Here is a 69,880-nt window from a genome sequence, read left to right as displayed (position 1 = left end):
ACAGTTTTGCTCACTTCTTTGCTTAGCTGGTTGCTTCCAGTTACAGATCCTATTGTAGGATCTGGTGCATACTTGAGCCTCTTCTTGGCTGGTGACATCCCTCTGTTAGCTGCCTTTTTGTTGTTCTTTCTTGGGCTACAATTGAAATGAGAACATTAAATGAAGCAAAAAGGAAATTAGAACATTAAATGAAGCACAAAAGGAAATTAGAACATTAAATGAAGCAAAAAAGGAAATTAGAACATTAAATGATGCAAAAATTGAAATGAGAACATCTGTAGCATTTTCACCTTACAGCTGATGACACTGTTGGTGCATCTGTAGCAATGCCAGCATCAGGTTCAACCTCTTTAGCATTTTCAGGATCAGTTTCCACCTCTGTAGCATTTTTAGCATCAGTTTCCACCTCTGTAGCATTTTCAGCATCAGTTTTAGCATCTAGAGGTTCATCTGTTGCATTTTCAGCCCCCCGGTGCTCTTCTTCCCCAAAAGCTGGGTCAATGGATTCCTTGCAGTGAGTGGCACGATGCCCTCTAAATCTGCCATTCAATGCAGTGGTATCTACTGCAAGATAAGGCCTACACCCATTCAAAAACCCTTGCCAGCATGCTTTGAAAGAAACAAATACTCTTCTAAAGCACTCCTTCTGTCTACTCTTCCCATTCAGTTTGTACTGTACAGTGTGTTTATCAATGCTAACTACACTGCCAGGAGATGCTTTCTCCACTTCTGCCTTGAAGGTATACAATAACTGAAAAGAGTCAACCCACTTACCATAGATATTGTCAAGTGCCATTTGCTTCCCATAGAATACTCTCATATATGGAACTGCCAGGCCATACTTCTTCTTCAAATTTTTCTGCAATTCTGTTGGTCCCACTTCTGAATCCTCTAAAATCCAGGTCTTCACAGCATCAGCAACCCATCTACTCTTAGCTGACCTCAATCTCTTCCTCCTGTTCACACTGGGACATGTATGAGCTGTCTTGTTCACTTTAACCTGCATTCATGATAGTTCAGAAACATGTCAGAACCTATGTGTTGCAACAAACAAACAAAATACAGTATCAATGCTGCTAACTACAAATGCATTGTTAGTTGCTATATTTAATACCTGAAACAGTGTGCTGTGTCTCATTAAGGAGGCATGCATCCTCCATTGACACCTCTTATAAGCACAATGCATTGTCAACCTATTACTGTCACTCTTGTCTATCACAAATTCACTTTGAGTCTTTATTGAGAAGGTTGCAAGGGCATTTCTACAGTCTATGGCACTGGAAATATTGTTCCCACTTTCAAAGAAGGATCATCTCTATTGTATTGCACATTTGGTCTTTCCTCATCAGATGTTTCAGAGTACCCCATGTCATTGTCCTCCTCTTTCTCATCTTCACATGCCTCACCAAACATGCCTTCAGGGGGTGGAACATAATCTTCCCCCTCATCATCTTTCTCCTTGCCCTTCTTCCTTGTTACAAACTGTGGAAACAACCTTTCATCCTCATCATCATTTGGCCAATCATCTAGTAGTCCCTCTTCAGTGTATGGGTCACCTGAATCTTTATTATGAGAGGGAGCTGCATGCCTAGGAACTTCTACAGTAGGTGTTCCTGGTGCCTGCATGGAACTGTTGCCTCCACTATGAGTTGTTGCTTTTTTGCCCCTTGATTGGCTAGTTCTACCTTTACCTGTAGACCTAGATTGAGATCTTGTTCCTCTGCTCTCTGGCTCTCCTCTCTCCCTTTGTATGACACTGATTTCTAGTTTAGCAGGGAAAGAATCATGTATTGCAAACATGATACCAAGCACATCATCACACTGGACAGGGACCCATGTTGATTTGTCAATGTCCCAGTACCTGAATTCCACTGCATCGTATAGACCCCATGGATATTTAGCAGCTATGGCAGATCTAAACTGATTGAAAGTCCATTGATTGTCAGCAACAAAAGGAAAAGAGAATCCTGTGTTGGATGCTTTTGTGCCACCACTAGCTAGAAGTGTGGTTTCCATTCTACAATCCATCCCAACTGCTCTATCGGGGTCCATCCTACGATGACCATGGAAAACAGACAGATCCCAACGCCATGAGCACTATGAACTAGGTCAACAAATTAAACTACAAGAACAAATCGAACTACAAACGGAATGAGACTACATCAGATTACAAGAGATACTTACCCCGCCGAAGCATTCGTCTGTAGCTGCAATGTGCTCCCTCGTTCGTCGCCGCCGCAACTGTTGTCCCCATCCATCCCGTTGCCTGTGTCTCCTTCACGCCGTAGCAGAGCGACACAGAGTCAAATCCGAAGCTCCACCGTGGCCGCCATTAGTAGATCGAGCCTTAGGAGTTGGGATCGACCGGATCGAGCGAGCTAGGGTTAGGGTTACGGCGGGAGGCGATTTGAGGGAGAAAGAGAGAGGGTGCGGCTCGGGCGAGAGAATGAGATGGGGAGAGAGTGAACCAGTGACCTGGGCCCAGTTGTAAGGACGAAGGGGCAAAAATGTCAAAGAAACGGCCGCTTACCAGTCGAACAGCCTTGACTGGACGGAAACGGCACGGAAGGGCAATTCTATAAGGGAACATGACGGCGGAGGGGCATTTTTGAGCAGGCTTTTGAATTAGGGGCAAATGTGAGTAGTGGGTTCGAGTTAGGGACATGTCTACTTTTCTTTGGTACACAATATACATTTTTTCTGTCCATGTGAATATTTTTTCATACATGTTGAACATATTCAACCACACGATGTATATTTTTCTTTTAATACATGTTTTGGAACATTTTTTTTAATACATGGTCAACATTTTTTTCAAATACACAATTCTAAATTTTTCGTATACATCAGTTACAATTTAAATATATGTTTAACATTTTTCAAATACACGACCAACATTTTTTCAAATATATCTTTTGATGCCGATTTTCCTTTTCATACATATTATACATTTTTGGTATACACAGTTTAAATATATTTTATCATTTTTGAAATACATGACTAACATTTTCTTCAAACATACATTTTATACAAGTTGTACATTTTTCTTATACTTCAGGAACAATTTTTATTTATATGTTTAACATTTTTTAACTGCATGACTAATATTTCTAAAAAAAATTATGTCTACTTGTTTCCACACGCGTTGTTCATTTGTTTATCCTTTTTATATTATTTTTTTATCAATTTCCAATAAATGATTACATTTTTTTCAAACATATATTTCGCTGTCAACTATTTTTCCTACACGTTGTTTACATTTTTATATATTAAAGGTATTTTAGGCACATTTAATTTGTTTCAAATGCATGCTTAAATTGTTGAAGTTTTTTGAAGTAAACTGATTCTTTGTATTCTATATATTTACAATATTTCCAAATATAAATAGAAGAAAAATAATATGATATCAGAAAATAAAAACCAAAAATAATATAAAAAGCCAGGAAAAAAAATGGCGCTTAATGCCCCGCATAGGCCAGGACACTAGCGTACGTGTTTGAGGCGAAAGCTTCGGCCGTCTCACTCTCACGTGAGGCAAGGTATAGTCGCACTCCTCGTTTGTGGTATACTATTCCCCGCCTAGGTGGGGGAATAACGATAAAATGTATAACCTGCCACGTTCCTCGTCTTCGGGCCCAGCTCATTCCAGTTCTTCCCAACCGGTTTTGAGAAAAAATCTAGAACCTTCCTTGAACTGTTGTTTCCTTTTAGAATTTCTTTAGTTTTCTGTTTCCATTAAATTTACTTTTTTCTACAAATCTGTGAGTTTTTTCAAACTCTTGTAGTATTTCCATCAATTTCGTAATTGTTTTACAAAATCATGCCATTTTCTAAAATTCAAGAAAATTTGTTCAATTCTGGAGGTTTTTCAAATACGTGATCATTGTATTTTTTGAAGTACATGAACATTTTTCTAAATTTGATTGGTTATCAAATTCTAGAACATTTTTAAAATCCATAATTTTTCTGAAATTGCTATTGTTTTGTGTTTCTCAGGAATTATTAAAATTTGGAGCATTCTTCGAATTCCCCAAAAAAATTAAAAAATGGCAGCATTTTTTTGTTCATGTTTTTTTAGTTCACAGACATTAATTTGAAACCATAGAAAATATTCAAATTCATGAACATATTTTGATTTCAGTGACATTTTTTACTCCACGAAATATTTTTGAAATTATGAAAAAAATTGGCAAAAATATTAATTGTGCTGTTGAACATTTTGTAAAATTCTGAACATGTGTTTATTTGTGATCCATAAACTATTTTCGAAGTTAAATAAAAAAACAGAAACAACGACAATTTGGCCGCCTCACCCCGCACTTGGGATGGGCCATAGCGCATGCAGGGACGGAGGGAGGGGGGGGGGGGTGCATGTTTCCCTACTTTCTAACTCGCAGCGCGTGGAATAGACGGCCCAGTCTAGTTTATTGTGAGACTCACCCTTTTGAATGGTTTATTTTTTTTGTATTTTATACTGTTTTGAAAAAGTCATGAATAGGTTTTTTGAATTGCATCAACATTTTCCAAATGTCATGGACATTTCACTTGAACGGTTCAATTTTTTTTGAAATTGCACAAACAAAATATTTAAACTGCATTAGTGTTTTTTAATGTGTGGCGAACATTTAATTTTTAATTAAAATAATTTTTGCAAGATGTATTATTATTTTGTGAAATAGAAAAAACAGAAAAGAAACAAAACGATCGAACTGAACTAAGGTTTGTATTCGGCACACTACAGCGTCGGTACAGGCGAGTGCTCCCTGTGCCTCGCAATAGGCGAGACACATACGTTCCATGTGTAAAAGGCACTCCAAAGTTTTGTTTTGCAAAACAGCCAACCCCGATCATACATATGTGGACAAAGTCCATCTGATGTGAACCGTACCAAAAAAAGAATCAGTTGTGAATCACAACCATATTATATCTCACTTCTGAATCCCTGCAAAAAATAAAATATATCCCACTTCTGAAAAAATCATGAGACCACCTATGTAATGCTTATTGCGACATAATGTCGAGCGATCGCACATAACCCACAACTGAGCTGGCCCATTTTGCGCTCAGGCTAGCATATCAGTGACTATGCCCACTCTTTTTTAAACACACTAACTTTATTCAATCGAAATAACTGATACATCATTTAAGAGGAAGGGTACAATTTCATGGCTCCTCAAACCAATCAACAGTATCAGAAAGTCTAGCCAACCTAGCAAGTACATGAGCTACTTTATTTGCCTCTCTGTTATAATGTTCAAACTTGAACATAGAAAAATCACATGCAATAAAATAATAATCATCAAAAATTGCCACCGCCACTCCCGCCGCCCGTCCACCATTATTCATAGTCTCGATGACCTCCAAGTTATCAGAATTGATGACAAGTCGATTACATCCTGCCCGTTGCGCCAGGGATAGCCCAAACCTAAGCGCTGGAGCTTCCGCCGTGAGAACGTCTGCACACCAATCAATTCTCCAGCAAACCCCTGCAATAAAATTTCCTTTGTCGTCCCTGAGAACCGCTTCGGTCGGGTCATGATCGAAAGAAGCATCAACATTAAGTTTCACAAAGCCCGCGGGGGCCGGCTCCAACCCCCCCCCCCCCCCCCCCCCCCTCATGGAAGCATTAGGGGAGGAAGCAATAACATAATTCGCCGTAAGAGCTTGAATACCTAGATATCTGTTTAGCATCTTGAATTTTCTTCCTATGCACAAGTTTACGTATTTCCCACCACAAATACCATGTCGTGATGGCAATCATTTCACGCACATTTTGGGTCCCCAAAATAGCTAAATCTTGGTTTGGCAATTGTAACAAGAATTCGAGGACAGCCTCACCAGTATAATCAACTTCACAAGCTCTAGAAATAAATACTTAATTTGACCATCAACGAATTCAGGATCGGTTTCATTGGCACAGTGCATGGGCATCGCCACACCCAGGTAAAGGAGAAACTCCTTCACAAACGTCCATTTTTCTTCATTCTGTATGAGAGCATCTACAACCGGGCACCCTAAATCCATCTCAAACGTCTGAGTGGGCTGACCGGTCACAAAAATTCGACCCATCCGGGCGCCTCAAACACCCGGACTGATCGGCACTCCTCATATCCAGCCTAAATACGGGGCGGATATTGGCGGTCTGGGCGCTTCCGCCACGTCGGCTTGGCCCAGCCTAGCCCACGCCTGCTCCACAAATATCCACATCCAGAAAACCCTAGACCGCAATCAATCTGAACTCCACTTCACTACCCTCTCCGTCCAATCCACTTCTGATCCCCTCCGAATGCATCCGATGGCCAGCGACGGAAGCACCGCTGCCTCCGGTGGGGACTCCGGCTCCGACGACGACTGGGCTCGCCTGCTACATGAAGCGGAGCCCGGCGATGTGGAGGAGGTCGCCCTTCGCATCACATTGAGGTGTTCGATGGTCGACCAAGGCGGATCCGGCAGCAGCGGATCAACTTCGTCAGCACCAAGCGCCCGTCGATGCAGCGCCAGTGACGTCGCCGACCCTTCCCCCCTGGCGCGCAGCTCCAGCAACTCCGCTCCGCTCCTCCAGGTACGCCGCCCACCACCACTACCATCTACTCCAGAGGTGGTACCCGGCCACTGCTGGGTCCTCATGCCCGAGCCTAGGCCTACGTGCACTCGGACGCCCGAGTCTGAGGTATGAGCAGCCTGGCACGAGCGGCAGCGGGTGAGGGAAAGGGCAATGGCATCTGAGTCAATGTTCACGCGTCGGTCGATCCTGAGGCAGCGCTCCTCACGTCGGTCCTCTGCCGCTCTCTCACGACGGCAGGGACGGACGCGCGGCGCCCCCGCCGCAAGAATGCCAAGGCGCTCCGACTCGCTATCGAGTTGTTGGAGCGCGAGGCAAACAAGGAGGCGGTGGCGAAGGCGAAGGCGGCCCGCCATGCGAAAGAGCAGGACCGCCTGCTCCGCAGGCTGTCAAGAAAAAGGTGCAGCTCCGACTCCGCCCTGACAGACGGCTCCACCTCCAGCTCCGACGACGATGATGGTGCACCTCAGCACGCCGACGCCTACACGGAGGAAGGGCACAGCCGCGCCGACGACCGAAAGGGGAAGGGGCCGGCGAGGAAATGGTGATTTCCTCCGCCCTTTCCGTTTATATTTTATCTATATTTTATAAGTAGTTTGTAGTATGGAGTTGCACTCTCCGTCAATGAATTCCGATGAATTATGTTCCTTTTGTCTGGCTGATCCGATGAACTGCGCTTTGATCATGTGTTTACGTAGCGTTGCATGAATTGCATGGTTTTGAGGTTTCAGATACGAGGACGTGAGTGTGGAAGGCAACATATAAAACGTGTTCGGTCAGTGTCCGCGGACGCGACACGTCCACGTGGGTTTGAGGTGTTGGATTTGGTCATCGCAGATGTTCTGAACGCTCATCATACGGGCCGTCACCCTCATCAATAGTTTTCTTTTTCGATATATAACCCGTCTATAGCTGCCGTACATTTCTCGTTTAATTATGAACGAGCATGGAGCTAGGTAAAGTGAGTTTTTTCTTTTCTTCTTCTCCTTTTCTACATACATGCATGGTACGCCACTCTTCGTTGAACGTGATATTACACCGAGCATGATGGGGAAATCGATATCATGGTCTTTACTACCATGAAAATCGTGGGCTCCGACTTGACGTCGTACGTGGTTTTGATGTTTGACGAGATGCAGAAACTCGTGGACCCGTCGCCGTCGTCGGGGGGCTCCATAGCAGTACGCCACCACAGGCCCATGGATGTAATCAATTAAGTATGCTGATGGTGCTGAGTGCTGACTAATCAATCAGACCAATGTCAAAAAAAATCTTACATTATGAGATGGAGGGAGTAGTTCGGAGTAGGAGTTTAGGCCGGCCATATGTGAGATGGATGGTGGAAGTTGAACTGAGCCACCGATCGATCATTGCTGCTACACTAATGTCAAAAACGTTCTTATATTTATGGGACGGTGCATCGGCAATTTTACTCTGGTGCAGTGTGGCCAATGTACTAACAATTGGTATGGCAATGATGCACTGCCAAAACAGCTATATTCTTCGGCCACACCAATCCATAAAAAATTAATCCTATTTGAAACTGTGATACCTTTTTTGCGATACTTATTTTGAATCGGAGGGAGTACAGCATCTCGTTAGCAGGTAGCTCAAGTGCTGAACCACCGAAGATGTGCCGCCAATCGAAGAAGGAACCGTACCACAGATCAGGCACCAAAATCGGTGGTAGTTGATGAGCTATACCCATTTTTATTGTGCGAGCTAGCTAGCTAAGCTAGCATGCACGTAGTACCGTGGCAAGCTAGCTAGCTACAAATCGGTGGGTTGTGCATGGAATTTCAGGAGACCAGCAGAAACAGAGGAACGGATCGATCAATCATGAATGTGCTACGTACCACAAGGAGCCAAAGCACTGTGACGCATTCAGTTAGCTCCATGTTAAAATGCGAAGCTTCCGCACGCAAATTAAGCCAGCAAGACGGACGTGTCCTCGTCGGCACAGCACCCGTCACATCGGCACAACGGATGGGCATCGTTTGTCAGGTTTGTTTGATTGGCCGCCGGTGGGGATATGTCCCGGAAAATGCCAACACACGCACCGAACCGGACCGTGGATTAGTCGTCGCTGCTACGCAGGTGCAGTAGCACCATGGTCCCGTGATCCTCACAATATAGTACTCCTACATCATAATATCTACAACGATCATTGTTAAACTTGAACTGTGGGTACTTGAAAAATGACATAAACTGATCATACAACTTGAGTTTCAGAAATACATTTTGTGTCACTTGTCGTCAATGTTCCGTTAATTTTGTCTACTTGGCACATCAGCGTGGCAGTGGGCCCACAGTCACTTTCCGAATCACCGTGTGGGTCCCATCTGTCAGGTAACAGGAGAAATACTCTGTTAAGTTTGTCTACATGGCACATCTGCGTGGTCCGCAGTCTTTCCAAATCACAGTGTCGGTCTCATCTGTCAGGTAACCGGAGAAATGCTCTGTTAACTTTGTCTACATGGCACATCTGCGTGGCCCGCAATCTCTTTCACAATCATCGTGTGGGTCCCATCTATCATGTAACAGGAGAAATGCTCTCTTAACTTTGTCTAAATGGCACATCTGCCGTTTTATAGGCCGTTTTGCTGCCGATTCATTTGAAAAAAATCATCCCTGGCCAAAATGTGAACCAATTCCAAAATTGAATAACTCAATTGAATGGAAGAGCTCAAAAATTAGGGAGAACGGGGAATTAAAAGAATTGAATGAGAGAACTCTGTGAGAAATTCCTTGATAAATTGTTGATCCGGTTAAAATCAGGAGAACCAATTCTAAATTGGAGGTCTCAGTTGACTGTGGGGCCTTAAAAATTAGGAAGCGTAGTGTAATTAATAGATTATGATATGTTAAATTTTGTAGTGTTGAACAACAACTAAGGCAATTAATTTCCTAAGAATTTGACAAGGACAATAAGGACTTGCTAGGATTATTACAAAACCGAAGAGCGGGAAGGTAATTTCATAGGAATTGCAAAATATTTCATACTGCAAAAAAGATGAGATCAAATCACAAATTTCACGTGGAAAATAATCCTACAATTGTTTTTTGCAAGTTTGATTGAACCAATAAAAGAAATCATGCCAAGGTAACATTCAGGGGATATAAGGTTTTGCTCCAAACTCTTGGGATTGTTTAATCCCACATCATCCCAACCAGAACACGACACTGGTGCAAGATCCTAGTGTTAACAGTGGAACTTATAGTGAGTGCCCAACTACTTCATCTCCCACGCACCTTCTCTAATCCCCACAACTTTTTTTTTCAGTTTAGTCTCCCACTCAAACACTATAATAAAAAAAACTATCGTTGGGTTAAACAAGTAGAGGCTCTTGTACTACTGGTTAGCACCATTCATGCGAGGTTACAAATTATTTTCTCGTGCTACCTGACAGGTGTGACCCACACAGTGATTGGGATAGAGACTTGATGACTCACAAGTATAGGGGATCAATCGTAGCCCTTTCGATAAGTAAGAGTGTTGAACCAACGAGGAGCAGAAGGAATCGATAAGCGGTTCATCAAGGTATTCTCTGCAAGTGTTGTAAGATAGTTTTGATAGATTATTTGGTAGCAAGATAATTGGTAATAAGTAACAAGTCACAAAAGTAGCAAGGTGCAATAAGGTGGCCCTAACCTTAGTGTTGCCGAGGGCAAGCCGTTGGAACTTCTTATAGTGATTCAAATGCTCTTGAGGACACACGAGAATATCAATCGAGTGACTTTCACCACGATGCGTTGACTTATGTTCATTGCCTTGATAAGTTGTTATGTAGGTGGACCGGAGCTAAGGTACTGTTCTTACTTGAACAAACATCTACTTATGATTATACCCTCCATGCAAGCATCTGCAAATACAAGAGTAAGATAAATCAAACCATAGAGTTAATCATGTGGATCCAAAACAGCCCCTCATCGAACAATTCATAAACTGGGTTTAAGTTTATATATATCACTCCCGCAACCCATCATCTACAAACTAATTCCACAATGCCTTCCAGGCCCTAGGCCCAAAGATGGTGAAGTATCATGTAGTCGACGTTCACATAACACCACTAGAGGAAAAACAACACAACATAGCATCAAAACATTGAACAATGATTAACTTCACATGATTACAAATAACCTCTCCCATGTCCTCAAGAACAAATAGAACTACTCACAACTCATAATATTGAACATGTTTAGTAGGTATAAATATGCAATCAACAATCTGAACATAATGATCTTCTGTCAAGTAAATCAAAAAGCATTAACTATAAGATGTAATCAACACAACTAGCACCCCCAGGTACCAATATGAGGTTTGATACAAAGATTGAGCACAAGAGATGAACTAGGGTTTGGAAATGAGATGGTGTAGGTGAAGAGGTTAATGAAGATGAGGCCTCCCACGATGAGAGGAGCGTTGATGATCATGATGGTTTCAATTTCTCCCTCCTGGGGGAAGTTTTCTACGGCGGAATCGCTCCGCCGAAGAGCGAAAGTGCTCCTGCCCTGGTTCCGGCTTGAGATGGCGGCGGAAAGTCCTGAAAGTATTCTCTTTATTTTGTTCTAGGGTAAATGGCTTCATATAGGAGAAGCGCGTCAGCAGAGGACCTCTATGGGCCCCATAAGACTGGGTGGCGCGCCCCCTTAGCTTGTGGGCCACCGAGGCCCTTCTCTGGTACTTCTTTCTTTCCGTATATTTTATATATTCCAAAATAAATCTCCGTAAAAGTTCACGTTATTTTGAGCTCCGGAGAATTGCTATCTATATTGTAGCTTTTTTCATGTCAGATTTTCAGTTGTCAAAAATCTCCATGCATTAGAATTGCATCATAATGTGGAATATAACTTCAAAATAAGATAAATAAGAGTAGGAAATCATGATGCAAAATTGACGTATATATTTGCTACACAAGGGGGTGTTTTTTGCTGTCTCAAAATGAAAAATATAGAGATTGTGTGTTGAAGCACCATTTTTGAATCCAAAAGCACGACGACTCCCCGAGAGTCTACTACAGCAAGTTTTGCCCGGCACCGATGAGGAAGGGCGATGACAGCGATGCGCCTTCAGCTCACTTCAATGCTTTTAGTCATGGCTAGATGGTCTACGGATTTGGACGTAATTTTTATTATTTCTTGTGTTGTTGTACTGCAATGATTAAAGATGAATAGATCTGAAGTTTTCACAAAAAACCCACCACATGGTTCTCCTCTCTTTTCTCTCTCTACACATGCATCGTCTCCTCTCCTTTCTCTCCTCTCAACCGGACAAATCAGGATTAATCTGCGAAAAGGATTGGATTACTCTCTGCTGCATCATGTCCACAAACCACGCACGGACATAAAAATGAATATTTTGCCATACCCATTTGCAGGTCCACATTGGAGATGCACTAAAGCAGTACACTTGATCAAAAAGTGCTATTGTTATTACCTGTATTTTTCTTTTGACAATCAATACCATGATATATTTATATTAGCAAAGTATACATGGTAGAGATACACGAGGTGACTACAACAATTATAAAATAAAGTCTAAAAGAAACGAGCAAATCTTCACGATCTTCAAACTCTTTCTTTTTCCATGATACAATCTTGTACTTTTCTGATGGCAGCTGTAGAAACATAACAAAAGTATCAAACCACAAACCTACAAATACCAACAGGGTTTTCCATTGTTTCAATTTGAGCCGCATTGCCAAGGCTGCAATGCACGCATGCCGGCATTAAAGTAATCCACCAACGTCGGCAAGAGTACCAACACCGGTATTTCGGGGACAAAAAATCGAACAACGAGATCGACGTCGCTGGGAGTCAAGGGTACGAATCACCATTGTCGAGAATGTAGCAGCCAGGACAGATAGTGCGAGGACAATCCTCCTCGCGACGTCCATGAGAAAAAAAAAATCAAAACCAATCTGACGAAGCAAGATCAGAAGGACCATACCTAGACAAATTTAACCTTTCAACATCACCATTGACGTCGGGAAGAAGATCTTGTCGACGAAAGAAGAGACGAAGAATATTTATTATAGACGATGCCATCTTCAAATAAGAAGACGACTATTATTAAGAATTCCACTCATAGATTGGATTCCCTGCCTCTCCCGACACCGGCAAGGCCGGCTGATCTATGGTGGAGGGGAAGTCAATCAAGTTTGTTGCTCCGTATCCTTCTCAGCTTGTATTATTGTTAGTACAGGTAGAAGCTTCCGGGGCTGTTTGGATTGTGACTATCTTTGCCATATGTTGTCACATGATTTTTGCCATACTTGCCACACTTGCCTTACTTGAGTTGCTCAAATTGTTAGCCACACTTTTGCTTGCCTAAGGAAATTTTGCCACACTTTTTGTGCCTATGCCATGTGGGGTTCACTGCTCATAAAAAAAAATCTTGCCTTAAGTATGGCTAGAACCAAACACCTACCTAACCTAACTTGGTCAAACTTGTCTAAGGTTAGGTGCGGCATGGCAAAGTATGGCAATGTATGGCTAGGAACTAAACAGCCCATTTGTCTGCAGACCGACTGAACTCTGAAGCCACGGTCCGTCCCTGGGACGTGCACACCAATGCACAGCGCACGTCGCCAACCGCACAACACATCAGTTGACAAGTCTAACGCATCGCGTTGGAGAAGGCAAAGAATACATATGCAAAGTCGATATAATGACCTGAAGAAAAGGTTAGTTTGAGGTAGGTCCGTTCATATATACGTGGCGCTGCTCGTTGTTGATCCTCGATGGGTTGCTTAATCCAGTGTGGCTAGCTGAACGTGCGGTTTTTATCAGGGACGTTTCTTCTTTCCTTTTTTCAGGGGGAAGGTGTATTTTTCTTTTTCTTGTAAACGTTTTCAAAAAAGCTTCGTCTCGTCTCATTTCAAAACGGAGGCAAAACGTGGGAAGGGTGCATCGCTGTTGCAACTTGTGGCCTGCCGACATGCATGGGTCTTTTGCACCATGCGTTGCACGAGCATGTATCATGTACAGTATGTAGGGTATGTACGTCACCTTCGTTAACAAAGAAAGAAGAACATCAGCATATGTGTAAGTACATACGTACATATCTACACGATGTGGAAATGTTTCTGCCGACGAGATTAAACAATTTTTTTGAACAAAGAATGTTAATCACAGACCCGGAATTGATCGAGACGTATGCGTATGTGTGTGGTGTGGGGCGTATTAATGGAGCAGCAGCTAGCTAGATAGCGCGGAGGGAAGGGCAGGGCAGGGCAGATGGTTGGAAGTAGAAGATAGAACAGTCCGTGCAACGGAGACCTCACAGCTGATCCGGGGACACACCTGACGCCCGATCCGGCGTCGTGCCTAGCCGACTAAAGGCATCTCCAGCCGTTGGCCCCCCCAGGACGCATACAAATCGCCTCCTGAGGGCGAGCCGGTGATACACTCGGCGCTGGGGCGGTTTTGTGCCCAGTCGTCGCCCCCAGCTCGCCCCCAGGCGTCGAAATTGGCCCAATTTCGGCGAATAAACGGCCCATATGGGCGAGAATAGGCCCATAATCGGCGTAGTTTCGCCGTGTCTCGGCGTTCAATTATCAACACAATTATTCCTTATCACATATTTCATCACAGAAAAATCAAATACTTCAACAAAATACTACAACAACAAATAGTTCAATACAAATTATATAGTTCAACAAATAAAAACTCGTATTTCATCACGCGGCGTCCCCCTTGAGCCTTCATAGGTGCTCAATCAGATCTTTCTGCAGTTGATGATGCACCTGTGGGTAACGAACAACAGCGAATCGAGATTGGAGCACACCAAATGCCCGCTCGACATCCTTCCTGCAAGCCTCCTGAACCTTCGCAAAGCAGGCGTTCTTGCCTCCTGCCACAGGGTTTGAGATCGTCTTTACAAATGTCGACCATCTCGGATAGATGCCGTCAGCTAGATAGTACCCCTTGTTGTATTGGTGCCCATTGATCTCGAAGTTCATCGGAGGAGAATGACCCTCAACGAGCTTGGCAAAAACAGGAGAGCACTGCAACACGTTGATGTCATTGTGAGTTCCTGGCATACCAAAGAAGGAGTGCCAAATCCAGAGGTCCTGTGTGGCTACCGCTTCAAGCACCACACTGCAACTGCCATTGGCGCCTTTGTACATCCCCTGCCAACCAAATGGGCAGTTCTTCCATTGCCAATGCATGCAGTCGATGCTTCCAAGCATCCCAGGAAATCCTCTTGCTGCATTCTGGGCTAGGATCCGAGCAGTGTCTTCCGCATTGGGTGTTCTCAAGTATTGTGGCCCAAACACTGCCACCACTGCCCGACAGAACTTGTAGAAACACTCTATGCTGGTGGACTCGGCCATGCGCCCATAGTCGTCGAGTGAATCACCGGGAGCTCCATATGCAAGCATCCTCATCGCTGTCGTGCACTTCTGGATGGAGGTGAATCCAAGAGCGCCAGTGCAATCCCTCTTGCACTTGAAGTAGTTGTCAAACTCCCGGACGGAATTCACAATCCTGATGAAGAGCTTTCGGCTCATCCGATAACGGCGCCGAAATATTCTCTCGCCATGAAGTGGAGCATTGGCGAAGTAATCGGAGTAGAGCATGCAGTAGCCTTGCAGACGATGCCGGTTCTTTGCTTTCACCCGCCCCGGCGCCGAGCCACCTCGACGCGGCTTTTCATTGATCGCCAGCAGCTGGGCGAGGGCGGCGAGCACCATCAGATGCTCTTCTTCCTGGACATCGGCCGCGGCTTCCTCCTCCAGCAGCGCGGCGAGCTCTTCCTCCTCATCCGAGTCCATCGCCGAGACAGTCAAAACGCCGAACACCTTGCGCTCGGTGGGCGTGTACCCGCCGTTAAACCGCGCCTCCGCGGCCGGAGACGGCGGCCGGAAACGACCAGCTGCTGCGGGAGGGGCTGCCGCCGCGAAGCGCTGCTATTTTTCGGCGGGGAATGGCTATCTAGCGGAGTAGGCCGGCGGCCGTCGCCGGGATGTAGCTAGTGGTGGCCAAGGGCGCGGGGGGTGCGAGGCGAGTCGGGGGAAGAAAACCTTGACTTTTTCCCTGTCGGTGTGGGCCAGGCGTGCTTTTCCCTAGCGCCGGAGCCCCCAACGGCTCCCCAGCGTGCCGGGTTCGGCCTGTGACCACCTGGCGGAAAAAAGGTCCGTACCGGCGATTTTCGGCGTCCTGGGGGCGCGACTCAGCCGTTTTTTCGGCGCCGGCGCGAAAAAAACGCCTAGGGAGGCCTTCCTGGGGCGCGGCTGGAGATGCCCTAAGATACACACATACGTCACCTTCACTCACGCTAGCAACCAAAAGTTGGCTCAAAAAGTTAAAAGTTGGCCTCCCTAATTACACTGCACTCCATCGAATTAGTCAGTTTCCCGAGCCCAAAGGACCGCGGGATGGCCGGAGCTGCCTATTTAGGAGCCCTCGACGTCTCTCCTACGCTCCATTTAGACCCTTCCTAGCTATTCTAACATGCGGTGAGTACATGGTCAGTGCACTTCCCCGGTACTTCTTCCAGCTCGCAGTGTAACAAACATCAGTTAGCCAGTAGTTGATCCATGGGGAAGGTGGTCCTCGGCGAGGCCACGGCGCGGCAGCTGGCGGCCTTCGTCCTAGGCGCCGCGGCCGCGCTCACCGTCGTCATGCTTGTCCAGTACCGGGCCCCGGCCACGGGACTCAGCCGCACCAGGACGCCGGGACACTTCTCCGGCGACCAGCACCACCGCCCCAACGGGACGATAGCGCGTGCTCTTGTTCATCAGGCGCTGCCGGTCGCCGGTGGTCCAGGCCGAGACGATGATCATAACCTTCACCGTCCGGCGAACGCCACGGCAATCACAAAGCCCAATTCTACCTCGGCTCTTGCTGCTCCAACTCCAAGTCATCTTTCCAGCACACATCGCCGTCGACAAAAGGTCAGTTTGCGGTCGAGTTTTTAAGTTTCCTGGAAAAGCTAGCCAGTTTCTTATACTAGTTGGGAATCCTTTGGGTGCCCATGAGCAAATTCAGGGCGCTATGGCTGAACGGCAATACTTTTTTGCAGCAGCATTTTTTTTTTTGCGGGGTAGTAGCAGTTACCAACTGTAATTGACCAACCACTCACGTGTTGCCACGAATGGCCACTGAATTAGGCTGGTCATAGTGGGAGTAACATAGGTAGTAACATAGATGTCACATAAACAAAAATGGTGATGTGGCAAGTAGTTAATGAGGAGAGAGGCAAATAGAGTAACATAATATGTTACCATCACATAGCGGTTTCCAATGCATAATGAGTCTACAAAGTAATAAATGAAGGCAACTATGTTACCACACCTATGACACTATCCACTATGAAGGTAGTAACATAGACTAGTAACATATGTATGTTACTAGTTTAAGTTACTCCCCACTATGACCAGCCTTAAACTACACATCTTCTTTGTTGATCCAACAGTTGTCACGAGTCCGTAAATGCCGTTGTCAGTTACAGATGGTTAATTCGTCGTAGAATTAATAGCGCCAAATTTGGCCAAAAAACGGTGCCTAAAAATGCTACTACTATACACTACTCAAAAAATGCTGACGCATCATGCATGCCATGGCAGGGACGAAAGGAGGAGCCGGCGGAGTTCCGGGGGCTGGCGGAGGCGGTGGCGCGGGCAGCGACGGACGACCGGACGGTGATCATCACGTGCGTGAACCAGGCATGGGCTGCGCCGGGCTCCCTGCTGGACCTGTTCCTGGAGAGCTTCCGCATCGGCGACGGCACGGCTCGCCTGCTCCCGCACGTCCTGGTCGTCGCCATGGACCCCGGCGCCCACGCGCGATGCCTGGCCGTGCACCAGCATTGCTACCACTACACCATCCCGGGGCTCAACATCGACTTCGCCGCACTAAAGTACTTCCTCTCCAAGGACTACCTGGAGCTGGTGTGGAGCAAGCTGAAGCTGCAGCGCCGCATCCTGGAGCTCGGCTACGGCTTCCTCTTCACCGACGTCGACATCGTGTGGCTGCGCGACCCGTTCAAGCACGTGACGGCGTACGCCGACATGACGGTCTCCAGCGACGTCTACTTCGGCGACCCCGACAACCTGGGCAACTTCCCCAACACGGGGTTCTTCCACGTGAAGCCCAACGCGCGGACCATCGCCATGACGAAGCTGTGGCACGGGGCCAGGGGCAAGTACCCCGGCGCCAACGAGCAGCCGGTGTTCAACATGATGAAGAAGCGGATGGTGAAGAAGCTGGGGCTCCGGGTGCAGTACCTGGACCCGGTCTATGTGGGCGGGTTCTGTAGGTATGGTAAGGATCTGGGGAAGATCGTTACCATGCACGCGAACTGTTGTGTGGGGATTGATAACAAAATTAGAGATTTGAAGGGTGTTCTTGATGACTGGAAGAACTATACCAGGTTGCCGCATTGGGAGAAGCATCGGGCCAAGTGGACTGTGCCCGGCGCCTGCATCCGCGCTGAGAAACAAGCTTGATCCATCAATTAGTCAGACAATTTCCTGGTCATATTTTACTTACAGGGTACTCCCTTTTCAAATATAGTACTCCCTCCTTTCTAATTTACTCTTCGTGGTTTTAGTTCAAATTTAGTTCAAATTTGAACTAAAACCATGACAAGTAAATCGGAACGGAGGGAGTAGTAGTTTAATTCACTCGACATCGGCGTGAGGAGATAGACGATCGAGTATTTGTTATATACCTGTAAAATGATGTACAGTGAGAGAATACATTTTATATTTACTTTATATGTTAGCAAAAGAAATGTGCTTCTGTCCTTGAGACTAAATTGGGATTCGCCATGCTCAAACTCACAACTACTCCCTCCGTTTATAAATATAAGACTTTCTAGAAATTCCAACACGGATTACATATAGAGCAAAATGAATGAATCTAGACTCTATAATATGTCTATATACATACATATGTAGTCCGTATTGAAATCTGTAAAGGTCTTGTATTTACAAATGGGAGAAGTAGTAGGAAACAAACACAGTGGTGACGTGAAAGTCATAAGAAATAGACGTGAACAGGGCCGCAGACAAGCAAAGCCCCATGCCACTCTGAAGGCAACATTTACCTGAACTTCACGATGGGCATGGCCGGCGTAGGGCAAGGACGTCGCTCATACTTATCTCGTGGGAGCTTTGAAACGAGAGCAACTCGAGGGTCTTCAACAACATCGCGAGATCAGTAGCAAGGCAAAAATAATTGGATTTTGGTAAGGATGAAACACATGGATGATATTATACCAAGAAAGTAGGCTTTTGCATTGGCCTTCAAGCTACTGACTTTGTTAATATCTTTTTTAATTAAATGAATATAGTAAGTCTTTTGCCCTTTTCAAATATTTATTTTTTTGAAACGGAGGCAAAAGCTTTGCCTCATCTCGTTGACTAAGAAAAATTATGAAATACATAGCTGGCCGTCAAAGGACGACCCTCAAAAAATAAGCCTACTCTTGTGGCATTAAAGATCCCAGATGCTTAGCCCCCGCCACCCCCATAACCGGCTTGGTGTTAATCTTAGATGTGATTACATTTGACAAGGATGACACATTTCTAAACACCCGTGCATTCGGCTCGTTTCATATCTCCAAAGAGACCAACATAACGAGGGATGCAAGGCCCTTTCTCACGTTGGCCTTGACGCCCACCATATCCTGCCACCACTCCATCACGGTGTGAAATTTGCTATTATATGTTGCATTACTATATTTCTATATGGAATTTCATCTCAAATAAAATATAGTGAATTTGTTCCTATCATATTGGGTGGGCCTTTAATGAAGTGACATGTGTGCATGTTGAATAGAATTAGCGGAATTCTCATGCATGTTATGGTGGGTCTTTGATGATGTGACACAGTGGCGGAGCTATGTGGAGCCCTGCAGGGGCCGTGCCCCCCCCCCCCCCCCCCCCACACACACACACATATCATTGCTAAAAGCTATGAAGAAATTTTTTAAGAGCCTGCTTAGATTAGAAAAGTTAGAGCCTTTGGCCCACCAAACATGCATAATTTGTGTTTGGCCCCCCCTGAAGATCTTGTCTAGCTCCGCCACTGATGTGACATGTGTGAATTAGTGAGAATCAACTATTTGGGTATATAGGATTTAGTGCCTGATCGACCAGGCTGCTAAAAAAAATCTCATTGTTACAGTACTAGTTATCTAGCTGCATGAGCAATTTTACTCTCGTGCACCACAGTTGCTTCGTGTAGGATGTTTGTGAGCTCCCGTTGCTTCTAGCGTCAGAAAAAGGAGAATCTCCTTTTCACAATGTGGCAGCGGACTAGAGAGATGTAGCAGCAGGTAGCGGTAGCTGAACTACTTAACACCAATAGCCAATAGGGTCAAAACGAATCCTGCATGCCAATCGATGAAGGAACCGTACCACACATCAGGCAAGTCGATCAATTATCGGTGTCAGCTAGATTAACCACCTACCTAACATGCATGACGAACTAATCTGGAGTGGCATCAAGTAAGTACACGAAAAGAATCATCAACTATGCTGCGTGCGTGGTACACACACATGTAGTCCTTCCATGCCCAGCAGTTCGTACATTCCCGGGATTCTCTGGCGCACTGCAGACCAGAAACGGAGGGACCGTTCGATCCATCAATCATGAACGTACGCACAGCAACAAGTACCCGAAGCACTATGCCTACTTCGATCATTGGTCTTCCATAGGACCATACGCAGAGCCAAGACGTGGGTAGCGATGCTACAGCTCCCGTCACATCACCACAACGAATGCATCGCTTGACAGGTGTGTTTCATTGGCCGCCGGTGGAAATGTGTCCCGGAAAATGCCAACACGGGCGGGCGGGTTGCCCGCAATAATCTACACACACACCTAACCGTGGATTAGTCGTCGCTGTTGCAGCATGGTCCCGTGATCCCCAGCATACGAGATAGCCTAATATCTTGTGATCACTGTTGCGACGTGTGTGTATCATCGGTCGTTTCAGCCGCGCAGGGCATTTGTACTACCTCCGTTTCAAAATATTTGGTGTTTTAGGTTTGTCTTAAGTTAAACTTCCTTAAGTTGGGACGGGTAGTTGAAAAAGTTGCTAAGATTCACAACATCGAATGTATATGCTATGAAACTATACTTTATGATGAATCTAATAAAAGTGTTTTGGTGATGTTTGGAGAGGGAGTCTGGTGAACGGAAACCAGAGAGTGTGACGACTACAATTCGACGAAGGGAGAGGAGTGGCGGCGGCGATATAGTCTGGGGACAAGAATCACTCAACTCGCCCTGGATCCTATAATCCACTACTCGCCCATGAGGGCCTTAGGCAGTCTCCAACATGACCCTAAATTGTGCCCCCTATACAGTTTATTGGGGCAAGGAAAAAAACATGCTACAACTAAGCCAACCTCTACAGTAGGGAGGTACCCGAAAAATTCCCCCCGAGCCTCTTCTTTCAAATGTGAAAAGGAAGGCCACTTTTCATTTATTTCATGCGCTTAAAGACTTTTCATCCTCCCGCCCCGCATAAGCCATCATCCCTCCACCGTGGTGGCACAGGCATCGTTGAAATCGCCTTCGTCTCACTGCCGCGTCTTGCACCTTTGCCGCCCTACGCATCTCCTCTACCTCTCCTCATGTCCCCTCTCGCATTTGGATGCTTCGTTGGAAACCCAAAAAGAGGACATGCACGCCCAATCATCAGCTCTACTATCTGGACCTCCTCCGGGTAGTCATGTTCCGCTCCCCGTAGGTCGTCCGCCACGTCGACGCCCCCTCCTGTATTTGTTTGTAGGACGTCGGAGACCTCCTCCACTTAGGGAAGAGGGCAATCCAACTACAACACTACTCATCGATGAGCTTCTCCATCCTGCCTCCAGCGAGATCCTGTCACCGAGGCGTCGCACAGCCGAGGTGAGTTCCGCCTCCCTGCTCTCATCTTACAAGCATGAAAAGGATGTTTTCTATTCCGAACAAATGTAGGTCTTCTTATGTTGGGCTGCAGAACTGGATTATTTTGTAGGATGGATAAATGTGGTCAATTCTGTATGATGGTTTGGTGGTAAGCTATGAATAAATATGTATACAAATGTGAAATTGGTGGAGAGCATCTATGCAAATATTTCGGGCTAAAAATAGGGCATGTTGCTGGAGTTGGAGGAATTTTTTAGATTAGGTATTGGGGTTAGCCCCAAAAGGATTTCTAGGGGCTACTACTAGAGATATTATTAACTGCACTTAATACTTAATAGTGTGACTGGACTCAAGCTGAACCCGGTGGCGGAGCTACAACAAGGCCGAGTGGGCCAAGGCCCGCCCAGTCCATGAGTTTTTTCTATTGTATACCTACAATTGGGCCATGCAAAATAAGTCCAGATACTTATTTCCTTCAGCCGGCCCGCCCAAACAATTTGGCCAAGCTCTGCCACTGGCTGAGTCATCAATAGTATTTAGCAACATTGAGGAGAGAAGAGAACGCCCATCCGTGGTAACCTATGCAACACCATTGATGGGTCGAAATTCGGTCCGTTGGTACGCGTAAATGTTAAGCCAACACTAGTGATATTTTTGGGTTAGAATTGAACTATAAAGTCATCGGTGACGGCTCATTGGCTTTCCATCATCCCTCGGTACTACAAGCGACGAGTGGTCAAAGACCAGCCAGTGTTCATAACAAATTAAAGGTTGGATGGTTAGGAGAGCAAATGGTACCCATACCCATCAGAGGTCAACTTCTAAATTTAACGCTTAGATATTTTATTAGTCTGGACTATTTTTATAGTGGAGGCGCACGTGGTAACTTAATTAATCTTGAAGCTCCACAACTTTAATCTACCCTTTCGTAAACACTGGGTGAGTGTGAATGGGGTGCTGGTGCAACACGTGTTTAACAAGCCAGCGCATGTGTTGGCTTCTACGGGTGCAGGTTTTAGCTCATGATGAACATCGTGAATGGTTCACAAGCTACCCTGATGATGTAATCAGTGTGGTGACCGGCGATCTGGCCGTCTCGTAATGGAATACAAGTGTTCCATTTTATTTAAAAAAATAAAAACACCGGTATTAGACCGATCAACCATAAATACTCGGTGCTGTCACTAGCTCCGTGAGGTGCCTGTTGTAGTAGCAGGCAGCGCGCTGAACTGCTTGCAGTGGCTGAACGATGAGCCGTGCGAATCAGGCAACTCAAGCTGCCGGCGGTGGTAGATGAACCTAACATGATTGATGTGGCAGCTAGCTAGGCAGGACAGTTAGTAAGTACATGAGTGCAATTATTATGAACAAACGACGTGTGGTACTTGATTCTAGGACCAGCTATATCCTAGCGGCCGTAGTACATTCGCAAGATTCTCTGCAAATTAACTAACCAGTGAATGAATGCAGAATGGCTAATAACTGAACAAGCTAGAAAATAACTTACTTTAAAAAACATTTATGTGGTGAAAAATGTCTAACCATATTTTTTTAAATCATATAATTTAAAAAGGGCTCACATGTTGTAAAAAATATTACTTTAATTTTAGAAGCAGTCAAGCTTTTCCAAATTTTCTTATGTCAAATTTGAAATTATTCACGTATTTCAAAAAAACAAGTGTTCACGTATTTTGAAAATTTGTTCACGTCTTTTAAGAAATATCCATCATGTAACTATTCTAAATGGATGTTTTGTGTAAATATTCATCATGTAGCTTTTACAAATTCGCTCATGTCAATTTAAAAACTATTCAACTATTTTATTAAAGTGATCACAAATTTTGAAAATTTATTCACGTCTTTTAAGGAATATTCATGTAACTAAAGAAATACCTAGTCTAGAAGGATGTTTTGTGTTTACAAAAAAAACATGCATACATTCAATTAGAAATTTGGTGTATTGGTTCAGACATATTTATATGTAAACATAAGAATGAAAGTGGTAAAACAGGAAAAACCAGGAAATAAGTAGATACAGTATATGTTTTCATTGTAGAGCATTTTACAGGTATATCAAACAAATACTCTATAGTCTATCTCTCCATCCCCACAGGGAGTATATATGTAGAATTAAACTACTCTATAAGCAACAGACGACTGCAAAATCCATCAACCAAAATTGATGGATCAAACTTGTTTCTCGGCTCGGATGCAGGCGCCGGGCACGGTCCACTTGGCCCGGTGCCTCTCCCAGGGCGGCATCCTGGTATAGTTCCTCCAATCACCCAGCACGCCCTTCAAATCCCTAATCTTGTTCCCAATCCCCACGCAGCAATTCGCGTGCATGGTGACGATCTTCCCCAAATCCTTCCCGTAGCTGCAGAACCCGCCGACGTAGGCCGGGTTGAGGTACTGCACCCGGAGCCCGAGCTCCGCCACCATCTGCTTCTTCATCATGTTGAACACCGGCTGCTCGTTGGCGCCGGGGTACTTGTCCCTACCGCCGTGCCACAGCTTCGTCATGGCGATGGTCCGCGCGTTGGGCTTCACGTGGAAGAACCCCGTGTTGGGGAAGTTGCCCAGGTTGTCGGGGTCGCCGAAGTAGACGTCGCTGGAGACCGTCATGTCGGCGTACGCCGTCACGTGCTTGAACGGGTCGCGCAGCCACACGATGTCGACGTCGGTGAAGAGGAAGCCGTAGCCAAGCTCCAGGATGCGGCGCTGCAGCTTCAGCTTGCTCCACACCAGCTCCAGGTAGTCCTTGGAGAGGAAGTACTTGTGGGCGGCGAAGTCGATGTTGAGCCCCGGGATGGTGTAGTGGTAGCAGTGCCGGTGCACGGCAAGGCACCGCGCGTGGGCGCCAGGGTCCATGGCCACGACGAGCACGTGTGGGAGGAGCCGCGCCGTGCCGTCGCCGATGCGGAAGCTCTCCAGGAACAGGTCCAGCAGGGAGCCCGGCGCCGCCCACGCCTGGTTCACGCACGTGATGATCACCGTCCGGTCGTCCATCGCCGCGCGTGCCACCGCCGCCGCCAGCCCCCGGAACTCCGCCGACTCCTCCTTCCCTCCCTGACATGGCATGCATATAGTATGATCCATCAGCATTTTCTTGAGTACTCCACGCAAAAAAAAAAATCAAAGCATTTTTTGAGTACTATTTTTAGGCGCCTGCTTTTGGTCAAATTTGCCGCTATTAATTCCACAACGAATTAAAAAGATATGTAACTGATGGACTCGTGACAAGATATATCAACCGAGAATCTTGGTTGTTTAATTCAGTGGCCATTCGTGGCAACGCGTGAGTGGTTGGTCAATTATACTTGGTAACTGCTACTGCAAGAAAGTAGCATTGCGGTTGAACCAAAGCTCCCTGAATTTGCTCATGGGCAAAAAGCAGATTAACTTGTAAGAAACTCGATCGCAAACTGACCTTTTCTTCATGGCGATGCGTGCTGGGAAGATGACTTGTGGAGGTAGAATTGGGCTTTGTGACTGTTGTGGCGTTCGCCGGACGGCGACGATCGTCGTCTCGGGCAGCACTGCCGGCGACCGGTGGCGCCCGATGATGCACAACGGCGCGCGCTGCTGCCGTCCCGTTACGGCGGTGGTGCTGTTCGTCGGATGATAACTTCAAGCCGGAGAAGTGGCCCGGCGTCCTGGCGCGGCTGAGCCCGGCGGCCGGCGCCCGGTACTGGACGAGCATGACGACGGTGAGCGCCGCGGCGGCGCCGAGGACGAAGGACGCCACCTGCCGCGCCGTGGCCTCCGCGACGACCACCTTCCCCATATCGATCACCCGCTAGCAAACTGGTCGATCGAGTCGAAGTCGACTGATCATGTACTCAGCCCATGTATGTGTATGAGTGATGAGTGTATGATATGGTGATGGGATTAGCTACCAGCGAGGGAGGGAGGGACTAAATGGATTGTATGAGTTGCTGCGGGCCCTTAGATATAGGCGGCGATCCCTTGGTATTGCGAAACCGACGGCGACGCGGTAGCCGCTAGCGCCGTAAAATCGGCTAGAGTCGTTGCCTCTGCCGGGCTGCTCAGCAAGATTTCTTCCATTCAATCACTACTACTACTAACATAACATGCACCTTAATCTGGCACCATATATATCGGACACGAATAATTAAATTTTAAGAAACTAGAGCTTGTCCATATGTACGTTTAGTATTAGAAATGAGGAAAAATACAATAGCAATGGAATCATCATAATGTAATGTAGTGTGCCTGAGCCTGGCATATAGCAGAGTTCATCAGGTTGGCATTTTGTGTGTACTAGAGTTTGTGCCGGCCGGAGCGGGGGAGCGCGCGGGCGACGGGCGCACGCACATGGTGACATGCGTGGGTGACGGATCGACGATTGACCTCTCGGCATCGACCGAGGCGAGCGAGACTATTTCGATGGAGTGCGGTGTAATTAGGGAGGCTAACTTTTTGAGCCAGCTTTTGGTTGCTAGCGTGCGTGAAGGCGACGTATGTTATGTTGTATCTTAATCGGCTAGGCACGGCACGGCCAGGTGTGCGCCCGGATTAGCTGTGAGGTCTCCGTTGCACGCACTGTTCTATCCTCTACCTCCCATCCGTCGTCTGCCGTGCCCTGCCTTCTGCTCTAGCTGCTCCATTAATACAGCCCACACGTATTGACGCATACGTCTCCAACAGTTCCTTCTCCGTGATTAACCCGGCTGGCACGCTAATTTCCTTGACAGAAACATTTCCACACATTGTACATACATATGTAGTATCATGTATGTATGCATTCCACCGTGCATTAATCCTTTTGAGATTTATGTTGAATGGTCGTAACCTCTGTAAGTAAATATGAGTGCAAAAAACGTCTTATATTTTGTTATCGAGGTAGCACTATATATACAATCATGTGTGGTTTTACTTCAAAAAATATATGTGTGTGAGTAATAGAGCTACATAAGCAAGAAAATTTTGGATTGAAGAAACTCAAACCTCCCGACTTTTTTGTGAGGAAAACTCTCTATCTATTCATCAACTGTCAAGGTAGTACAAAAAACTCCAGAAATAATAATAATAAAACATCTAGGCTGGAGCAAGCCAAAGGCGCGCTGCCGTCATCGCCCCTCCCTCATTGGAGCTGGACAAACCTTATTGTAGTAGACAGTCGAGGATTCGTCGTGCTAAGGCCCTATAGGACCAGCGCACCAGAACAACAACCGATACCGATGAAGAGAAGCGTAGATCGGAATAATCCAACCTGTAGACACGTGAACACAAACGAAAGAAGACTGGATCCACGTGGATCCACCATAGGCAAATGTCGACCGAATCCCACGTGGATCCACCAAAGGCAAACGTCGATCGAATCCCACGAGATCCGCCGGAGACAAACCACCACATGCCCTCGAACGGTGTTAGAAACACCACCGAAATGAGAGCTAGGCGAGGAGGATCTTATTCCATCTAGAAAGAGCCGCCATCGTGTCACATACCCGAGCAGGATACAAACCCTAACAAAACTTAAAAAAAAAACAAAGCCCACCCGCCGGCAAGGGCCAGGATCCACTGCGCCTCCATGGTCCAAGACCCCAGGAGACACTAGTAGAAAAAGGGTCAAATGTGAAGCACAATAGTGCCGGTTGGAATTTCAGCCGGCACTAATGTGTACACTAGTGTCGGTTCGTGGCGGCGATCAATAGCACCGGTTCGTGGCGAACCTTTAGTGCCGGTTCATGCCACGAACCGGTACTAAAGAGGCTGTGTCAGCCTGCGATCAGGCTATGGCCCCACCACCACCATTTAGTGCCGGTTCGTACCACGAACCGGTACTAATGAGGTTATGGCAAGCTGTTTTTTAGTCCCACCTCGCGAAGTGAGAGGGACTAGGAGCGGTTTATAAGCCCTGAGTGCAGAGACGATGAAGAAGAGGCTCAATGCTCACGTTGCTTAGCTTCAAGCCTTCAGGAATACGGTAGACTGCATGGAGCTATGCGCAGTGCAGTTTACACTATTCCGAATGGCTTGAAGCAAATTAACGAGCATTGCACCTCTTTTTTATTTTTAATAACTTATTACAACTCCGGACTTCTTCTGTTATGGCAAAAACTAATTGCACGTCGACATTTCTTTTTTTAAGTTATAACTCCAGACTTTGACCATCAAGTTTTGCAGAAAAGAAAAAATAGCAGAAAAGAAGAAAAACTATAGCTGAAAAGAAAAAAACAAAATAAAAAAACTACTCAGAAATAAATAGAAGAAAATAAATATAGCAGAAAAGAAAAAATTATTCAGAAATAAATAGAAGAAAAAATAAAGCAGAAAAGGAAAAAATTATATTTGCTATTTTTCAATCGTTTACAAAATGACCATGAAATTGAAAATCACTACAACCCTAAACCCTAAACCCTAAACCCTAGACGAGATAGACGGGCGGCAGCACCGGCGGGAGGCACGAGAACCTAGCACGCTGGGTGCACAGGCTTACAAGGGTACGCACGGCCGCCAATCAGCCGTGAATCTGATCCTGCGGTGCCTTAGTTTCAAACCTCCCAATTTCATTGGCTGTAAATTGTTGTCGTGTGGTAAAGCGGTGAGTCAGACGTACGCACACACTTTCTTGTACTACAAAAGGAGCAGCACCAAACCAAAGCGACTAGCTTGTGACACAAGGCCCGGCGTCGAGGTCGGCCGAGGCAGCCAGCCAATGTGGTGTGGGATATATGCCCAGACCAAGGGGCCGTTATCAAGGAATGGGACCGAAAGCTAGTGCCTTGATGTTCTTCTTTCTTTGTTGTTTGAAGCTGACATATGGTGTACATACCGTACGTACAGACATACATACATGCCCGTGCAACGCATGGTCGAAAAGAACCATGTCGGCAGGGCACACTCAAGTTGCAATATATAAAAAAACTCCCAGCTGCAACAAGCGATACGCCCAGCTAGCCACGCTGGATTAAGCAACCCTGATGGAGGATCAAGAACGAGAGGCCACGTACATATGTACCGACTGCTGCTGCTGCATCGTGTGCAGCATATGCATCAAGCTAATCTTTTTCTCTGTAGGTAACTACTTACATCGGCCTTTTTCCGCGACGCGTTAGACTTGTCAGCTGTCTGTGATGCGTTGTGCCGATGGCGACGCGCGCTGTGCGTTGGTGGCCACGTCCCAGCGACGGACGGACGGACTGGGGCTTCGGAGCTCAGTCGGTCCACATACAGATGGAAGCTTCCTATCCTACCTGTGCTAACTGACCGAGTGCAGTGCTTTACGCCTGGGTTGTTCAATTTGTCGATCTAGGAGTACATTCATACAGTACTGAATGAATGCATGCATGCATGCATGGTTAACTTGCAGAGAATCTTCTTCGTGAATGTACTTCTGATAGGCCCACGCGTGCATCATTAGTTCATAAATGAATTCATGTGCACACTATACTGTCCTAAGCTAGCTAGCTCATCAATCATGTTAGGTTCGTTTGCCACCGCTTGCAAGTTGAGTTGACTGAGTCCCACGGCTCGTCGTTCATCGATTGGAACTATCTCAGCGCAATATGCTTTTCGCAAGTTATAGTTGGTCATATATAAACCTACCTTCTGTTAACTGATGAATCATGCGTATGCATGCTACTTTGATATCTCTTTCCTTTGCAGTGAGAGGACGTGGATGATGTTGCTTAGATCATCTATAACCGGATATCTCAAACCGGTCAAAACGTTCGGACGTCCGGACAGACCGACGGGTCACATATCAGTCAAAAAGCCTGACCCATCTAGGTGCCTTAAACTGACCTTAAACGCTCAGGCTGTCCGGTACCTTTTATATTCAGCCCAAATTTAGGGTGGACATAGGCGGCCCGGGCACGTCCTCCATGTTGGCCTAGCCCATCCTCGCCTCCACAAATATCCCCATCCGAAGAACCTTAGATTGAAGTCAATCCGTCAGTCCACTTCACTCCTTTCTTCGTCCACTCTGCTCTAAGTCCCCTCCGATTTTGATTGATGGCCAGCGACGTCAGCAACGCCAGCTACGGTGGCAGATCAAACGGCACCAATGAGTGGTCGAGCCAGTTACTCGAAGCGGAACCTGGCGATGTGAAGGAGGTCGCACTCCCCATTGCTTGGAGGTGGTTGCTGCTCGAACAAGGCGGCGGCGGCAGCTTCGATTCCACAACACTCGTCGCCCGTCAACAAAGTGTCGATGATGTCGTCGGATTGTCCCGACCGCCGCATTGCTCCGACCGCTCCGCGCCTCGGCTGTCTAGGTACGCCAGCCTCCAAAGCAGGTTCAATCTGCTCCGGAAGGGGTACCCGGGCACCGGTTGGTCCTCGTGCACGGCTCGGACGAGGATGCCTGAATCTAAGGCACGGGCAACCCGCCGAGAGCACAGATGGATCCCAAGGCCGCGCTCCTCGCGTCAGTCCTCCGCCACTCAGTCACGACGGCGGAGGCGGATGCGCGGCGGCTTCGGTGCTATAGTGCCAAGGCACTCCGACTGACCATCAAGTTGTCGGAGCATGAGGCATCCAAGGGGGCGACGGCCAAGGCAAACGCAGCCCAACATGAGAGGGAGCAGGAACGCCTACTGTGGAGGTTGACAGGCCAATGGTGCTCCGACGACTCCGACCTGACGGACAACTGCAGCTCCGACGACGATGCACCGCCGCACGCTGATGCGTACACGGAGGTGCAGAGCAGCGCGGGCGATTGCAAGGGGAACGGGGCGGCTAGGAAATGGTGATTTCAACTGTCCTTATTTGTTTATCTATGTTTTATTTTTGTTTTCAATCGTTTGTAGTATGAATCTGCATTCTCCGTCGATGAACTTTGATCCTTTTGTCCGGCGATGAGCTATGATTCATCTATAGAGGATGAATTAAACGTCTTGGTCGTGTTATGCATGTAGCGTTGCATGAGTTGTATAGGGTTTCATATACGAGGAACACGGGCGTGGGAGCAAACCTATAAGACGTGTCTGGCGCTGTCAGCAAACGCTTGAGGGCGTGTACACGGACTTTTGAGGGGCCGGATTTCCTGACCGCGGCTGAAATAACCCATGATCCATAAGCACGGCGCAGTGGTGATGACAGCATATTATTATGCAGACGATCACGGGACCATGCAGCTCGTAACAGCGACGAATAATCCACGGTTCCGTGTGTGTTGGCATTTTCCGAGACATATTCCCACCGTCGGCCAATCATACAAAGCTGTCAATGGATGCCCCATGCCTTGTGCGTGTGTGACGGGCGCCTTGGATTAATTTGCGTGTGGAAGCTTGGCATGCAGCGTGGGGGTGAATGCGTCACAGTGCTTTGGCCACGTTCATAATTGATCGGTCCCTCTGTTTCTGGGTCTGCAGAGATTCCATCATGGGAACTAATGTACTGCTGGGCCAGTCTAGCAGCTGCCCTCGAATTACAGTGTGTGTACCTCTAGTAGTCCTGTACTGCCACGCATGCATGCATAACTCATAATCTCATTCGCCTACTTGCCACGGTACTATACTACGTGCATGTGCATGCATGCTAGCTAGAGCTCATCACGTTAGGTGTAGCTCATCTACCACCGATTTTGTTGCCTGATCTGTGGTACGGTTTCTTCTCCGATTGGCAGCTAATACCGTACCTGCTAAAGAGATCTTAAGTGGTTCAACACACTTCAGCTACCTCCTAACGAGGCTAGAAACTTACATGCATGCATGTATGCTCACTTGATCTGAATGACAGAGAGAGTGAAATCGCTCATGTGTTATTAGAGCAATCTGATCATGGCGTATACTATATGTGAGAAGATCCGTGGCTTAATTCAACCGCCAACGTCCCTCGGCCTAGCTAAACTCCAGCTCTGAACACCATCAGCTTGTTGTTGTTAGGTGCGCGATCGCTAGCTCTTCCACGCATATGCTAGTACAAGAACTTGGTTGGTTAGTCAGTATCATCACTGTACTTAATCAATTGTTTACATCGATGGACCTGTTGTGACGTACTCATATCAGTCCCCCGCGACGGCGACGTGTACACGAGTTTCTCCGTCAGACGCCAGCAGTTGCTGAAAACCCATGAATTAGTCTCAGCTGGTAGCAATAGCGAGGAAATTAGCCGATCGATAATTGATCAGTCTTGCCATGGATGCGTCATGCATATATACAAGAACAAAATTTCGTAGTATATATGAATATATCTCCATGCTTGTTCATAATTAAATGAGGAGATGAGTGCGGCAGCGCTAGGTGAGGGTAACATCTGGTATGGTGAGCTTTCATCCCTTCTGGGCAGTCGTAACGGAAACAACTGGTGAGTGATGACTGCCTGACTGTGACTGGTGAGGATCGATAATCACGGGACGAAGAAATGTACGTTCGCGCAGATGCCTGTCCTCTACCTGGGTTGGTGGCAACCAATTCAATCCAAACTGAATACCACTACTATCCAATTTGGTTTCTGTTTTCTTCTTCCCTTCGGATTTGCATAGCGATTCATATTTAAAGATGCTCAAAGCTCCCAAAAAGCAGTGTCCAAAGCTTTTTTATCTTCTTTTTTTTTCAATAAAATTTTTCAATCTATTCAGCAATCATGGCAGTATAGAGAACACAAGAGGTCATGAAAATTTCAACCAGATCTATGGACCATCTAGCGACGACTACAAGCAATAGAGCGAGCCAAAGGCCGCGCAGCGCGTCATCGCTGGCAGGCGAGCCGCGCGAGAGCCAGCGGCGGTCGCAGATGCAGGGCTGGCATGCGGGGACAGAGGCAGTATGCTGTATGCCTACGAGTCAGTTTCCCAACTGGGTGAGAACCGTAGGTTTAACTAAGGTGGAATCGGACCTGTTCGTGCCCGTGCCTGACCATACCAATTGTTTCGTGCAACAAACTGAGTTAAACCAACCTGTTATCAAACTGGTTCCGTTTACACCCGAACCAAAACAAAACTATAAGGCAAAACTGACCCAAAACACCCGGTTTAGGTAAAAACCATTCTCAGATTTAGGCAAAACTGTAAGGCGATTATTTCTTTTTCTTCTCTGTTTTTGGTTCTTTTCGAATTATTTTTTCTTCCACTTTTATTTTTATTTTTCTAGTCATTTTTATTCCTTTTTAGAATTCATGACCTTTCAAAATTCATGAGAACCTTTTATAGTTCATGAATAATTCTTGAAATCAAGGAGCATTTTGAAAATTTGCAAACGTATTTTATAAAGCATGAACATTTTTTAAATTTGCAAGAAGTTTTTAAACATTCAAGAACAGTTTTTTTTATTCCATCAAGAATTTTAGAATTAAGGAGCTATTGCATGTTAGGAGGCTTTGGCCTTGGCTACTGATCTCAATATTTCCCATGTGGTGAACGTGTATAACTGAAAAGATGTGGTGGAAGATATCAGGAATGGTACATCATCAAAGAGATTTCATCCGCGGCAGCTAACTTGGATCTTACTCTTTCATCGTTGAAAGTAGGTATTCTAGCTTGGAGGTGCATAGCCTTACTAAATACGCTCTGAGTCTTTCCAGAGGTCGCCACTTATGCCTCCTTCAGCCTCCTGGTTTTCATTGTATCTGTATGAACATTGTTACTAATTAATAAAGTGGAGCGCGTTTAATCTAAAAAAAAGATCTTGCATCACACATCAGAGATCAACATATAGATCACGGACTATAGGAACAACCTACAGCTATACCCATTTGGGAGTTCGATTCTCGCATAACATGCACCATGAATCCTATATGTCACCTTAAGCAATCAATGGTCATCGTTATATATCGTCAATCACTGGTTTCATTGCTTCATTATTATATACCATCAATCACTAATTTCATTGCTTAATTTTTTTTCCTCCATCCACGGCCATATGTACGGTTTCATGTGACTTTGCTCTTAGCTGGCTTGATCTTCAGTGTGTGCTAGTGTTGGCTGTGTGCATTTTAATTATGTAGAGGTGAGGTGTGTGACCATTATGTGTATATCCCCCATCCTACAGTATGAGTAAATAAAAAAATTGTCCTTTATCAGGAAGAACAGCAGCAAATCTGTACGCGGCAAGTGAGCGTTGTCCGCTAGGCCATCCCGATAACATGTTTCATTTTTTTAAAACTATTTCTAGTCCTTTTCTGTTTAATGTTTTTTCCCAGGTTATTTTCTTCTTTTCATTTATCTATGGAAACTACTTGAATTACATGAACATATATTGTGGCACGCAAGAGAAACTCTGCTCAAATGTATGAGATTATTTTCAAATATATGAATACATTTGTTTTCCTTACGTGCAAACATTTATTTTAAATAAGAGATGAAGATTTTTTTTTGGATATATGAACATTTACATTCAGTTCCATGCTTATTATTTTGTTGTGCATTATGATTTTTTTTCTTGATTATTAACAAGCAAATTTGGATGTAATACTATAAGAATCTTTAAATATTTTTGGATTTATTTTTCAGGACAAAAAAAATACGGAGTAATGGGCATGTAATCTCTTTCTGAGAGAGATTCCAGACGACGAGTGGGCCTGGTGTCCGCAAAGCTCCGAAGACGACGAGAGTCGTCGGCTGCTGCTAATGGATACAGGCCCAGCCCCGAGCCACTCATCCATCCGGGATGATTAGCTTAACTTGGATTTACTCTTTCATCTTCGAAAGTAGGTATTTTAACTTTTGAGGTGCATAGCTTCACTAAATATGCTCTAGGTCTTTCCGAAGGTCGTCACTTATGGCTGCTTCAGCCTCCTGATCTTCATTGTATCCGTATGAACATTTTTACAAATTAATAAAGTGGAGCGTGTTTAACCTAAAAAAGGATTTTGCATCACACATCAGAGATCAACATATAAATCATGGACTATAGGAACAACATATAGCTATTCCCATTTGGGAGTTTGATTCTCGGGTAACATGCACCACCGATGGTCATTGTTATAGACTATTTTCATTGTTCATTGTTTATAGACTATATATGTTTGGTTTCATATGAATTTGCTCTTTGCTGCCATGATCTTTGGTGTGTATTAGTGTTTATTTTGTGCATCATAATTATGAAGGTGTGTGATCATTGTGTTTGTATCCTTCGATGCTACAATATGAGTAAATAAAAATCGTCCTTTGTCAGAAAAAAAAACAGAAAATCTATACACGACACGTGAATGTTGTCCACTAGGCTGGTCCCGACAACATGTTTTTTTAATCTATTTCTTGCCCTTCTCTGTTCAATTTTAATTTCGCATGCTATTTTCTTCTTTTCATTTAGTTTGTAGAAAATACTTGAATCCACATGAACATATTTTGTGGCACACAAGAGACACTCTTCTCAAATGTATGAGCTTATATGTTCAAATGTATGAGTGCATTCATTTTCCTTATTATGTGGGAACATTTTTTTAAAATTAGAGATGAAGAATTGTTTTTTAAAATCATAACGTTCAGTTCCATGCATATTTTCTTGTGTATTATGATTTTTTTTCTTGATTATTATCAAGCAAATTTGGATAATACTATAAGAACCATTAAATATTTTTTGGATTTATTTTTTTTAGAATAGAACAAACAAAAATAGGTGAGGTAATGGAAGAGAGAAAGAGGGCCTGCTAATGGATACAGGCCCAGCCGCTCATCCATCCGGACCCAACCCAATCCAATCCCCAAAGGAAAACCCTTCCTTCTTCCTCCCCAATCCACCCTTGTCCCCCTCCTCTTCCTCTCAGGCGCCCACCTCCTCCCCTGCCTGCGGCTCAAGCTTCCGTTCCCCTCCAGGCCTCGCGCGCAGAGGCAGGGCGGCGGCGTTCGGTTGTCTTCTCGGCGGCGGGCGGGCAGGCATGGGCGCCAGCGGGGGCGGGGAAGACAAGCCCTTCAATTTCCTCCAGATCCTCTGCGGTGCGTCCTCCTCCTCCTCCGCCTCTCTCTCTCTCTCTCTCCCTTATTCTCCATCTCCATCCGTGGATTACTTTACTAGTGGTCCACTTTCGCCTTCTGCAACCTTACTGATAGTTCAGCACACTAGCTAGCTAGCTAGCTAGCTTTGCAATTGCATACTACTACTGATTGCTTTGCACATACGGTTCAGAGTTGGGTCTTATAAAACCATCATGTGTCCAGTCTCAATCTCAGGTAGGATAGGACTGGTAGGTGTTGCTTGTTAGGGCCAGAAGCATGCTTTGTCGAGCATCTTTCTTAGGGCCACAAGCATGTCCGCAGTTCCCCATCAAGAAAGCAAGCAGAGCTTCAGAACCTCCTAATTGCAACTTCAGAGGTGCATCTAATTGGCACGAAAATATTCAGTGTCCTCTGACCTATTCAATCTTCTTCCTCGAAATCACACTCAGCTTTTGCTAATAGAGCAAGCGACAGGAACATCATCTTTCTCTCTCAAAACACGCATAATTCACACTGGCCAACAGCGGCGTACCCTATCGGCTGGCTTGCTTAGTTCAAATCCCCTCCTGTTAGCAGGCTAGGAAGGACAAGTCAGCCAAGCCACTTCGTTTTTGCGGATGCCATTTAGGTGGTTTTTGCAGCGCGGACGAAGCAGGCTCAAGGACGTCCGTTTCCGCCTGCATCCTGACCTGTGGTCAGTCAGAGACCAAGGAAACTGATTCTGTCTACTGTTTTCGTCTGCTCCCTTGCAGAGGGCGTCATAGCCGGAGGAGCTGCCGGGGTCGTGGTTGAAACGGCTCTGTACCCCATCGACACCATCAAGACCAGGCTTCAGGTGAACCACTTATGCAGTACCCACTTTTTACTGTCTGAAGATGTGCAGTTCAGTCCTCCATTTTTTTTTGTTTGCAATGGCCGGTCAATTAGACCCCAGAACCTGCTCCCAAGCAGCACGCTACCTTATATTGATGCCCAACATTTACATGGCTACTTGCTTAAGGATGCCAATGTCTGACAGTGCCTGCACCGCAGGCCATGTCTGAACCCGACGTAAATCTAAGTTCCCAATGTGGACAGGCCACAGTATTTTTATGCCTACTTCTAATTTTTCACTGACAAATAAAATTACGCCTTTCATTTATAGTATGACAGTATCACTTTTCCCTGTTTACTATCTACTAGAGTTTGCTCTGAGAAATCTTATTCTTTTAAATGTTCATGGCTTACAGGCAATGCACAATTCCAGCATGCACATTTTGTCTGACTTGATTTTTTTTTCTTTAAAAACTGCAGGCTGCTCGAGCTGGAAGTCAAATCCAATGGAAAGGCCTGTATTCCGGACTAGGTGGAAATCTTGTCGGTGTTCTCCCGTGAGTCCACAACATGTTAAACAGTTATACAAGTACATGCATTATCTTCACATTGCATCTCCGTTGCATCACAACTTCTCATAAAATGTGCCTATCCATTGTTCATGGCTCCACTTCTGCTTACATACCATGAAATGAAATGGCTCCCAAAATTGCCTCCAGTATATGCTGTTGTGATTTTCCTGAGCTACTTTGTAAATTATTGCAGGGCTTCTGCTCTGTTTGTGGGAATATATGAGCCAACTAAACGGAAGCTACTGGACATGTTTCCTGAAAATTTGAGTGCTGTTGCTCATCTTGTAAGTCCATACACACGTTATGTTGGACTAGCTGATTGCTTACAGCGAGGGACACTCTTTTTTACTTTGTCATGTTTACACTAGCAAGCTTGTCTACGGCCCTTATAACGCTTAAGCCTAAATAATGTTATTTTACACTGTGTTTATGCATTCTTACTCCCTTAAGCATGTTGGTTTATGCCAGCCTTTTTTTCTGAATGAGGATGCTACAGACTGCAGGTGCTGTTGGAGGGTTGGGTGCTTCTCTCATTCGTGTTCCCACAGAGGTCAGTATCTTTTTCTTTTCTATTCCCTGTTCACTAAATGTTGTTTGCCATCAAAAATTGATTGCTTTGCGTTCAGGTGGTCAAACAAAGGATGCAAACTGGTCAATTCAGGACTGCGCCTGATGCTGTTCGTCTCATAGTTGCCAAGGAAGGATTTAGAGGTCTTTTTGCTGTATGTATCTTCTGAGCTCTTAGTTTGTGAACAATCTGTTGACCGATATTAGATCTAAGTTTTCCTTGCTATTTCATATATCAGGAGAAATATAATGATTCAAATCCATTGATTTTCCCTAAAATATATATGGACAATTATTAATTTGATTGTTAAGAAAATGCGGTCACATTATACACATCATCATCTTATCCATTCTAACACTAGTTTATTTTTGTTTGCAGGGTTATGGTTCATTTTTACTTCGAGATCTTCCGTTTGATGCCATTCAATTCTGCATATATGAGCAACTTCGAATTGGTTACAAGCTTATGGTACTTAGTCCATCACTGCGGATATACTAACTATACCTATTATTCATTCTTAGCTACTTCCATGAACACACATGCTCTTGTTTCTATGCTTCAGAACACTTACAGTCTTGAATTCTTGATATGGGATTGAGAACTCACACCTACATAGATTTTGTACCTTGATGAATGTTGTTCAGTTCAATAGCATGTCATAGATTTGGGGACATGATTGTTTCGTCGTAACATTGCATTGCTGACACATCCTGATGCCAGTGACTCAGTTATGCAAAATGTGTCTCTGCTTTCTGTTTCCATCAAATCCTATTAGTGCCCCGTGGAGCAGTAATTTCTGTTAACTGTTCTCCAACTTTATCTTTAACTGAAATTATCATGGACCCATTCAGGCAAAGAGGGAGCTGAAGGATCCAGAGAATGCACTAATTGGTGCTTTTGCCGGTAAAACCAAATTTCCCCCCAAAAAATTTGAACTTACATTCTTAACACTTATTGTATTTGCTTTCCCACTTTTCCTGCTTTTATATCCCCCTATTGGCCTAAGACTACTACTTTATATCCTGTACCTCATTTCTGCTAGGTGCGATTACTGGCGCTATAACGACCCCCCTCGATGTTCTGAAGACAAGGTTGATGATTCAGGTGGATCCTCCCCCCTTTAAATGGAACATTCCACAGCAAAATCCGCTTTTACATAATTTAGTACTGACCCACTTGTTCCAACTTCCATTGCAGGGGCAAACGAAGCAATACTCCGGAATCGTAAGCTGTGCTAAGACGATCTTGAGAGAGGAAGGCCCAGGGGCATTCTTGAAGGTATAGAACCACTGATATACTCCCTCCGTCCCAAAATAAGTGTCTCAACTTTGTACTAGCTCTAGTACAAATTTGTACTAAGCTCAAGACACTTATTTTGGGACGGAGGGAGTAGCTTTTATTTGTGTGTGAGAGAAAAGCAGTTTAAACTCTTTAAAAATACTCTATTGGATAATCTAATGCTAAGCACAATGCTTCTCATGATTTTGACGATGCTTGCAGGGCATCGAGCCGCGAGTTCTGTGGATCGGCATCGGTGGGTCCATCTTCTTCGGCGTGCTGGAGAAGACCAAGTCGGTGCTCGCTGAGCGGAGCAGCCGCAAGGCTGCGCTGGCGGAGAAGGACGAGTGAACCAACCGACCAAACCAACTGTGCATCCTATGCTGACTCACTCTACACCATTACCCGTTCCTTAAACCTGAAGTTTTGCTCCAAGTTTATGTGGTGGGCTTTGCATTTCTCGTTCCAGAACTATAAGGCATACAATCAGTTTCAAGAGTCTGTTTTGACGTCGGCGATGGTTATGATCCTTTATGAGTCCCTGTAAACATTACTCTCCTTTAATAAAGTTTAGCAGATTGTTCTTCAAAAACTTCTAATCTGAAGAGGGGCCTGCTCTGCCCCTCATGTTGCTTCTGGGTATTCTTTGTCAATTTTGATCTTTACTCTACCATTAATTATTGCATTCACAGAGACTGCTTAATTATCACACTTGCGCTCTTTGCACAAACCACTGTTATTCAACAACAACATATCAGGAGTCATCCTGATGGAAAGTGGAAATCCAGACATGGCCAACCAGTCCCAGGACAGGCATGACAAACCTACCTACAGGAAGGAGCGCATGCGAGGGCGCACGATGGACTGCGCGCCGTCGACGTAGATGGTGGTGCCCGTCATGAAGCGGGAGTCGTCGCCGACCAGGTACAGCACAGTGGACGCCAGGTCCTTGTCCGGGTCCAGCCACCGCCGCAGCGGCATCACCTCCCCGGTCGCCTTCTCGGCCTTCTCTTCCCCAACAGAGACGGGGAACTTGTCCCCCAGGTGCAGGCCGCGGCAGACGGCGTTCACCCTGATCTTGTGCTTGCCGAGCTCCATGGCCGACAGCTGAAAACACAAAGAACATCATGGCAATGTAGGCATTCAGGATTTCTACGAGCATCCAGGATTCTTGGACAACAGGAAGGAAGGCTTACTCTGACGAGCTGGTGAACGGCGCCCAAACTTGTGCCGTATGCCGCCGCCCCCGGATACAATCCTCTCTCGGCGCCGATGATCTGGGTCAAGCACACCACGGAGCCGCCCGACTGCGCATCCCGGAACCGCATCGCCGTGGCCTTTATCAGGAGCCAAGGTGTGATTACATTGACTTTCATGGTCTTGTTGTACTCATCTTCAGTTACGCTGAGGCAGTCTTGCACTTCCCCTGCTCATACAGTCAATCACACATTTCATGGTTGGAAGAGGTCCACGGATGAAATTAGTGGAATATAAGCTGACTAGAAGAGTGAGAGAAGATCTGAAGTTCTGAAGCTCAATTAGGATGATAGTGATCAGCTGGGCTTGGGCGTGTGTATAATTCAGTCAGACTGAAAATTGGGCATGTGTATCACAGTATCTGTCAGTAGTATGTGCATACCCTCGTAGGAGCAACAGTTGACCAAGGCGTGGAGCCCGCCGTCCCCGAAGCAGCGCCACGCCGCGTCCACCGCGGCGCCGACGGCCGCCTCGTCGCAGACCGCGAAGTCGAGCCCCACCACCGCGACGGCACCCTCTCCACCACCTGCACAGCGCCGCGCCTCCTCCGCCGTCGCGGCCAGGGCGCCCTCGTCGCCAACCAGGACCAGCCTGTACGCGCGCGCGCGTAGATTCAGAACCGAGCAACAGGAAGAAGAAGAGGGGAGGAGAAGGGGAACGGCGGCGAGGTGAGAGGGAGTACCTGCATCCGTGCCTGGCGAGGCCGACGGCGAGCCCCCGCGAGACGGCGTCGGCGCCGCCGTTGCAGGCGAGCAGCACCCGCTTCGCGTAGGCTGCGTCGGCAGCCATCCCCCTTCCCCTTCTTCTTCCCGGCAGCAGCGTGTCAAGTGCGTCGTCGCCTTGCTGCGTGCGTGCCACGTGAGAGTTATAACAAGACAAAATTTACCCAGTCATCATCTGCAATGCTGGGCCACGCCATACACGTTGGCGTTAAAAAAAAATTAAGAATCTCATATAAGTACCAAACGTACGGTACGAGCACGTGCCAGCAGTGGCGTAGCTAGAATTCTGAGAAATTTTTTCTTTATCATGTTATACTTTGCAGATTTCGAGTGTGTGCTTTTTGGTTGTCAAATGTTGTATGGCACTTGAATTAAGTAGAATTTTCCTAAGTGTGCACACCCTTCAGTTTACTTTTAGCTACCCCATTGCATGCAGGCTCCGAACGGCTTTCGAAGGCAAGTTTATTGACGTGAGGATGACAACATTAATTGCCAGGCAGGCATGATAACTTGCGTGCTTCAGGAACTTCCCCCTAACTTGCCATCCTCTCGTCAACTTATGGCCCGTTCAGATCCTCTCTGGCTTCACGCTTCACCAGCTCCGTGTGTGGAGCAATGCCGAACGGCTCAGCTCCGCAAAGCCAGCGTTGGGAAGCCCAGCCCTCCCGCAATGCAATTTCGTGGAGCAACGAAAGTGTAGCTCCTCCAAACGACGAAGAATGAGTTGAATGAATTTACACTAGAATGCCATTCTGAAGTGACTTGCGTACCGTTTCGATTAGATAAAACACGCCTGGGCAAATCAGTGACCTCACGCCTCCAGTATCAGACAAGCCCGTGCCTCTCCTCTCTGGCCCATGCTGACGGAGCAGAGGTTGCCGCTGCCGCCGAACGGTTTGCCGCTCCCGTGTGAAGCTGGCTTGGCTGGCAGGTCGAGAAGCTGGCCAGTTTGGGAAGCCAAAGAACTTCCGAACGGGGCCTAAAGTTGCCATGAAAAACGTTAGGGCGGGTTGCCATGTGCCCGTACCGAACGTTTGGTACTTATCATTTTCAAAAATTCACGGTGTCCTCGTCACCTCGTGAACGAACCGTTTTCCACATGCCACTTGTCCTCTATAGCTTGTTGTCATGCCCGCCACTGGCTCCCCCTTTCTATCATCTTTCTTATACGGCGACTGTCTCCCTCTTCTATGACCGAACATGCGAATATATGCCTCAACGTTTTCATCTCTTCTCCAATTCGATGAGGCGGTAATGCCGGCGGCAATCTTCTCCTCGTCCTTTGGCGAAGCAGGCACGATCTAAACACATCCATTGAGGTGGCGGCGGCATGGATTGGAAAATGAAAGGCAGTCATGAGAGTCAAGGTTAGCTTTTAGTATTCTCTATATATCAGTTTCCTCCCAATTTCCACCCACTCCCTTCTCTAATAAGATGGTGAAAGTTAGGGAACATGCTTTATGTAAGTCGTCTGAAAAAAATGGTTAGGTCGATTTTCCGGGTCATCAGATTAAAGATCCAACTGCCAACCTTCTTTCTTCTTCCTCTAGTTTTCTTCCTCTAGCTTTCTTCCTCCTAAATCGTTCCTTGTCACACAAAATACTTACACAAACTATAACTTAAGCCAACTTACATGTAGCTACCATGGAAAGTTAGACTCTAACTCCCATGTAGCCACCACCGAGCGAAGCTCGCACTATGGTGGTGGCGGCGGGGCCTCCCCCCCGTTGCGCGGCTCCCCTCGCGTGGCGCCCCGCGACTGGCGGCTTGCATCGTGTTGGTCCGTTGGCGCCTCTCCCGGCGTCCTGGCGGCCGGCGGTGCGCCTCCGGAGGCGGATCCGGTGCCTCCGCTCCCTCCCGCGCCTCATGGTGGTCGTCTTGGCGGTGCTCCTCCCCCAGACCCCTCCTGGCGGCGGATTTGAAATCGCCTACGCATCTTCTTCTCGCCGTCGTCACCGGTGCTGTCAGGTGCGACGGTCCCCCTCCTCCCACCCTCTCCCACGCTCCACCTCATCCGGCCACCCACCCCTCGTGGCCCTGGCTGTCCGACGTCCTCCCAGCGGCAGGACCTCGTCCCGGCCAGGCCTCCTCTCAGACTGGACGTGGTTGTGCTGTGGGCCCTCCTAGATCCGGTTGTCCAGCGTCTTCCCGGCGACAGAGCCTCATCCCGGCCATGCCTCTTCTCGTGCTGGCTGCGGTGGGCTGAGGCTGATGGCGGCGGATTTCGGCCTCCCTTGGCTCGATCTGGTCCGCGGTGGTTGTCGGAGGTGGTGGAGCGTCTGGTGGCACCCATGATCACCTCCCATGGTGCTGGGTGCGGCTCTTCTTGCGGCAGTTGTGGTCTTGGATTACCATGGTTTTCGCGTATTCGATTCCTGATCCGCAACCTTTGGGATTGCGCGGACTTTGGCCGAGGCGAAAGCCCTGATCGGCTTGCCGATGCTTACGGCGTCGACACCTGTGGGTGTCGTTTCCTTCTTGGAGGTGTTGTCATGGCCTTTTCTCCGTGCCCCTACTTGAGTATCAGGGGAAACCCTAGATATAGTAGATCAGACGACGATGGCTCGTCATTGCACCCTTCATGAAGGCGTCGTCTTGCTGCTCGTGGTATGCTCGGTGTTGGATTCGAAGATTGTGGACGCTTTGCTGGTCGGATGCTCCTCGTGGCGTGGGCATCTAGGGCGCAATGTACGGCCTCGACCATGCTCTCTCCATGGCTTCTCCTTCCAATCCGGCTTGGTCCTGCACCCCACTTGCCGATCCTCTAGGCACATAGGTGGGAGGTACGTTGATCCGGTCCGGTCTGGAGTTGTGGTCGTGCGATGATGGTGCTTGGCGTCGGTCGCGACGCGGTCTAGATGCCTTGTATCTCGTCTCTTTGCCTTGTTGGCTAGAGTTCAAGCTAGGAGAGCTTTGTGCTGTGTGTATCTCTCTTTGTTTTTCCCACACCTTGGGTGGTGCTCCTCTCATTTTCTCATGTATGCCTCTGTTATTTCTCTCTTACCTATCAATGAATGATACTCAAGTTTTGCGTATTCGCAAAAAAAAACTGATTACTTTATATCTTAGAACCCTTAACATTCCATTCCCCTTGTCTAATTAGCTCCAACCAAACATGGTTTTGTTGTTATTAAATAGGGAGATTTATATTTTTCCCTCTTATTTTGTCCCGACCTCATTTTTACCCCTAAATACCTAAATAGAAACAGGCTCAACTTTGCCCCTCTTTTGTTAAATGCGCTTATTGAAATGCCCTTCCGTACATTTTCCGTCCAGTTAAAGGCGCACTTAACGGTCACTCTAACGGTCAAAGGCCTTTGACTGGACGGAAAATGTACGGGTAGACATTTCTATAAGCGCATTTAACAAAAGAGGGGCAAAGTTGAGCACTGTTTTTTTAGGGGTAAAGATGAGGTCGGGACAAAATTTGGGAAAAAAATGAAATTGGCCCTATTAAAAAATATAGTGTTCTCGTCATCTCATGAACGACTGTTTTGCACTTGGCATTTGACACTTGCATTTTTTTTCATCCCCAGGAGCTCGGTGCCATGCTCTTTATCCGTTGAACTAAAACTACGACGAGTAAATCGGAACAAAGGGAGTACGACTGAATGTTTGACACCGCCTGATGTCACCATTCCGCCTCCATCGGAGGGAGGACGACGAGGGAGCAATCCTCTCCCCCTTCTTTTGGGGGGTGGGGGGGGGGGGTGAAGTAGGCAGGATCTAGACACATCAATTGAGGTGGTAGGGACTCTGGTTGGAAATGGAATGGAGGCACGCTGGTTAAGGTTAACTTTTATATATGGAATCGACTAGGCCATTGTAGACATGCATGCTGATATAGTAGAACCCATCAGAGAAGACTTTGTCAACGGGTTACCCATCGACGTTGGTCATACATCGGAGACAGATTTGTAATTCGGGCCTATCACATACGAACTTGAACACCACACATCTATGAGGGGGTCCGGCACACATCTATTATTCTTAAGAAGTTGTTCTCCACTATTCCTTATTCTCTTATCATGCACACTGTCCACATCAGCGATGTGTCATGTCAGTATTTTTTCACCCACTAAGGCTGGTCGTAATGGGAGTATCATAGATAGTATCCTGCATGCCAATTAAGCAATGTTGATGAGGTGGCATATTATTAAATGAAAAAAAAGAGACTTGAGTATCATATCATGATACCGTATCATATTAAATGATGTGCTACTTTGTGTCATGCATGTCAATAAATATAGTCCTATATGATACCAACATATGATACCATGCTTTACGGATGTAGTATCATACACTAGTATCATATGCATGATACTAGTATATAATACTTCACATTACAACCAGCCTAACTATTTTTGTTGTGATTCCCTTAAGCCACGTCACACCGTTTCAGCTGTGAAGAGTCGCATCAGTTTCTAAACGAGGGGGCACGACCATCTTGAACCCATCGTTCCCTTTCCCCGCTAGGCGGCTACCCAACTCCTTATTAACCACGCGCATATACTTCAACCAGCCAAAGGTGCTCCCTCCGCCACTAGGGATTCTCGTTGTTTATCTTCCTGGATCATGATGACAGATAGATGAGGCGCGGTGGTCTTCTCCTATATACAGGTTCTCTCGCGATTTTGATCCCGCACAGGAGCAGATCATCACACCGCATCAATGTCGCCAGGACCCCTGGTTGCCCTCCGCCTGCGCGCTCCACCAAAATCGGATCTGCCGATGGTGAGATTGGACTCTAAAGTTGGCTTTCTTTGCAGCCTCGCGGGTGCGACGCCGGGCCGGGCCTCGATAAGATGAACAACGCGCACATCGGGAGGGTGTTGCTCTCAAAAGCCTAGATGCCACCAACCTCGTCCATCTCTACGACTCCCGTGTCCCTGCCCTGTGATGTCTGGAAGAGCAACACCCGAGAGGAGAGGAGAATCAGAAGAAATTGGCGGTGAGTTACAAATAGAGAACTTGATGGTGAGAGTTCAGATTTAGTTCAGTTTGTTTTCTTCGGTGAGTTACAAATAGAGAATTTGATGGTGAGAGTTCAGATTTAGTTTAGTTTGTTTTCTCTAATTATTTGTTCCTGACCTCTAATCAGTTTCTAATCTTTGAATTTATTTTTGTTCCCTACTCATGACCAGCTTGCTCATGACACACAGGTGGTGCTTGGACAGGGCTATCAGTATGACATGGATGCTGTCAACTTCTATGCTCTGTTGAATTTAGTAACTGGTGGCTTTATGGTCTACATTCTTATTTGAAATTGTTGGTTCAAGCTTGCTAGATTGTCTGATGATATGTTAGATTATAACAGATATAAGGAGCAACAATAAACAAAAGTAAGAAGACACACGTATCCAAATTCTGCAAGTTTTGCTTTTAAGTCTGATCCCCTTTATCCAAATAGCTACTAATAACATTTTGTTGAACGTTTCATATGACATCCATCTAATATTTCCAGTAGCATTCAGACTGAAATGCAGGGGAGAACAAACTTCGCCCACTAAGTATTTTCCGTCATTTGAGGGCTTTACGTTTCATATAACTAATTAATGAACGCTCCTTCGGGAGCCTCGCAACGATCAACGTCACTTGGTGTGCTGTCAGCCATTCGCCACGCGTCGTGCTCTGGACGCTCCCTCCGAATTTTGTTTTTTTAGTTTTCTACACGCGTTTTGGGCTTTTTAAATGGTTTTTTTCGGGGGCTTTCGACGTTTTGGTTTTTCACTGGTCTTCCCAAGCTTTTCGACCAAATTTTTTTCGAAAATAAAAATTTTTTTGCGCAAAAAAACACGTTTTTCTTTCGCGGGAGTCACGGTTTTGCTTTCGCTTGAGTCACGGCCGTGCCTCTCGGAAACGAAAAAAAGTGTTTTCTGTTTTTTTCTTTCGCGGGAGGCACGGTTGTTCTTTCGTGAGAGTCACGGCCGTGCCTCTCGGAAACGGAAAAAAACGCGTTTTCTGTTTTTTTTTTCTTTCGCGAGAATCACGGTTTTACTTCCGCGAGAGGCACGGTTGTGCTTTCGCCAGAGTCACGGCCGGGCCTTCTCAGAAAAAAAAACATGTTTTTTGTTTTTTTTCTTCGCGAGAGTTACGGTTTTGCTTTGGCGAGAGGCACGGTTGTGCTTTCGCGAGAGTCACGGCCGTGCCTCCTCGGAAATGGAAAAAAAACGTGTTTTCTTTTTTTCCTTTCATGAGAGTCACGGCCGTGCCTCCTCGGAAATGAAAAAAAACGTGTTTTCTTTTTTTCCTTTCGTGAGAGTCACGGTTTTGCTTTCGCAAGAGACACGGTTGTGATTTCGTCAGAGGCACGGGCGTGCCTCTTTCGGAAAGGAAAAAAGAAACCGTGCTCTCGGTACGGTTTTTTCGTCCGGTTTTTTTGTGAAAAAAAGTTCGTCAAAACCTATCAACATAGGATCTACTTTTAAAGATCTCAACGCGAGAAATCCAATGGCAAAAGCGGTTGGAGATTTGGACGCACGGTTTAAGAGATAAAACATTTTGAATAAACGAATGTACGAAAAAAGGGAAAACTTCCGTGTTACGACAAGTGGCGCACATGCCGCGCGCCACTTGTCATGACCTGGGGAGTTGAAATGATCTTCGCAACGAGTACTCCTTAACTAGTGATTTCGCCAATTTGGAGGTTTCCGATTGACTTCACGAAGAGCATTTAGTTACTACTAAATTTCACTCTTGCGTGTACAGAAAATCAACAAATGTAACAATACTCAATTTATTGCTATGTAATGCAACAAATCTGTAAATTGTGACAATCTATGGAAACATGTAAATGGTGGAGATGATGATACGAAATTGAACCATTTCAGCCTTACATCAAGTATGGATAGGAAATGTTAATTGTTATCAGTGAAAAAATAGGTGACGCTTTTTCTTCACTAATCTAACAATGGTTTGACTAATTCACATCTATATGTTTTTTAATGATGTCACATCTAAACTCTCACAAATATATAATGTAGTAACAAAAAAAAATTAGGACAACAAAAATAGACCTCAAACAAAGTGGACATCAGTTTAGATTTGACATAACTATGTTTTGACATAACTATGTCACATTTAGATGTGTCCTAAACAGGCCCATCTGACAATACATACATGGAGCTTCCGCTTTACTACATTATTTGCTATTACATGTATCTAATAGAGTTGGTACTTTAGTTTCTGTGAAAATTTATTCCTCGGAATTCCGCCGCAATGCACGGGGTATCTTTTAGTTTGTGATGTTACATCGGTGATATCCCGGCTCCACAATTTATTCAACTTGCTCTGGTATTATAGCAGTAAGCCACTGATCCTGGCATTATAGCAGAGCCTCAAAATTCTTATTGTGACTCAACACCTTGTAATAGCGAGGTGCCCGGCGAGCCGTGGCCACCGGCTCGCCGTCCTGGCCACGGTCGACACGGAAACTGGTGAGCCGGAGGAGACACTCCTCCTCCTCTTCCTTCTCGTACCAATGGTTGACCCCGTTGATGAATACCACCTTCTTCTCCTTCTCCTTCTCCTTCTCCTTCTTGGGGTCGTAGGCGCTCCATGATGCAGTACTCGCTGTCACCATTGCTCGCCGCCATGAGCACGAGCTTGGCATCGACGTGCCTCCAGCCTGCCGCGGCGTCGTCATCCAGGCGGAACAGCTGCTCTCTGCCGACCTTTCACTCGGCCGGTTCGGAAGTGACGTCTCCGATGCAGAGGCGCCCGTCCGTCACGCGGTGACGATACATGTCGCCTTCGTCGCTGACGGCGTGGAGCCCGAGCCACGCGCCCAGCTCGCCGTCGTAGTGGGCGTGGCCGTGGGCCGGCAGCTGCCAGTCCCCGCGCCGTGTCCACTCTCGGCTGGCCGTGCTAAAGGAGAAGGTGGCGGCGCCCAGCCGGTACTCGTCCCTCAGATGGCTCTCGTCCCTGGAGCATTTGGTTCCCGGAGAACAAAACAGAGGTTTATGGCCACTTGTGAAGCATTTGGTCAAAGGAAAAGCTTCATCATAGAGTAGCTTCATATATACAGCACCACCATTTGGTTGATAACAGCACCACCACATCACTGCCACGCAAAACCCACACAATTGCAAACCATGTAACAACTCATCACACAATATTGTTATACATATGATCAAATGCAAGCTGGATTTACGGTTCATCAATAAAGTCACACGGAAGACTAGCTAGGTTGGTGCGCGCGCACACATGCACACAACCTCAATCTTATTATTACAAGCAAATGGCCAATCATCACAAATAAACCAGCTGGGTGTGACCACCACACCAAGCTGGAGAAAGCCCTGCACCCAAAGTGCATCGCACGACAATCCAATCCAATCCAAGCATACTCAAAATCAGGTAGCCTGGGGCTGAAAAGTGAAAACACACCATTTATTCTTCCTTGTGCATAGCAGCGTACGTATCCTGCACAGTGCACACGAACACACCACACTTGCAACACAGAAACATGTGGCCTGACCTCCCTTGGTTGCATCTTATTGACCAAGCTAGACATGGCAGAGGGGTGGAACACATCACCTACGAATCGAACAACAAAAGTCAATTGGATACCTTAATAGATGGCAAATTCTGTGACTGATGCATGCTCAGTCTAGATATGTGTACGCATATAAGGAATAGTAGCCCATGGGGGACGAACCTTAGAACGGAGACCCTTGGGAGCGCCTCCTTGTAGTAAGCTGAGTGAAGCGTTTCGAAGAGCGACGGGTGGTGCCCGGCCTCCAGGCCGTCCCACTCGAGCCTGCCCCAACAATCCTTCTCACAGTCCACAACTGGCTTAGGACCTTGACGCGCAGCGACGGCCGGTATCCGTCTCAGGCCCCAGCAGTCCCTGAGACTGATCGTCTCCAGCGCCGGTGCGGTCAGTCTGGCTTCGCATATCTGCTCCAGCCGATGGAGATGGTATAGCTTGATGTGCTTCAGGTTCTGGAATGTGGCACCAGAAGCTATTTCTGGAGGGTACTTGTTGTCCAGTGGGAAAACATATTGCAGGTTCCTGCAGTATGCCATGTGAAGGGTCTCCAGGCTTGGCAAGGTGAAGGAAATCGGGAGGACAAACACCAGCCTCGGGCAATTGTGTAGGTATATGGAATGTAGGGATGTGAAGGCACTTCGTAGGTATATGCAATCTTCAGGGTCTTTGGGGTTGGTTTTATCCCAGATGCAGCAGGCCGTCGGGAGATCAGACGCGGAAAATGTCCTTAAAGAAGTGAAGTTGTCTTCTCTAGCCTTACAAGAGAAGAGTGAACGTAGCTTGGGACATCTCTCAACATGACACCATGTTAGGCCAAGCCAAGTTTGTGGGCCCCTTGGAGGGATAGCCGCGATTGAGGAATTGTCATGCACGTGCAATGATTGAACATGATCCCTAACGAACCATCTGAAATGCTGGTTCTTGTCCATAGTCTCCAAATTGTGGCCTTCATCACCAATCTCTATATGCACATCGAGAGGTTGAAGCTGCCTCTGGTCGCACACAAGGGATGAATTTGCTACATCCTTCAAAAGGATAATAATATCATCATAAGGTAATGATCGCCCTGTGGGAGCAAAACCCTCTTGGCTAGGACCAATCTCCTTGATACTTTTGGTCATGTTGATTTGGCTATGAATGGTAGAAGAGATATGGAGGTGCAACTTCAACTTGCCCCCACTGTGCATGCACCACCATGAACGTAAGTAGAGTCCCTCCATGCACCGCCAAAGGAACCTTGCATCTGTAAGGGTAATGCATGCCTCAAAATGAAAGAAATCCTCCCTCACTCGTGCACAACATACCACTAATCTTTTCCTCCAGCAAGTGTCTACATGTACCACTTTCAATCTAAATGGGTTATTATAACGCCAACCTAGACTAAAGAGCTGCCGACAACCCAGTAATAATAACTTCCTGAGCTTTGGGGCATCCATGACACTAAGGTCAAGCATTTTTATGGCTGTACCAGAGAGGTCCAACTCGTCCAGATTGTCCAACGCACGCAAGAATATGCTATGCAATCGACCACAACCCATGAGGGAAATTTTGGTCACCTTGGCTTCTTGGATTGGAGTTGCACGAGACTTTGGCCGAAATTCTTTTTTTGGTAATTCTATGGGATGTGCCCAGTTCTCTGTTGGGCCATAACCATCGAAGCTAAAAGTCTCGAGCAATGGAAGAGCTCCTTCAACTGCAACGGTCTCCAAGTTGGAACAACCATCAAGAACAAGCATCTTCAAGCTTGCCGCTGATGACATTCTAGGCAATGATGCCATAGAGATATTGCCAGACAAGTCAAGGAGCTCCAGATTGATCATATCCAAGGAAGAGCAATTGTTCACTGTGATCAAATCTGAAGATTCTGTTAGTCGGAGCTTGTGAAGATTTTGTAATGTTTTCCATGCATGACTTATATTCCTCCATGAGACTCCTTTTGTATTTATTTCTCTTAGATTTGTCATCCGTTCAATCATCTGCTGCTGCAAGGCATAATCAGTGTGACGCAAGTCAAGCACTATCAGGTTTGGAAAACATGCTCCCCCACCTTGCTCCTTCCCAGTGTTTGCACAATGGTCAAGCCAAAGGAACCTTAGGTTGTGGCAGGATTGGAAAGGAGGCAATGCAAAATCAAATCTGCACTTGCAGAGTTTTAGCACACGGAGGTTGTTGGCTAGTTGAAACAAATCATTCGGTAGTTGTAGCAGATCATCTCCCTTAAATGTTAAGAAATAGGATGATGCATTAACAGGAACAACAGAGATACTTTGTGCTCCTTGTTGGTTTGATGCAATTGACTTCCAGCCTTGGTAGGATTTTATTTGTTGGTCCAACCAATATAATAGAGTTTCTATTGCACCTGAAGAATGGCGCAATTGCCCTATCACTCCATATAATGCATTGCCAACCTCCCAAGCTCTGTCCTTTTGAAGGATTCCGTCACATATCCAGTAGTTGCAAACATAAGTGGCCCAACCATACTCAACAGTGTCAGAGTTTTCACCCAGTTGTCCTACCAGCAACAGTGAGTACAAGAAGCAATCCACAACAGTTGCTGGGTTGATGTCATCCATTCCCGTGTAACTAATCACCTCAACAGCTTCTTTGTGCAATAAACAACGTAGTTGTTGCCCGATATAGATGTGGTCTGTGGTAATGAAAAGCATGTTTATATCAAGGAAACTGGATGTCAACAACTTGTGTTGTTTCTGTGAGAGCTGAAATCTTCCATGATTGGTCCATAAAAGCTTGGCTTTACCGAAAGGTCCAAATACAGGAACGCCCGACTCTGCCAGATCAATATCTGCATCTCCCCCATAATGAAGAATTAATATAAATTTTTCATTGATTAGAGATTCATAGATCGCACTTGCTATGCTTGTTATCTCTGCTCTAGAACTGTCCTCTACTCCTCTGAAATCATCGTCCTCATCTTGCTTATCAAAAATAGGCATTAAATGCACAAGGTTCAGTTCTGCTGCTATTTCCTGCTGCATCGTCCTTCTATTTTTCCACAGAGAGCAGTCGACGTGGACAACTTTACCAAATTGCTGTTTCATGTCTGGATCGCTTCTTTTGGATTTGAGGTGTTCTGCTGTAGCTCTAAGAACGGCGGATGCTCCAAGACCCACACCGTACCAGCCATGAAATAAGAATGCTTTTATTCTGCCTTCTGAAGTATCACCGCCATGATGCAGAAAATCAATCAGCTGCTTGACGGCGTCATCGAAATCCTTTACAACCTGTAGTAATTAACGACTGTTAGATATGACTGCCAAATGAGTAGACATGTTGACACTATAACATTAATTAATACTAGCTATTTTCCTAAATTAATAAGCTAAAACAACAAATGTCTCATGTTGCAATCTCAGGTCAGTGTAGACATGTGCCTAATTTAGAAGTTTAGCTAGTGTGGAACTAATATATTGATGAATAAAAATAATCGGTTCATATATGCTTGCTCATTACATAGTATTGTTTCCCACACAAAACATATAACCATTGCTAGTAATAGTATTTCATGGGCCGCGGCAGTCCAAAATTTGTTGAAGCACTAGGCAGCTCTACACACCTGAACATCATTGCTCAAGGAACGAGATTGCAAGAGTGTGGTAACTACGAGGAGAGGTAGTCACGCTCCAAACAGACAAGTTTGGGAGGCTTCATAATCTAACAACAATATCATATACTGTAACTGTCCCCGACCCCCGCGTCGCCTCTCTCGGGCGACACGGGGGAACACCACCGGCGCCGGCTACTTCCTCCTCCCCTCTGCCCCAGCACCTCGCCGCCGCCTGAGGAGCCCGCCGGCAAAGCCCGGTCAGGCTCCAGGGAGGGTGGCGGTGGGGCTTCTCTCAGGGTGGCCCACGGGCGGATCTGGCGTATGAGCTCGGCGGGGTCTAGCGGGCGAGCGGGCGCGGCTCCGGCGATGGCTGGCGCGGATCCAGTGGTCCGGGAGTAGGGGCGGCGCGCGTTCTGGCGGATCGAGGGCTCGGCGAAGCTGGGCCCGGTGGTGGCGGCGTGGGTAGCTCGGCGGCTCGGTGGACGGTGCACTGCATGCGGCTTGGCGTGCCTTGTCCCCCGCTCGGGTTGGTGGTGGTCCAGGCTGCGGGTCCCACGGAGGCGGCTGCTCCTCCGGTGGCGCGACGGCTGGGCGGCGTGGCGAGTAGGCGCGGCAACGGCGGCGGCCTCGCGACGTCCAGCGGTGGGTCGAGGCTAGGCGGCTGCGACCACTCTATCTCGCTCGTGCGGCTCCGGCTTCCGGCGGTTCAGATCTGGTGCGGCTCGACTATAGCCTTCCGGCGGCGGCTTTGGCAGTCCTTCGGCCCACCGAGGCTAGGCTTGTGGCGAGGTCGTAGTCTGGTCAGGCCCTCCCTTGCCTCCAGATTTGCGATGTGGACTCCATGCCGTCGGGCCTGGCCGGGCTCCTGCCGACGGTGATGACGATGACGTGGCGGCTCTTGGGCTCCGGGGCGGCGGCCCCGGGTATGGTGGTGGCGGCTTCGGCCAGGAGGTGGTGCGAATCTGGTCGCGGTGGATCGTGGGATCCCGTGGCCAGAGTGAGGTCGGCCTCGGCAGGAGTGGTGGTCAGTGGGCGGCGGTCGGTGGTGACAGGTGGTCGGCACATCTCCGGGAGAAATCCTTGCTCCGATCTTCACCGGAGCCGGCGACGGCGGCGCCCGCGGGTGCCGTGATCTTTCTTGGAAGCGTCTTCGTGGAGTTGCTCCTTCTCCCCACGGCTTGGGCTCCGGAGGGAAACCTCAGATCCGTTGGATCGGGCGATGGAGGCGTCTTCGCGTCTTTCTCCTCCTTGGGGGCATCGTCTCGGAGCCGGCTACGACTGAGAGACTGGAGGATGATGGCATCTTCGCCGTCGATGGCGGCATCTTCGCCGCGTGGTTTGCTGAGGCGGGGCGCTGGTTTCTGTTTGGCAACGATGATGGCGTCGAGAGAATCTTGGGTCGCGGCGTGGTCTTCGGTAGTCGGTTCTTCCCGGCGTGTCCGAGGTGCTCTTTTCGGCACGGTCGGCGCAAGTCCTGCATATTTCCCCTGTGTTGCTCGTTGTCAAAGTCAGAGCTGTCAGTTGCTTGCGTGTGTGGCCATCCGTTGGCATGTGCCGTCGTGGCTTCTGTTCCATGTCGGTGGCCAGGTTGGCCGGTGGTGCCCATGTCATGTGGGTTGTGTTGTATCGGTTTTAGCCCGGTTTTCCGTCAATTAACCGGACAATTCTTCTTCTTAATCAATGAAAATGGCAAGTCTTTTGCCTCGTTTCAAAAAAAAAATTTAAGAAAAGGTACCAACCAGAGTATGCCCTTTCAGAGTAGGTCCAGGTGGTGCAGCAGCCATTCTGAAGCTCCACAGTAAAACCGATAATTACCCTCAGCAGAAGAAAACCATGACTGTGTGCTTGTAACCCACTGGCCCGCAGTCTACAAAAGTTAGATGCTCGTCAGATTCACGATGTGGCATCACAGAAATACATATGAAAAAACAAGCTTGTATATATACATACGAGATGCAATTGTAGTACCTAGATATCAAGTCAAGGAGCCAAGAAGACTTGCAGAGAAAGGAGAAGTTGTCCCAAAGAAATCCAGTCCCAGGTGAAGAAATATCACTCGAAATGGAAAAACAAACCCACTTGTTCTTCTTAGATGGTGGCGGGGCTTGGTAACAACATAATGAACTGCAAGATTGAGCAGTGATATCAGTCGATAATCAGGTGTATGATGATGGTGGGAGCTTATGGCATCGTCCCACGTCGCAGATTTTTGTGGCCTTTCTTTACAGCAGGGTTTGTCTCTTCCTCCTTTAAGCATGTATACACACTAAGAGACTAGTTCTTGCAACCATGGTTTTCGAGTCGCGACCCATGCGAGTCGCTCTGGGGCAGCAACTCGGAAGAAGTCGAGCCTGCGTTGTAACTAGTCGAGCGACTCAAAATCCATGCTTGCAACATGTTTAACTTTAAAAAAAATCTGTGTTTACATATACACCGTTGCAACAAAAAAATCACAAAAGGTGCATTCTTTATGTATATTTCGTTTCTTCATTAAAAAAATCTACTTCGGGCTCTATATTTCTAGATATTCAGGGGAACAGCTATACAGAAAGAAAATTGGAATTTTGGGTTTGAGTTATAAAGATTTCCTAATCTGGTCGTTTTTTCCCAAAAAATAAAAATAAAAGGCAGATCCGGCTGAGATTGTAACATCTCTTGGTCCGCGAAGCAGATTAAACACAAAACTTATGGCAAGACGATCTGCTATGTCTATACACAATATGCATTGTTATTCCTCCAGTATTAAAAAATGCTGATGTTGAAGCAAATTGTAGAAAGTATTACCCAAGAATTAGTGAGTTGCGGAGTTAGTATGGAGAGAATAAATATAAAAAACAGCTTCTGTACGTGAAATCATGTCTAAAACGTCAACTTTTCTGATGCCGGAGAGAGTAAGAATACCTCTAGAGCCGCAGGCGGATCATTTCAACGAGTGAAGAAGAGTTGCACATAAAAATAAAGTTATCTCCAAAAAATCCATTATTCCAGATGCAGCTCACTCCATCATCTCCCTCAAATCAAAACTAACAGCACAGCAGCACAAGAAATCCATGAGAAAAACATGTCTAACCCATCGGCCGCAGATTTGCTGCAAAACAAGAAAAAGGCTGATTTACTTAGTCGAAGCCATCCATCCTCCAGTCCAAGGTGAAGATGTATCACTTGATCATCTGGTTTAGCTGGAGATGAAAGAAGTTTTCGCTTGCGCGTAGCTGGCAGAGCTCGGCAACAGAGTGTAGTGCAAGTTGGGGGGCAATTAGCATGAGATGGTGCAGTGGTGATGGTATGAGCTTTTTGTTTTGCCCCACTTTGCTTTTGTGTTTTCCCCAAAGCACATTGTTCCTTGCCTGCAGTTGCAGATAATGTCACTCATTCCTGATCTGTTTTGCGGGCTTTTTTCTTTAGTTCTTTCAAGCACTGTACTTTCCTTTCCCTAAAGAAAAAGCATTGCCCTCTGTCTCTTCAAGCATAGATGCAGAGAGAGAGAGAGACCATTTTGCAAGTTGCGCTGTGTTCGGCATTTGGACACTGGAGATCATATCCACACTACATATTTAGGGTCAGTCGTGCAGAAGAAAAGAAAAGGAAAGGAAAGGAAACAGAGCTAGACAAGCGAACATACAACACAGGAATCTACGGGGTTTCAGTTTATAGGGTATCAATACTTTGCTTTTATCATCACTAGTGTGTTGTGTACTAGTGGTAGTAGGTAGTAAAACAGTAGAGGCAAACAAGTTAACAGAACAACTGGCAGTGGCTGCTATTCAATCTGCGGCTCCGCACGACATAATTCTAGGAGCAAAGCACAAGCAGAACCAACGTATGCCACTAGCTAGCATCGTTGCACTCAAGGGCGCATGGTTCTTCACCTTTGTTGCCACTGTCGGTGTTAGGATTCTCTGTATATCTGAATCTCATATATTTAGAATCCTTCTTCCGTCCCATAATATAAGAGCGTTTCTGACACTAGCGTAGTGGAGTAGAAGGGTATGGCCGTCACATCACAGCTCCCGGCCAACTGATGATCTGAACAAGTGACAAGATAAAATAATCAGAGTGTGTACCGTGCAGCACTAGCAGAAGAGCGGCAGGCAATTTTATTCTCACCTGCAGGCAGGTGGCCGTGAAGTCGGGGAAGCGGGGGCGCCGAGCACGAGCACGAGCAGCACCCACCCCGAGGGCGCGCCGGCGCCCGTTCGGTGCCGGAGGGAGGGGAGGCGGCGGCGGAGGAGCGAGGGGCCGCCGACCGTGGTGCCTGGCGGCGGCTCGCCACCGCCTGCTCTCTGTGAGCGTGTGGTGGGCTGGTCGACAGTACAACAGCACCAGCAGCGGTTTACAGTGGGCCGGGCTGGGCTTTCGTCCAGTCGATAATTTCAGTTCAACCCGAAATTTTCGAATCAAAATCTCAAGAAAAAGAATAAAAATCGAACTCACCAAGAAATAAAAAAGGAGAACAAAAACTATTTTATACCCAAGAAACCTGACCATTGTACGGTCTCTTTATACCCAAGAATAAAAAAGGAGAACAAAAAAGAGACCGTACTGTAAACCATAAACCAAAAAAAAAAAGGCTCACTTAGGTTTTTCTCGGCGGCATGTTTTTCTGTTCGGTTTTAAAATGCACAGATTCAGTTTTAAAATGCACGGCAGAAGAAAGCTATATCACCACTGGGGATATAAAAGCTCAAATGCTCAATTGGCAGCTATAATCCTCACTGACTGACTTGTCTACTCTACTTGGAAACTACATGCTGCAACGCAACTTCAGTGAGCACAACAAATTCCGACAAATATCTGCTGACCTATTACAATGCTTGGCGCATCCATCGCGCAACGCGGTCACGACTGACAACCCTTCTGGGTCTGGCTACTGCTTGTACAAGGTTCCCTAAAGATTACCGGTTTTTAGAAACATACAACAACCCAAATTATACATCCGTCTCTCTGGCGGTTCGAAATTAAATGAAACATGATTGTACCACGACAGCAAAGGATTCTGAATTCCAGATATCCTTTCGAGCACTTGATCGCCTGTTTTCTGCGGGAGCGCTTCAGTTGGCACGCTCCGCATTAGGAAAGAAGTGCATCGCGAGGGAAGTCGCGCTGGCCACCTTCTGGCGGAGGTTGAACTTAGTTGCGATGAATGGCCTGACATCTTCCACCTCAACCAGACTTTCCAAGAATGGCAGCAGTGCTAGGAGCTCCTTGTCGTTTGGGTCGTCGAACCAGCTCTCGATCGGTATGCCGTTGTCTAGTTGGAACCCAAAGGCCTGAAAGCAAGAATATATCATAAAAGACCTCTTGATTCATTGCTTACATGTGTGTTTGTAGCACTGGCAGAGAATAAAGGGGAAACTCTTTGCTACACAAAAAAGAATGAAGAAATAGTAACTTATGAGAATCTCATTACACAGCAGGAAGGAATTAACTACACCCATGATACTGCAAAGGGATGATCGAGTTCCTTCCTGGGGCACTCTAATCCCAGTGAAAAAGTAAAGTGGAAGGTTATATTCCAACTGAAAATGCTTCACAAGTAATAGTAAGGTGAAAGGTTCAAAACTGGCCAGTAAGATAGGTTTTACGGATAGGTCATTCATGTTGCTACTTCAGAACAACCAAGAGTCAGACCCAAACATCATGACCATAAAGGCATAAACCAGGATAAAATTGACTTGTAATAAAGACCAATGCTAATAAAATGATTAAGACTAGATTTGCTCCAATAGCATTCAGAAAATTTCGAACAGGAAAAAAAACTGACCCATGAATAACTAACGTGTATGGTTTAACAAATACCTGCGGAGAATTGTCAACTATGACAACACGAGACAAGTCACGCCCAAGAACAGATAGATCCTTCAAGTAGTTGCCCTCCACATAGACACAAGACTCACGATAAACTCGATGACGGAACAACCTTCTTTTGGGATCAAGAACATTAAGTAGTTGTTCTGCATAGATACTTTGACTAGCCGTGAAGATGATTATCTCAAACATGCTGGCTACTCTCTCCAGGAAATCTTTCAGATATGGACGGCACCGTACATAGATTGTGTGATCTCTGAGATTAAAATGAACTGGGAAAGTGAAATCAGAATCTTCACATGGCTCAAGAGTAGAATGCACCAGTGTCTCTGCATGACATTATGGAAATAGCTTCAGGTTAGGTTAACACTGAATTCATAATGAACTAAAACACCATGGTTACAAATAAGAACTGACACCAGATATAATTCCATTTGATCGAACAAGTAGAAAGACGTAACTAAAGAGACCAGAGATTGGTGCACAGCCACAAAATTCCACTTGGCTACATTAAGTAACAAGTTTATAGTTATGTGAATAGTACATAAATAAATAAAAAATGAACAGAGTACATAAATAATGATGGTCATGTTGCAGTACCATAAGACTAACAAACATGTCCAATCATGTTCAACAGAAACTTATAATTGCACAAACAGCATGCTTCATGGGTTTCTATAGGTTTCAAGTTCAAACCCAGATCCTTTGCTTCTCTCCCCAAAAAAAGCTATTTTGGCCCCTGTAAATAAAAATGCTGCAGAACTTTGGCAGTATCAGTGAACCCCCCCCCCCCCCCCCCCAACCACCACACACACACGCGCACGCACATTTTTTCATCTGCCATTACTATTCATTCTACTAACTCTGACAAATTTACCACAACTGTTTCATTTGGCACCCTTGCCTTAAATGGATAATTCTGCATGTAATTGATGTCCTCTCTTGTACTAAACATATTGATTGTATTAATCATTGCTTTAACGACTTGAATGGCTCACAACAGGAAAAGAGGGAGTAATGTAGAGAAATGATAATATTTACTTCATTATTCACAGAAGAAACATCTTTAAAATAGTTATTCCATCAAGATATTTCGCCGAGACTCAAGAGCATATATCAGAGATAAAATATTCACCCAAACAATCATCTTACCATCCAGATCAAGGACAAGGGTGGTTCTAGGGCAGCTCCGAGTTTGCTTTGGAAGAAGAACGGGTCGAAACTTGGGTACAACCATAGATAACTCAGGCAAATCCTTTATGAAGGTATAAGGGTCAAACTCATCAAGCTCCTCAGTCTCATCAGGATCAGCGCACCCGCCATCTGTTGAGATAGAATCTTGACTTTGTTCATCAATACACTCCAGCTTAGAGTGCTGCATTGCAAGATATATAGCAGACACTTCGGGTGAAAGACTACCCAATTCACTGTACTCATCATCTGCGCGCTTTGTATTACCACATGTTGATTGCACAGGAACTGCAATAAGAGTGTCAAGCCACTTACAAAGGAATACTTATTATTGATTATATGCATGGATGTGAAAATTCAAACACAGATCTGAAAATTGCTAATGTACATGAATTACACGGTGTTGTGTTGGCATAAATAATCGCACTTTTCACAGTACAGGATGCAAATAAAAAATAACTAATTTACATACTCCCTCCGATCCATATTAATTGTCGCAGATTTAGTACAATCCTGCAACAATTAATATGGATAGGAGGGCGTACTTTAATTTTTTATCTACCAAGTTCTTAAAATACCACTGCTGCCATACAATAAAACAAATAAGAAAGAAAAATTGCATGCAGTCTAGATTAGTCAGGGAAAGGCAAAGCAAATACAGTGACTAAGGACGTTGAAACTTTTACTTGTTACGACTCATAAAGGAGTGTCAGAAATCACATATCTGCTTCATAAAAGAGCTTGATAATATTAATATAAATCAAATATTCCACAAAGGTGAGGTTACATTGACTATGGGACAGATCTAAGTACATATTGACCTATACATTTATAAATTAGGGGAAGGATGTGGTGCTATGCGCATATATACCTTATAGATACGCAAGACATCGAGGAAAATAAGAAGCCATACCAGCCAAGTTACTAGATACTAACGGCTTATGCATTAATGTAGCACACTGATACATCATAAGATGGCAAAATATTCAAACAGCATCGTTTAGAGGGGATCTCAATGTTCTAATTGTGTGTACCTTTGCTCAAGCCATCACTGCCGTCTTCATTATGATGGTGGAATGGTTGAGAAAATATGTTCTCACATGGTTCGTCATCATTTCCGTGAGACAGCTAGCAAAAAAGAAGACCAAATAGATGTATAAGAATCTAAAGTAAAGAACAGAGACAGAATTAATTGATTGCTGCACAATGAGGTTCATAGTTGTAGTCTTGCAGATGAGAAAAATAGACCTACAGCATACACATATCTCAGGTATAGCTTCTTAAGGACTTAAATATTTAGTTTTTACATCCCAAAAGGTTGCTGTGCAGAAAAAGAATATTTAAAAGAGACGGTATTCAGTTTTCAGCTCATCTCATCATCTTTGCTGGACTGCACTGCATGATAACAATGGTAGACAAAGCCAGATCGTATATATAACTCACTTAAACCAGAATGAGCCATACCTTGTGATCAAGCATACTACTACTTGGCACATCAGCAACTCCATTTTCAGTATCAGAATCACATAGAGATGTTAATTTCCTTCCACCGCTGAGAACTTGGTTCTTCTTCAGAGGGTCTTCGGCTGCGGAGTCAACAATTAGAGCAATGTTAGTACAAAACTAAGACAGCTCTAGTAGATACCAGGTAGCCAACTTCCTAAAAGTTCATAATATTACATTCTCCCAGCCCAACTCCAGCCAATTGAAGGAATAATCCCAGAAAAAACATTTGCCAAAAGTCAAGTTTAGTAATCAGGTTCAACAAAGAAGTTAGCTTGCTAAGGGGTATATTATCTTTTCATGCTCAAGAAGGGAAGAGATAAATCTTGCTTCACTAAACTGAATTACTGTGCATAAGATGGTGTTTCAAAGATACTTATACATAAAAAAATAGTTTGGACAACAAGAGAACTGACAAATGGCAGTATATGACAAGTTGGACAGTTACCATAAATATATTTTATCTTTGCCCCTCTGTCCAATTTTCTATCAGCTAATGACATATAGGATACTGTACTAGAGACGAAGTTGCACCATAACACAGACCAGTAAGAGGGGGGATGCAAGGTGGGGGGACCTTACCAGGTTTCTGCTTTTTGGAGGAAGAAGTAATTAGATCATTGACTTTCTTATCAGGAGCTGCCGACTGAGTGGATCTTCCAGGTTGTCTACTAGTTTTCGTATTAACATGCTCAACAGTTGCATTTCTTGCAGGTCCTTTTTTTCTTGTCGGCATCCCTCAGTCAAGAAGACTTCTTGCCCACAGTTGGCTCTTATACGAGAAAAGAAACACAAGACCTCACAAGCACACTTCCGCCAAGTCAGTTCAGGGTAATTGCACAAACCCCGTCAAAGTGAGCCGCAGAGCTTTCAACACAAATGAAAGTAACCCTCAGAGTACAGACCTGATGAAAATTGGTGAAGAGAATCAGCTACCAGAAGTATAGTAAAGCCCACAGCTCAAATCTCTGCCGGTCAAATCACTATGAAGAGACGTCGGGACTAAAATGGGAGGACTCTGCAAGGTAACATGACAGCAATGAGGGTGTTGCAGGGTAACATAACAGGGACGGTTAAATTTGCTACATAAAGTTGATTACAATGACAGTATTCAAATTCAGCAGTCTGTGTGCCAATGAACTCTCTGTATGCGCTAATCTTACGGAAACAAGAAGTTTAGCCTCAGAGAGACGCAAATTTCCTGGAGTGTACATTGCAGGAAACACGGGTGCTTATCAATTTAAGATATTCCAACGCTCCAGGCACTCCTTCCTTTACCAAAATATAGGGGTTAGCCCAACCCCTTCCCGCCATTCTTCTATTTGGAGTAAATTCGAGCATCCCTAATCATCTAGCAATTCGAATTTGAAACCGCATACACTAAATACAATTAGAAATCATTGGCTGTTACAAATTGCACACGTTTTGTCTGTCAGGAAGGGCAATTAGCAGCAAGTCAGCCAGAGCATTGCTTCGGTACAAACGCCAGCGCACTACTGGGAGTCGAACGAGGCAAATCCCAGCCGGGCGACCGCCCCGGGCCTCCTATCTATAGGGGATAGGAGACCAATCTACGGGTCACTTCCTCCGAGCTAAAGCTTATCCGGAAGGTAGCCGGCGACGAGATGGAGGGCGAGGTCTAACCTGGGCGGAGGCGAGCCGGAGGCCGGGGACGAGCTGGGCGGCGGCGAGACGGGGCGGACGGGCCCGGCGGCGTCGATCTGCTGGCGCGGGAGCTCGGTGGAAGTGCCGGCGGCGAAGGACGCGGACGGCGGAGGGGCGAGGAACGGCGGCGGGGATGGTATGCGGGAGGCGGGAGGCGGGAGGCGAGGGCTGCGACGGCGGGGGCGGGAGGCGACGGCGGGGCGGGGGAGGGCGAAACCCTAGCCGCTTGTCGCGCACGGGGGAGAGGGGGAGAGAGAGGCTAGCCGCAGCGCAACGCTTCGGGGGAGTGATGAGGACTTGAGGAGGAGAACCCTGCGGCTGCGGGAGGCCGGGGGTTTGGGGGGCACGCGGTGGCAGTCCTAGGTAATTTCTTCGCAAAACGGGGTGCGTTTCTAGGGGCTACCGATGTAAAATTCAAATTCGAATTCAAACGAGCAGTATACATGGTAAAATTGCGGAGCTTTGAATTATTTTAATTAAAATACTCATGCATGTTACGGATCGCATCATTATGATGTAGAAAGCATATATCATACGTGTAATGATTTTTTTTGACGGGGTATACGTGTAATGATGTCTACATATTTATCATGAAGACTAAGGCGGGAGATCTCAAAGAGGGTTTTGAGGACCGAGTACTAATTGACACTTCATACGTGGGAGATGGAGGCCTTTACTAGGGGAGGTTGTATTCGCTTCACTTCCAGGGTCAGTCTCCCCTCCTATCATGTACGTCTTCCTTCCATCGGGTTTCTATTGGGGTCTCTTGGTTTCCTGTTGAAAACCCTGTTGGCCGAAAACCAGGCACACACGTCTACCGTATCAATCTTTCCCTCCACCCATGATTCCCTTGTATGGCCTAGCGCTAGACCGTCGTCGCCTACTTATGGAGTGAATTCAAATAATTTTTCTCATATTATTTTGTAAAGTTGCTTATCCCGACTCATTATCTAATTTTCTTAGCATTAACTGATAGTTCGAGCTGGTGGGAGGTTCTGGATTGATATCGTTTTCTAAAGTTAGCACATTGCTTAAGCTATGTTACTTGATGATTACAGGTCTTGATTCTTTGTATTTTACTTCTGAAAAAGCGTTAGAAATAATCAATTTGAGAGAAACCATAGTTAAGTATTCTTTTTTGCTATGGTTATTCTACTCTTTTAGCAGAGTCTTTTCCCCCTCTTTTGAGCCTTCCTTTATTAAGCTTTTGTGCAAAACAAGTTGAGATGCTTTGCTTGATTTTAGCCTTCATTGACAAACGTACAAGTGACACTAGACTGATGTTAGATGTAGGATGGTAGACCATAGATTATAGAAAATTTGGGCACACCCTCATAGAATTAGTAGAAATAAACTTATAAATGTGCAAAACTCCATAGCATAACCAAGAAAAAAGAACAATTAGTGTGCTTAACATGGTAGTAGTTTGGTCCATGGCGGGAACTCTAAAGATGAACCGCAAGAATGTTCCACTCATATGTACTTCAAACTTGATCTAGAAGACAATAGCCAATTTACTCAATTTGTAAAACTTGATCTACCTATCCAGTGAATAATTTTATGTAATAATCAACTTGATCATTTTTGCAACCAATAGCAATTTAGTTCAATACAGTGACATCAAAGTATAAGATTGAAAATTTGAAGCATGTTGGTTTCAACTAACAGAACATGGTGGGTGTACTACATTTCAAGTCCTAAAATGAGTATATGTGTCACATTTTCTAAGCAACTAACAATGTTAATATAGGTTGCTATATCAACTACTTGCATTCAGTCATGAATTCAATCTAAAATTCTTCATAGTTTTCTGATTTTCATCTAGTCAACTACTAACATGCAATGAAGAGCTTGAATTACATGTAGATATATTCTGAAAATTGTGCATTTGTTTTGTCCTCGTCATATCATGCACAAAGAGTACCACATGTATTAGATGGAACGTCGGGCTGCCCCCCTAGAGTATACCACTGCACAGATCGAAGCTCAAACCCGCAATGTTGTTGGAAATATGCCCTAGAGGCAATAATAAAATAGTTATTATTATATTTCCTTGTTCATGATAATTGTCTATTGTTCATGCTATAATCGTATTAACCGAAAACCGTAATACATGTGTGAATGCATAGACTACAACATGTCCCTAGTGAGCCTCTAGTTGACTAGCTCGTTGATCAGTAGATGGTTGTGGTTTCCTGACCATGGACATTGGATGTCGTTGATAACGGGATCACATCATTATCCTAATGATGTGATGGACAAAACCCAATCCTAAGCATAGCACAAGATAACGTAGTTTGTTTGCTAGAGCTTTTCTAATGGCAAGTATCATTTCCTTAGACCATGAGATTGTGCAACTCCCGGATACCGTAGGAATGCTTTGGGTGTATCAAACGTCACAACGTAACTGGGTGGCTATAAAGGTGCACTACAGGTATCTCCGAAAGTGTATGTTGGGTTGGCACGAATCGAGACTGGGATTTGTCACTCCGTATGACGGAGAGGTATCTCTGGGCCCACTCGGTAATGCATCATCATAATGAGCTCAATGTGACTAATGAGTTAGCCACGGGATCATGCGTTACGGAACGAGTAAAGAGACTTGCCGGTAACAAGATTGAACAAGGTATAGGGATACCGATGATCGAATCTCGGGCAAGTAACATACCGATGGACAAAGGGAATTGTATACGGGATTGATTGAATCCCCGACATCATGATTCATCCAATGAAATCATCGTGGAACATGTGGGAGCCAATATGGGTATCCAGATACCGCTATTGGTTATTGGCCGGAGAGGCATCTCGGTCATGTCTGCATGGTTCCCGAACCCGTAGGGTCTACACACTTAAGGTTCGGTGACGCTAGAGTTGTAATGGGAATTGTATGTGGTAACCGAAAGTTGTTCGGAGTCTCGGATGAGATCCCGGACGTCATGAGGAGTTCGGATGAAGGAAATATGCTCTAGAGGCAATAATAAAGTTATTATTTATTTCCTTATTTCATGATAAATGTTTATTATTCATGCTAGAATTGTATTAACCGGAAACTTAGTACATGTGTGAATACATACACAAAACATATTGTCCCTAGTATGCCTCTACTTGACTAGCTCGTTAATCAAAGATGGTTATGTTTCCTAACCATAGACATGTGTTGTCATTTGATGAACGAATCACATCATTAGGAGAATTATGTGATGGACATGACCCATCCATTAGCTTAACATTATGATCGTGACAGTTTCATTGCTAGTGCTTTCTTCATGACTTATACAAGTTCCTCGGACTACGAGATTATGCAACTCCCGAATATCGGAAGAACACTTTGTGTGCTACCAAACGTCACAATGTAAATGGGTGATTATAAAGGTGCTCTACAGGTGTCTCCGAAGGTGTTTGTTGGGTTGGCATATATCAAGATTAGGATTTATCACTCCGTGTTTCGGAGAGGTATCTCTAGGCCCTCTCGGTAATACTCATCACTATAAGCCTTGCAAACATTGTGACTAATGAGTTAGTTGCGGGATGAAGTATTAAGGGACGAGTAAAGAGACTTCCCGGTAACGAGATTGAACTAGGTATGATGATACCGACGATCGAATCTCGGGCAAGTAACATACCGATGACACAGGGAACAACGTATGTTGTTATGCGGTTTGACCGACAAAGATCTTCGTAGAATATGTAGGAACCAATATGAGCATCCAGGTTCCGCTATTGGTTATTGACCGGAGACATGTCTCGGTCATGTCTACATAGTTCTCGAACCCGTAGGGTCCGCACGCTTAACGTTCGATGACGATTGGTATTATGAGTTTATGTGATATGATGTGCTGAAGCTTGTTCAGAGTTCCGTATAAGATCACGGACATGACGAGGAGTCTTGAAATGGTCGAGACATAAGGATTGATATATTGGACGGCTATATTGGACACCAGAAGTGTTCCGGAGAAGTTCCGGATAAAACCGGAGTGCCGGAGGGTTATCGGAACCCCCGGGGGAACTAATGGGCCTCGATGGGCCTTAGTGGAGAGAGAGAGAGAGGGGCGGCCAGGGCAGACCGCGCGCCCCATCCCCCTTGAGTCTGAATAGGACAAGGAAGGGAGGGGCGGCGCCCCCCTTTCCTTTCCCCTCTCCCTCTCCTTCCTCCCCCCCTCTCCCTTTAGGTGGAAACCTACTAGGACTTGGAGTTCACTCTGTGCGTTCGGTTTATTTGGTTTGCATGGTTCAGTTTATACGGTTTTCCGGTTTGTACGGTATTAATACTTCGGTTTATACGGTATGATATTAAAATACGGTTAGGTTTCGGTATATACCAAATTATTTCGGTATGGTTTCGGTATATACCATAATAACCAAAGTTGACGCGAATTTGAAAATGACATACTATATTTTATTACAAACTTATAAATTCAAACACATACTTTTTAAATATAAATGGTATATAACTTTATATAAGTATATACGCATGCCTCAATTCATGCCTTGAAAGGTTATGGACGACGTGGTTAGCATTTTTGCAAGAGAAAAATTACTACGTTACAAGAAAAAATGGATGTTCTTTGCAGGAAATTTTACTCTTATACAAGAAAAATGACTACTTGTATTGTTGTTTGCCTCAAGAAATATATATTTTTTTATTTTGGTTTATTCGGTTAACCATTCGATTTTTCGGTACATACCATAAAAACCGAAATTCAAAACAGTATGAAAAGTTCATACCATATTGAAACCAGAAACCATAAAACCGTGAATTCTGTTTGGTTTGGTTTATTTTCGGTATGGTTTTTTGGTTCGGTTTTAAAATGCACGGAGTGACTTGGAGTCATAGTAGGATTCCCCTCTTGGGGGGGCGCCAAGGAGGGCCGGACGGCCTCCCCTCTCCTCATTTATATACAGGGGAGGGGCACCCCATAGACACACAAGTTGATCAAGTTGATCTTTTAGCCGTGTGTAGTGCCCCCTTCCACAGATTTCCACCTCGGTCATATCGTCGTAGTGCTTAGGCGAAGCCCTGCGCCGGTAACTTCATCATCACCATCACCACGCTGTCATGCTGACGGAACTCTCCGTCGGCCTCAGCTGGATCTAGAGTTCGAGGGACATCATCGAGCTGAATGTGTGCAGATCGCGGAAGTGACGTGTGTTCGGTACTTGATTGGTTGGATCGCGAAGACGTTCAACTACATCAACCGTGTTACTTAACGCTTCCGCTTTCGGTCTACGAGGGTACGTGGACACACTCTCCCCTTAGTTGCTATGCATCACCTAGATAGATCTTGCGTGATCGTAGGAATTTTTTTGAAATTACCGCGTTCCTCAACAGTGGCATCCGAGATAGGTCTATGCGTAGATGTTATATGCACGAGTAGAACACAAAGATTTGTGGGTGATAATAGTCATATTGTTTACTAGCATGTCATACTTTGATTCGGCGGTATTGTTGGATGAAGTGGCCCGGACCGACATTACATGACCGCGTTCATGATACTGGTTCTACCGACGTGCTTATGCACATAGGTGGCTGGCGGGTGTCTGTTTCTCCAAGTTTAGTTGAATCAAGTGTGGCTACGCCCGGTCCTTGTTGAAGGTTAAAACAACACACTTGACGAAAATCATTATGGTTTTGATGTGTAGGTAAGAACGGTTCTTGCTAGAAGCCCGTAGCAGCCACGTAAACTTGCAACAACAAAGTAGAGGACGTTTAACTTGTTTTTGCAGGGCTTGCTATGATGTGATATGGTCAAGGCATGATGTGATATAAATTGTTGTATGATATGATCATGTTTTGTAACAAAGTTATCGGCAACTGGCAGGAGCCATATGGTTGTCGCTTTATTATATGCAATGCAATCGCCATGTAATTGTTTTACTTTATCACTAAGCGGTAGCGATAGTTGTAGTAACAATAGTTGGTGAAACGACAACGATGCTACGATGGAGATCAAGGTCGTGCCGGTGATGATGGAGATCATGACGATGCTTCGGTGATGGAGATCATGAGCACAAAATGATGATGGACATATCATGTCACATATTTTGATTGCACATGATGTTTATCCTTTATGCATCTTATTTTGCTTAGTACGGCGGTAGCATTATAAGATGATCCCTTACTAAATTTCAAGGTATAAGTATTCTCACTGAGTATGCACCGTTGCTACAGTTCGTCGTGCCGAGACACCACGTGATGATCGGGTGTGACAAGCTCTACGTTCACATACAATGGGTGCAAGTCAGCTTTTGCACACGCAGAATACTTGGGTTAAACTTGACGAGCCTAGCATATGCAGATATGGCCTCGGAACACTGAGACCGAAAGGTCGAGCGTGAATCATATAGTAGATATGATCAACATAGTGATGTTCACCATTGAAAACTACTCCATCTCACATGATGATCGGACATGGGTTAGTTGATTTGGATCACGTGATCACTTAGATGATTAGAGGGATGTTTATCTAACTGGGAGTTCTTAAGTAATATGATTAATTGAACTTTAATTTATCATGAACTTAGTACCTGATAGTATTTTGCATGTCTATGTTGTTGTAGATCAATGGCTCGTGCTACCGTTCCTTTGAATTTTAATGCGTTCCTAGAGAAAGCTAAGTTGAAAGATGATGGCAGAAACTACACCGACTGGGTCCATAACCTGAGGATGATCCTCATTGCTGCACAGAAGAATTACGTCCTGGAAGCACCGCTGGGTGCCAGGCCTGCTGCAGATGCTAGTGATGACGTTAAGATCGTCTGGCAGAGCAAAGTTGATGACTACTTGATAGTTCAGTGTGCCATGCTTTACGGCTTAGAACCGGGACTTCAACGACGTTTTGAATGTCATGGAGCACATGAGATGTTCCAGGAGTTGAAGTTAACATTTCAAGCAAATGCCCAGATTGAGAGATATGAAGTCTCCAATAAGTTCTACAGCTGTAAAATGGAGGAGAATAGTTCTGTCAGTGAACACATACTCCGAATGTCTGGGTACCACAACCACTTGACTCAACTGGGAGTTAATCTTCCTGATGATAGTGTCATTGACAGAGTTCTTCAATCACTGCCACCAAGCTACAAAAACTTCATGATGAACTATAATATGCAAGGGATGAACAAGACTATTCCTGAGATCTTCGCAATGCTAAAGGCTGCGGAGGTAGAA

At 45.7% G+C, this 69,880-nt stretch overlaps 6 protein-coding genes and 1 long non-coding RNA gene across 11 annotated transcripts; 3 read left to right on the top strand and 4 right to left on the bottom strand.

The window, feature by feature from the left end:
- Nucleotides 1–15,991: 15,991 nt before the first annotated feature.
- Nucleotides 15,992–18,283, top strand: LOC123117751 (uncharacterized protein At4g15970). Its single transcript, XM_044538437.1, has 2 exons — nt 15,992–16,464; nt 17,137–18,283. Exons 1-2 carry the CDS (start codon nt 16,108–16,110, stop codon nt 18,016–18,018), a joined length of 1,239 nt encoding a protein of 412 aa, XP_044394372.1. The 5' UTR covers nt 15,992–16,107; the 3' UTR covers nt 18,019–18,283.
- Nucleotides 18,284–23,461: 5,178 nt separating this feature from the next.
- LOC123114315 (uncharacterized protein At4g15970) lies at nt 23,462–25,466 on the bottom strand. The gene is made up of 2 exons (XM_044535749.1): nt 24,867–25,466; nt 23,462–24,505 (listed from the first exon to the last, which is right to left on the bottom strand). Exons 1-2 carry the CDS (start codon nt 25,221–25,223, stop codon nt 23,624–23,626), a joined length of 1,239 nt encoding a protein of 412 aa, XP_044391684.1. The 5' UTR covers nt 25,224–25,466; the 3' UTR covers nt 23,462–23,623.
- Nucleotides 25,467–35,020: 9,554 nt separating this feature from the next.
- On the top strand, nt 35,021–39,102 carry LOC123114313 (S-adenosylmethionine carrier 1, chloroplastic/mitochondrial). The gene is made up of 11 exons (XM_044535746.1): nt 35,021–35,279; nt 36,032–36,114; nt 36,573–36,649; nt 36,858–36,948; nt 37,161–37,214; nt 37,291–37,386; nt 37,611–37,700; nt 38,084–38,135; nt 38,275–38,336; nt 38,430–38,510; nt 38,733–39,102. The coding sequence occupies exons 1-11, from the start codon at nt 35,222–35,224 to the stop codon at nt 38,859–38,861; spliced, it is 873 nt and encodes a 290-aa protein (XP_044391681.1). The 5' UTR covers nt 35,021–35,221; the 3' UTR covers nt 38,862–39,102.
- A 107-nt stretch (nt 39,103–39,209) lies between these two features.
- LOC123114314 (4-formylbenzenesulfonate dehydrogenase TsaC1/TsaC2) lies at nt 39,210–40,611 on the bottom strand. The gene is made up of 4 exons (XM_044535748.1): nt 40,450–40,611; nt 40,150–40,358; nt 39,707–39,936; nt 39,210–39,617 (listed from the first exon to the last, which is right to left on the bottom strand). Exons 1-4 carry the CDS (start codon nt 40,554–40,556, stop codon nt 39,339–39,341), a joined length of 825 nt encoding a protein of 274 aa, XP_044391683.1. The 5' UTR covers nt 40,557–40,611; the 3' UTR covers nt 39,210–39,338.
- Nucleotides 40,612–44,958: 4,347 nt separating this feature from the next.
- Nucleotides 44,959–45,869, top strand: LOC123117750 (uncharacterized). The gene is made up of 3 exons (XR_006457504.1): nt 44,959–45,178; nt 45,259–45,440; nt 45,652–45,869. It is a non-coding gene; the product is annotated as an uncharacterized lncRNA (long non-coding RNA).
- Nucleotides 45,870–48,603: 2,734 nt separating this feature from the next.
- On the bottom strand, nt 48,604–56,893 carry LOC123114310 (uncharacterized). Of its 2 annotated transcripts, XM_044535741.1 has the most exons (8): nt 56,656–56,893; nt 56,418–56,574; nt 55,665–56,076; nt 55,450–55,571; nt 54,517–54,672; nt 54,288–54,415; nt 49,149–52,225; nt 48,604–49,027 (listed from the first exon to the last, which is right to left on the bottom strand). In XM_044535741.1, exons 6-8 carry the CDS (start codon nt 54,330–54,332, stop codon nt 49,024–49,026), a joined length of 3,126 nt encoding a protein of 1,041 aa, XP_044391676.1. In that variant the 5' UTR covers nt 54,333–54,415; nt 54,517–54,672; nt 55,450–55,571; nt 55,665–56,076; nt 56,418–56,574; nt 56,656–56,893; the 3' UTR covers nt 48,604–49,023. The 2 variants fall into 2 exon arrangements, with proteins under 2 accessions (XP_044391676.1, XP_044391675.1); XM_044535740.1 differs by lacking the exon at nt 55,665–56,076 and having other exon boundaries at nt 55,450–55,636.
- A 330-nt stretch (nt 56,894–57,223) lies between these two features.
- On the bottom strand, nt 57,224–62,935 carry LOC123114311 (CTD small phosphatase-like protein 2). 4 transcript variants are annotated; one of them, XM_044535743.1, is made up of 8 exons: nt 62,695–62,935; nt 61,956–62,068; nt 61,633–61,860; nt 61,012–61,133; nt 60,582–60,675; nt 59,509–59,835; nt 58,348–58,685; nt 57,224–57,818 (listed from the first exon to the last, which is right to left on the bottom strand). In XM_044535743.1, the coding sequence occupies exons 3-8, from the start codon at nt 61,784–61,786 to the stop codon at nt 57,600–57,602; spliced, it is 1,254 nt and encodes a 417-aa protein (XP_044391678.1). In that variant the 5' UTR covers nt 61,787–61,860; nt 61,956–62,068; nt 62,695–62,935; the 3' UTR covers nt 57,224–57,599. The 4 variants fall into 4 exon arrangements, with proteins under 4 accessions (XP_044391678.1, XP_044391679.1, XP_044391677.1 ...); XM_044535744.1 differs by having other exon boundaries at nt 61,633–61,848; XM_044535742.1 differs by lacking the exon at nt 61,956–62,068 and having other exon boundaries at nt 61,633–61,955; nt 62,695–62,920.
- Between the last annotated feature and the right edge of the window lie 6,945 nt (nt 62,936–69,880).

Source organism: Triticum aestivum, chromosome 5B (assembly GCF_018294505.1).
Source record: "Triticum aestivum cultivar Chinese Spring chromosome 5B, IWGSC CS RefSeq v2.1, whole genome shotgun sequence".
Lineage (NCBI taxonomy): Eukaryota > Viridiplantae > Streptophyta > Magnoliopsida > Poales > Poaceae > Triticum > Triticum aestivum.
The sequence above is the reverse complement of the archived record's forward strand: the minus strand, read 5'-3'. Positions and strand labels throughout refer to the sequence as shown.

Coding starts and splice junctions, on each gene's coding strand:
- LOC123114314 (XM_044535748.1), bottom strand. CDS start 40,556: ATGGCTGCCGACGCAGCCTACGCGAAGCGGGTGCTGCTCGCCTGCAAC. Junction 40,359..40,449: donor CTCGCCAGGCACGGATGCAG/GTACTCCCTCTC, acceptor GCGCGCGTACAG/GCTGGTCCTGGTTGGCGACG. Junction 39,937..40,149: donor CAACTGTTGCTCCTACGAGG/GTATGCACATAC, acceptor CTGTATGAGCAG/GGGAAGTGCAAGACTGCCTC.
- LOC123114313 (XM_044535746.1), top strand. CDS start 35,222: ATGGGCGCCAGCGGGGGCGGGGAAGACAAGCCCTTCAATTTCCTCCAG. Junction 35,280..36,031: donor TTTCCTCCAGATCCTCTGCG/GTGCGTCCTCCT, acceptor GCTCCCTTGCAG/AGGGCGTCATAGCCGGAGGA. Junction 36,949..37,160: donor TGAGTGCTGTTGCTCATCTT/GTAAGTCCATAC, acceptor AGGATGCTACAG/ACTGCAGGTGCTGTTGGAGG.
- LOC123114315 (XM_044535749.1), bottom strand. CDS start 25,223: ATGGGGAAGGTGGTCGTCGCGGAGGCCACGGCGCGGCAGGTGGCGTCC. Junction 24,506..24,866: donor CGCATCGCCATGAAGAAAAG/GTCAGTTTGCGA, acceptor ATGCCATGTCAG/GGAGGGAAGGAGGAGTCGGC.
- LOC123114310 (XM_044535741.1), bottom strand. CDS start 54,332: ATGGCTGCTGCACCACCTGGACCTACTCTGAAAGGGCATACTCTG. Junction 52,226..54,287: donor CTCTGAAAGGGCATACTCTG/GTTGGTACCTTT, acceptor TAATTACTACAG/GTTGTAAAGGATTTCGATGA.
- LOC123114311 (XM_044535743.1), bottom strand. CDS start 61,786: ATGCCGACAAGAAAAAAAGGACCTGCAAGAAATGCAACTGTTGAGCAT. Junction 61,134..61,632: donor CTCCAAAAAGCAGAAACCTG/GTAAGGTCCCCC, acceptor TTGACTCCGCAG/CCGAAGACCCTCTGAAGAAG. Junction 57,819..58,347: donor TAGTTGACAATTCTCCGCAG/GTATTTGTTAAA, acceptor TCTTGCTTTCAG/GCCTTTGGGTTCCAACTAGA.
- LOC123117751 (XM_044538437.1), top strand. CDS start 16,108: ATGGGGAAGGTGGTCCTCGGCGAGGCCACGGCGCGGCAGCTGGCGGCC. Junction 16,465..17,136: donor CACATCGCCGTCGACAAAAG/GTCAGTTTGCGG, acceptor ATGCCATGGCAG/GGACGAAAGGAGGAGCCGGC.